At 41.0% G+C, this 72,089-nt stretch overlaps 2 protein-coding genes and 1 pseudogene across 3 annotated transcripts in view; 1 reads left to right on the top strand and 2 right to left on the bottom strand.

Moving 5' to 3' along the window:
• The window catches only part of LOC306903194 (2-hydroxyacyl-CoA lyase 2-like), a 24,235-nt pseudogene extending 16,910 nt beyond the window's left edge, over positions 1-7,325 (top strand). Inside the window, exons 10-15 of the transcript in view lie at positions 5,507-5,621; positions 5,746-5,919; positions 5,997-6,067; positions 6,217-6,288; positions 6,587-6,692; positions 7,147-7,325. The product of the transcript in view is annotated as a 2-hydroxyacyl-CoA lyase 2-like (transcript). The remainder of the gene's footprint in view (positions 1-5,506; positions 5,622-5,745; positions 5,920-5,996; positions 6,068-6,216; positions 6,289-6,586; positions 6,693-7,146) is intronic.
• Positions 7,326-25,588: 18,263 nt separating this feature from the next.
• On the bottom strand, positions 25,589-52,840 carry LOC306903188 (2-hydroxyacyl-CoA lyase 2-like; the record flags this gene model as incomplete). Its single annotated transcript, XM_079472179.1, has 15 exons — positions 25,589-25,767; positions 26,222-26,327; positions 26,626-26,697; positions 26,843-26,913; positions 27,010-27,179; positions 27,304-27,418; positions 28,213-28,347; positions 28,468-28,604; positions 29,548-29,645; positions 29,863-29,962; positions 30,074-30,185; positions 30,351-30,489; positions 32,377-32,504; positions 32,591-32,792; positions 52,817-52,840. The coding sequence occupies 15 exons, from the start codon at positions 52,838-52,840 to the stop codon at positions 25,589-25,591; spliced, it is 1,788 nt and encodes a 595-aa protein (XP_079328305.1).
• Positions 52,841-55,015: 2,175 nt separating this feature from the next.
• On the bottom strand, positions 55,016-65,379 carry LOC306903179 (leukemia inhibitory factor receptor-like; the record flags this gene model as incomplete). Its single annotated transcript, XM_079472161.1, has 18 exons — positions 55,016-55,072; positions 56,221-56,517; positions 56,611-56,683; positions 56,811-56,892; positions 57,988-58,140; positions 58,282-58,440; positions 58,857-58,958; positions 59,383-59,559; positions 59,653-59,857; positions 59,932-60,008; positions 60,434-60,584; positions 60,795-60,928; positions 61,876-62,036; positions 62,345-62,474; positions 62,794-63,057; positions 64,315-64,453; positions 64,540-64,679; positions 65,361-65,379. 18 exons carry the CDS (start codon positions 65,377-65,379, stop codon positions 55,016-55,018), a joined length of 2,520 nt encoding a protein of 839 aa, XP_079328287.1.
• Between the last annotated feature and the right edge of the window lie 6,710 nt (positions 65,380-72,089).

Genomic DNA, 72,089 nt, shown 5'->3' with positions numbered 1-72,089 from the left:
AATTTGATTAGCACTCAGTTAAGAACAATGAGAGAAGCAGTTGTTCAGAATAGACTTGCTTTGGACATATTGACGGCTGAGAAAGGAGGCGTGTGCAAAATGTTAGGAGTCTCTTGTTGCTTTTCAATTCCAGATTATTCGGACAACATCACCGACATTGTTACGCACATGAGGCAGTCCATCCCAGTACCTGAACCGGCTGATTCATCATGGTTTGAATGGCTACACGGGTTGGCAGGAGGATGGGGTGGGTGGATTTTTAGCACCATAATACCAATAATTGTTTGTTTATTAGTCTTCATATTGTTTGGACCTTGTATTCTGTAGGGCCTCCATAAATGTGTACTGCAATCCTTTGCTCCCTTGACAAGGCAAGGAGCTTATCAGGTAATGATGATATCACGCCAGTTGACAGAAATGAACCGAATTAGGATGGCTAGAGCCAGACGTGAAGGTCTTGCTGAGGAAAGTAACAATAGAGTATGGGGTCATTTGGATCACTGATTTCGATAGTGATAATGATAATGATGACGACGATGATGATTATGTTCATCTATATGAAGAAGCACTTGAACCAATTATAAGAAGGGAGGCGCAGGTGTTGGAAGGAGAGGAACGGGAAATCCAGGTAGATGGGGATGTTTACCAAGTAATGGAAGGAGATATTCAAGTAGATGAAGACAGTTACCAGATTATGCAGGATAGAGAAGGAGAAGTTCAAGGAGATGAGACTGATAGGGCAGACGAAGGAACAGTGGTGGTGGACAGACAAGTAGTGGAGATAGGGACGGACAGCGATGAGAATGATGAGAGCGAGGAAAATCAGGAAGAGTATGAGTAATTCCTTGTTAAGAGGGGAAGGAAGTGATGATTTCTTATTTTTATGATAACTTGTTGTTTATTATTTCAATTTCTTTTCTAAAATTCATATTCAAGTTTATTAAAGTGTTATTAAAAAGTGATGTTATGTATAACAGCTTGCAAGTGAAAACAAAACAAAAATACGCTAACCGCAAATAGAATATCACTAACTATTTTGAATGTATGTTTTAAACTATTATATATGGTTATATGGTTATTTGTAAGACTGTTGGTCTTAAAGTGGCCATTGTGAGATTCTAGAATCTTGGTCATTGATGGTTCCCATACATTTACTCGCTTTAAGTAACCTAGGAGGATAATATATGTTTCCTCAGATGATATATGCTTCCTTAAAAGGATGTATCTCATGGTGTGTTATAAGTGGCACCGGACATTTAACCAAGCACTAATAAATTATCCTAGACAGGAATAACTAACAATGTGTGATATATGTGCTGTGCACCAATGTGAAGGATTTGAGCCCAAATCTCACTTCCTCTTTTGCATATATATAAACTGAACCCATTTGGAATAAACTTTGACTTTTAGTGAACTGTACTTCGGTGTCTGTTTCATTCTTGGTCCCCGGGCTCGGTTCTTCTGATTGTTCCATCGACTAGACCAGGGGTCGGCAACCCGCGGCTCTAGAGCCGCATGCGGCTCTTAAGCGCCGCCCTAGTGGCTCCCTGGAGCTTTTTCAAAAATATGAAAATGGAAAAAAAATATAATATAATTTTATTATTATTTTTAAATATAATTTCTCTAGGAGGAAAACCATGACAAACATTCTTAAAGTTTTTCAACGTTGTAAAAATGTGTATAATATTTAATTTCAACATTTCTGTCAACGAAGATTTACGTCATATACTGCGACACGCGTTTCTGTCAGATCGGCGGCGGCGCGCGTGATGCCAGACCGGTGGCTGACAGACAAACAAACAAACAGGCAGGTGTGTCATGGACCATGGATCCTAAGGGGAAAAAGAGAAAGATAGTTGAGGAGAGTGTTATTGTGTTTTGTTGCTCAGGTCCGAGTGGCTGCATTATTGTGCGTGTCAAAAGAGAAGAGGATGATGCTGCATTTTACCCTTGCACTGACTTACTTGAAATCGAACTTAAACTGTATTATTTTTGTCATGGGCATGACTGGGCTGCTTTTATGTTTTTAGTGTGTTTTATACTGTTTTAATGCATGTTTTATGCATGTTTTAAATACTTTTCCAGTTCGTTTCAAAAGGCTGCTGTTTTATTGCACTCTGTCTGTTGCCCAGATAAGGGAAGGGAGGGGAGGGGGTGTTTGGGGGAAGAGGATTTTATTGTATTATTGAGGGTTGAAGAGGACTGCATTTTATTTCCATGGGGATGTCTGAAATTACAGGATGCCTATATGCACGTTGCACATTTTGTTGTTTTTTCGAATCCTAAAGTAAAAATGACATCAAAAATCAGATTTCTTTATTGTATTTCTTTAATTTCATCAATGCAACGAAACATAATACATTAAAATTATAATGGATGTTAAACTTAAAGCACCACAGAGTAGTCACGTGGTGCGTCATTCTCTCCAGGGGAAGATAAACATTTAATCATGAATGCTCATTATGTATTTGTAGCCTACTTATCATTTTGATACTAGGGGGGTAATAAAGCTAATATAGACACTTACAGCATGTGTTGCCTTCATTATAAGGCTTATATAAGGCTTTTAATTTTTTGCGGCTCCAGACAGCTGTTTTCTTTTTTTTTTGTCCAATATGGCTCTTTCAACATTTTGGGTTGCCGACCCCTGGACTAGACTCATCAACTCGCAAAAGCTATTATCTAGACAAAGTAATAATCTTACAGTTCTCATGTCATGTAAATACTATTGAACTTTACTGCAAATGGAATTTAGTCTGTTATATAAGTGAACACTTAAAAAATGTATAATGAATACAGAAACATTTGTTAATCAGAGATAACAGAGAATATGGTTTAGAGAGAAAATGTGTGCTTGTGGGTTAAAATAAAACTGTAATGTTGAGGAAGTATGTGATGATACATTTATGTGGAAATGTACTTTTGAAGGAAACGTGACTTCGTGTTATCCAATTGTGGATATTACCTGTGTTGAAATACAGATCATCCAAAGTTGACAGTAATGATTATATATTGCAGATATAACGTTTAAATTATTTTGTTAATAAAATATATTCAGATTAAATGGAAGAAGAGCAACAGTTGTCCTGCGTCAATTTCTAACTCTCATATTTCCAATTGTTCAGAAATAACAAAATATACATCTGCTAGCGGACCCCTGGCCGGGACCCGTTACATCTAGAAAGCTGTGACTTTTACTTCAGACACGGCAGATTAGATCTTATTTACATGACTCGGTATTCAAGTTGTTTCATTTATTTCCAGATTCAAAGATGTGTGGAACTGGTGAGCCGAGCCAAGAAACCCGTCATACTGTTGGGCAGCCAAGCAACCTTGCCGCCTACACCTGCAGATGATGTCAGGTCATTTAGCCATTCTGTCTTTACCCAGTTTGTGTCATACTCGTTCATGGAGTAGTTCATCAATCCCCTTCTGGATATTAAACCTATTGTCTTTGTGGTGCCAGTCTAGATATTTAAAGACACCCCTCCTTCATTAAACAGTAAACATTAAACATTTAATATTGACATATACTGGTTGACACCTTTACATTTTTTTAAATCATATCGTGAAAAAACCCGTTCTGCTACTTTAGCCCTGCTTACTATTTATTTTTCTTTGCAATAAAGGGCATTAGAAGTATAAAATAACACTCAAAAAAAATTATATTCTCATGTGGTTCAAAACTTCTGGTTCATTTTTATGTGGAAAAGAAAATATGTTGAGAAATCATTTTGGGGCCAAGTCAATGGGGCGGTGTTGTTTGGCTACCAACAAATATCTTCTTTTGTATTCTGCAGAACAAATATTTATTTTTCTTACAAAAAAAGAGTTTAAATCTTGGTGTGAACTATCCCTTTAGGTCCGTAGTTCTCAAACGTTTTCCTTGTTGTACAGTGCATTTTCGACCCTCACCAAAATAAAGTCGCATAATCCTAAACTAGAATTTTAATAAACCAAAAACATATTCAGTTATACAATGCTGAAACATAAATAATTTTGGTTATTTTTCTAGTGTTTGATTGCGTGAAAAGTATGATACATTTTTATATTTCATAAAATGAAACACAAATTCCGTGTCCCCCTGGATCAATCTTGGGGCCCCCAGTTCGAGAACCACTGCTTTAGGTCCAAAGGGTTTTTATGCTCCATATGCAACCAACACAGTTACTGTATGTATTGAATAAATTGATCATATAGAATAATGCTTTAGTTGTGTAAGCATGAGCCAAAAACGGCAACAATTATTGATTTATAGCACCCGGACATGTAACTCATGGTTGAAGTTTGAACTCTCTTTTTGGATGTGTGTCTTACAGAAAGGCCCTAGAGTCTTTAGGCATTCCTTGCTTCCTGGGTGGGATGTCTCGGGGCATGCTGGGAAAGAACAGTCCACTGCACATCAGACAGAACAGGAGAGATGCCTTGAAAGATGCTGATCTTGTGCTGCTGGCAGGTGAGTAACAGCGCCATCTAGTGTCTTTTTATTTTCTATGGTTTTATACTGTTCGGAATGCTTAGAAAACTAAGCTATTCTTTTTCTAGATGTCAATACATGATTTGTTTTGGTTTGTAGGCACAGTGTGTGACTTCAGATTGGGTTATGGAAGGGTGCTGAACCGACGGAGTAAAATCATTGCAGTTAACAGAGACAGAAGTCAGCTATTGAAGAACTCGGACATGTTCTGGAAACCAACAGTGGCCATTCAAGGTGAAGAAGTGCAGTTTAATTTCTTTCCTGAATACATAATGTATAATACATTTATGAAAATACAATTCTCTGTACTATAGTATTAACTATAGTATCTAACTAGTTTTAATTCATTAACTGTAATAGGCCTATACTTAATTGAACACCTTATACCGGAGTATCTTGACATTTTACTACAGTTTACTATAGTAAATATTATAGTATACTCTACTACAGTATTTTATCATTTGGGCACATCATTTACATTACACACTTACAATCTTGTGATCAATGTTTTGTAAAGAGACTGTACTTTATTGTGTATATTTATATGTATATAAAATATGTGGTCTTAAAGCACATGGGACATCTTTTGGGACCTTTTGAAGTTTAAAAAGCTCTGCACTAAATAAACTAGAATCAAAATCCATCTGTAGTGGACATGAAATGGTAAATGCGTCACATGATTTGGGAGGGGTCGTGAGATATGTAGGAAGTGGTTATCGGGCACCTGCTCACCTGTTGTGGGTCAGGAGGGGGTGAATGGGGAGTAAGTGTACTCTTTGTTGACCAGCAATTTATTTTTGCAACATGTTTGTGGAGTAATAATTGGAGTATTGGAAAGCTTTCTGTTTTTTGTATGTATGATGTCCTTTTTGATGCGTCACAAATACAGCACTCCCAGTTTAGCCGCTCGGCGGATTACAGCTACATCATATTTGTATAACTTAAGTTATAACCTGTGTATACATACAGTACATATACACTACTAAAAAAGGGGTTCTACACTGACAATTTATTTTCCAAATGTTTCAGGCGATGCTGGCTCTTTCCTCCTGCGTCTCTCTAAAGCCCTCAAGGGACACAGATGCCCAGAGGAATGGCCTCAAAGTCTGAAAGAAGGAGATTACATCAAAGAGAAAACTAACAGGTGAACTTTCCCCACCTTTTCTATTCTTGCTTGCATGTCAGCTTTGTCTCAGGAGACTGAATGTGTAAACCTATGACCTATAACTCCCTTTAGTTTCATCTCGCTGCCTATTTGTTTATCTCAGAGCCAAAGCAGATGAGAAGACAGAGATGCATGCATCTGAATCCTCTGAATGTTCTGCACCGGGTGGATGAGCTTTTGAATGAGGACAGCATCATAGTGGCCGCCGGGGGAGATTTTGTCGGCAGTGCTGCTTATATCATGAGGCCGCGGGGCCCGCTGCGCTGGCTAGACCCAGGTTAGCAGGACTATCGATATTATCTAAAGCACCGTTTTGAAGGAATTGATGATTCTGTTTTCTGCTATTCACTCCAGGAGCTTTTGGGACTCTGGGTGTTGGAGGAGGTTTTGCTCTGGGGGCCAAGCTCTGTCGACCTGACTCTGAGGTAAGACTGTAAAGAAGTTAAATTGTATTGAATGCTTTGATATTGATCTCTGTTTGACCAGAGGACCTAGCTGACCTCACTGTAGTGACATTTGCCCCAGTTATTGAAACAGCTTTTCCCACGTGGTGCGATGTGTGTGTGTGTTACAGGTTTGGATCATTTACGGTGACGGTTCCCTTGGATACAGTGTAGCTGAATTTGATACCTTTACACGCCACAAGGTGGGGAAAACACGGCCAAACCTCACATATAAATCCCTTTTATGTACTGGGGACAAAGTAGTTTACATATCTATTTAAAAGACAGGACAGGGCGTAATAGGGTTTTGGATTACATTTGATTTATTTACAAATGAATTAAAAAATCATAACATTTTTAACCCTTTCCATATGCGATCAACAGCAGATGAAGCATGTTATGTGATTGTCCCCATAGACTTATATTGTAAGTGCATAATGCATAAATGCAGTATATAAGCCAGAACGATTGTAAATGAGCTGTTTTTTCACGTCATGTCAGACACCGGTGATCGCTCTGGTCGGAAATGATGCCTGCTGGAGTCAGATCTCCAGAGAACAAGTGCCTTTGCTCGGGAGCAATGTAGCCTGTGGTCTCGCCTTCACAGGTGAGATGGTTTACTCTAATAATATTTTCAAAATGTTGTCATAAATGTAGGATTTAGCACGAGTTTGAAGTTTACAGTACACCTCCCGAGTCTTCAAATAAATATGTGGATCAAGATGTTTTTCAGAAAAAGGATATTGTTGCATGTATGTTCTTTGACCTGTGATGTCATATTACTAACCAGGGAAATTATTTACTTGAATGTTGTTGTACCGTACAGTTCAACTACGTGTAAAATCGCTTTAAAAGAGAAGTCTGGGTCACAGTTATTTACCATTTTTGTTATTTAGTAATTTATTGTTGAGTCTTCCGTAGCACCTGTGACATTATAGGATTGCATAGTGTCCAGCAGTTGTACACTCAAGGAATACAGCAGCACTGACATTTGACTTTCTTCTATACTGTATTTGGATACAAAAGTATGAATTCGTTTTTTTCTTGTTTTCTGCTTGCAGATTATCACATCGTAGCTGATGGCTATGGGGGCAAGGGTTACCTGGTTGGGCGACAGGATGAGTCACAACTTGATGACATCATTAAAAAGGCACAGAAGGAAAGTAGAGAGGGAAAAGCCATTCTGTTAAACGTTCTGATTGGGAAAACCAACTTCAGGGAGGGCTCTATCTCCGTCTAAACAGCGACACTGTGCACGATCCTGCCTAGAAACCCAAAGTTCTCTTTTATGTTTTACATTTCAATTTTATGTTTTAATTTTAAAGCCTAATTAATTTATATGCGGTGCACATTTCAGTACATTTACAGACTGACTTGTTAAAACAAAAAGAAGTTAAGTTATTGGAATGGAAGCAGAGTATCAAATGTGTGCAACAACATACCAGATTGCAGCGGTGTTGTAACTAGGACAGTTTTTAAAGTTAAATTGGGTGAAACTCAGAAAAAGGACATGTTGTGGTCATCTTTCTCTCCACCAGAAATAAGACAATATTTCGCTCAAAGAGAGCTGATGTTTAATACATTTTTACATTGTGACATTATTTTATAAGTAAGCACATACATTTACCCAATGTCTCAGTGTTGTATTGGGGAAATAAGGCTTATTTTTTTCTTGTAATACTTAATTTGACAAGTACCATGTTGTAGAATTTGTTGTACTGGCTTTAATTTATGCTTATTTTATTTATATTACGTACTGTATTACAGTATGAGAATCACCATTTAGAATAATGAGAATTATTGAAACCTCCTATACAGGACCCATAACAATGAATTTTTTTGATTAATGTACTTAAAGTAGGTCACAATGTCACAATCGCAAAAATTATTTATTTAAGAAAAATATAAGTTGTATACGGTGGCCTGGACATGTTTTTTTTCTTGAAGTTCACCCATTTCCTTAAGGAGCAGCAGTGCCTTAGTGTGTCGCTTTGGAAGATCAGAAATGTTGTGGTCCTTTCAATATTTATTTCATGTTTTCCAAGCACATTAATATATGACAATGAAGGACTGATCTGTGTGTTAGTGTGGCTGCTTGTGTGATATATGCAATAGTGTTGAATCTTTTTCATTCAACGGTGTGCCTGAAGCTGAAGACCATGACTTTGCAGTTACAGTTATTGTGCATGCTTACTGTATGACGGAATCAGTGGATCATCAAATTGAAGTTTAGAAACATGTTAGTTTTAATCTAAGTATGACCGTAAAATATATTTATAAGAACCTCTGGAAATAAGTAGTCTGTATTTTTTCAATCTGAGACCTTTCTATATCACAGTTCTTTTCCTCAGGTTTGTGATTCACAGAATCATTTAGGTATTGTTATATAATTCATCAAGATGTTTTGATTGCAATAAAATCACGAAAGACTCATAAACATCATTGAGAACAGCATCTTATTTCACGCCTTCTGATATTCAGAAGCTTCTGGGGCTTGTGAGTGGGCTCCCAGTGGAGAAGATGATTCTGGTAAAGGTTGCTGGACAACCTGGTCTCCTTGGTCCGGCCTCAAGCTGAGTCTCTGGAGCATTTGAAGAAGCCGCTTTAGGACCAAAGGCCTTAACCAGGATCGCTTTAAAGCTGATTTAGGTCATAACCACCAAATGTGGATTTATAATCCCGCTTACTTTCTCCTTCCTCCATAGCATTACACTACTGCAAAGGTATTTTCATCTTCAAATAATGTCAAATTAAAAGATAAGATGGCCAAAACTGTGACTTGAGCACTAAAGGGCAAACCACTAAATGTTTCCATATGTTAACACTAGTATTGACAAGAACCAACGAAGCCCAAAAAATCAGAGACAAGTGTGTGAACGTTTCTTAGTCTTGATATTTATGTGTGACAGCGTATAAATGTATGAGAGTGTATGAAATTATATAATCATTCAATGTATTAATAACAATATCATATTTTTATATTTTGCCAGTTCGGGAAGCAAGTTCTACACGTACGTCTACATTTTTGTTGGCTTAATTTCCTCCTACACACTACAAACTAATCCACCAGTGGCGGCTGGTGAAAAATATTTTAGGTGGGGCTGTTTGTGTGTGTGTGTGGGCATCTGGGGGGATCCTCCCCCAGAAATTTTTTAATTTCATAGATGTGATTTCCTGCATTCTGGTGCATTTTAGTCCATGTCCCTTGCCTATACCAATAAAAGAACTCAAACCAGTCAATACCAATGGTCTAAAAAGACAATATTAATTGAACTGCCATGTAGAAATCAAGTCTCACAGGTAATGATAATGAACAAGTTACATCGCTCAGTGTCCAGATAGGAAAAAGTGAACAAAAAAAAACAAAGCAAGCATAGTTACATTACTATTAAGATCAATATTTTAATGGCAAATGTGTGTGAAATGTGGTGTGGTGAGTGAGAGAGAGACTGAGTGAGTAAGAGAATGACAGCGTGTGTGTGTGTCTTTCAAAGTGTTTGAGTTGGAGAGATAGATGGAGGGTGAGTGTGTGTGTGTGTGTGAGAGAGAGAGAGGTAGATGGAGTGAATGCGGGGGGGGGGGGGGGGTGAGTGAGTGAAGGGGATGGAGAACTCTTATTTGTACAGGAACTTTGCTCGTCTATCTTTCTGAGTGGCAAATCTCTCAATGACCCTTCTGTTGAAATCTGGAATGTCCCGTGTGAGTTTCTTCTCTATAGAGAGCATAGCCAGAGCGTTGAGGCGATCTTGTGCCATAGTGTTCCTAAGGAACGTTTTGATCCTCTTTAAAGTAGAGAAGCACCTCTCTGATTCTGCTGTTGTCATTGGTGTGGTGATGAGGATCTTGAGAAGACTTACAGTTTCAGTGAATGTGTCTTGAAGGTTATTTTCCATTACAACCTGAAAGAGAGCCAGTGCACCACTGCAACCCTGGAAGTCCTCATTTTCATAGATAAGGGACAGTTCTGTTTTAAGTCTGGCTTTGTCCAACATGGGATAGGCTTCCACCGTGGTTCCTAGTGCTGAATCTGGGAACTTTCTGCTGTGTTGTGGGAACAAGTCTCCTTGCAACAGAGTGGCACTGATGAGATGATTGGTGAAAGAAAACCTCTCCTTGGCATGGCTCATAATGGTATCACACACCTATGAAATTAGACATAATTGTAGAAGAGTAAGCACAGAAAACATTAAGTTTTCACATTTCTCAGTTCAACAATACAATAAAATCAGCATATTCATAGCAGTTACAATTTTGTTATGAGCAAGTAAGTTTTATTAATTACAATACAGACACTAGCTCTCACTCACTCACTCGCTCGCTCACTCTATTGGCGGTCTCTATCACTCACTCACTCACTCGCTTTATTGGCGGTCTCTATCACTCTCTCTCTCTCGCTTACTCACACATACACACCATATAGCACTAATAAATGTGAAAAAAAAGTAGATAGATTTGACAATTCAGAATACAAAAATGTGCAAACAAACACAAATACATATAGGCTATAGAATACAGAAACAGAATTTCTGTTACTGCTTACCTCTATTGCCAGATGCTGTTGCGTTTCTTCTCCCATTGCCCTCCGTCTCTTCGGGGGTGGTTCCTGTACGGGTCCCCTATACTCCTCATCCTCAACTAGAGAAGGAACGGAGTCCCTGATCCAAAATAAGTTTCACAAGTCACTGTCCACCCTGAAATTACTGTATCAGAAACCAACTTGCTAGAGATATAAACATAATTTTAATAAAACTGTATTAAAATATGTGCTATTGTTGTGTTGGGCCTAGTCAATGTTATCTAGATTCATCACAAATAAATTCACTAGTCTAACATGGTGGCGAAATTGTAATATTTATGATAGGTTCTGTTGTGCTAAGCCATGTGGATTTTTGTTTTTATTGTTTAGGCTGCATAAGCATGTTTTTAGCCAATATGCAAAATCATAGCCTACCTGATCACCTGTATGCTGTGAGTGAACCTCTGGGTGATCCCTGCGATGAAGACAGAGTCTATGTTCCTCTTCTGCAGATGGTTAAACAGCATGTCTACATGTGGCATGATTTTGTGGAATAACGCCAGGATGAAACAGAAAACGTCTCGGTTACGTCTGTAACCTCGGTTCCCTGATGGAGGGAACGAGACGTTGTGAGAGACTGACTGGGGTTTGATCCTGAGAACCTACCCTCTCCGAGATAATTAATAATTAAAAAACGCCAATGGGCTTGGCGAATGGCACGCGCACGCCAGTCTCCGCCCCGTGCATACGGGTATAAAAGGAAGATGGCGGCGGTCATTCACTTACCCTTTGTACTGAGGAACCTGGAACGTTCACTGCAGTGATTCGGTGCAGCGTTGTGGCATGAAGTCACAACGTCTCGTTCCCTCCATCAGGGAACCGAGGTTACAGACGTAACCGAGACGTTCCCCTTCAGTCGGTCTCTCGACGTTGTGAGAGACTGACTGGGGATCAATCTTAAACGCCACAGCGCTTGCACCGATATCACGACCTCTAGCGGAGCGACCCTGACTGGGCTAGTGCCCAATAGTGCTACCGCGAGACGTAATCTTCCAGTCACATAGTATTGGTCATACTGAGAAGCCTCTACTGACGGCCTCACGGACAGTGGCGTACGCCTCTAGTAGCGAGGAGCTGTCCGGAGCCGAATACTGGGGAACACTGCTCTTCTCTTAGAAGAGTGTGTTACGGAGGCCACATCCTACCCAAGGGGAGGTTACATGTGGAGATACTAACATGGTCTCCCCTGCGGGGAGAACATCATGCGGAAGGTGTTAGCCCGAATAGGGGGACAATCCAGGTGGGATACCACCGGCGGGGAGGTCACAGATTCACCAATCGGGAAATCCTGAGTGAGGAATTCAACACACGGGACGACCCAGCGGGGAGTCACTACGTATGGGGCACTAGTCCTAATACAGGGGTCTGCCCGAGCGGGGATGACTCTACCTATAATGGACCTGGTTCTAACAGACGGCTCCGCTCAGTCTGTTACCAAGTGCAATGCTTAGTGATGGATGGAATGCCTATGCTTCGCCTAGAGGGGAAAGTAGGGAGGCTAATAACGCCGTAGTCTCACCTAGCAAGGGGAGAAGGCGTTTTCGCAGGCGTAAGCCCAGAACAGGAGTCCGTCCTACACGCCGGGGGCGTTAAGGACATGGGCTGCTACTGGTTCCACGCGAAGATTGTAAAACCTTGCGAAGGTACTGGGTGTAGCCCAACCCGCAGCACTGCAGATGTCTGCCAGAGAGGCGCCTTGTGCCAGTGCCCACGAGGAGGCCACACTCCGGGTGGAGTGGGCCCTCACTGCCAGCGGGCACGGGCGATCTTGGGACTGGTATGCCACCGTGATGGCATCCACAATCCAGTGCGCCAGTCTCTGTTTGGAGACAGCCCCCCCCGGGTGCTGTTCTCCGTAACAGACAAAGAGCTGCTCGGAGCTTCTTAGGCCCCGTGTGCGGTCCAGATAGAGGCGCAGCGCGCGTACTGGACACAACACATTAGAGGTTGGGTCTTCCTCCCCTGAGGGGAGCGCCTGCAGGCTCACCACCTGGTCCCGGAAGGGAGTGGTGGGAACCTTGGGCACGTAACCGGGCCGGGGTCTCAAGACCACGTGAGAGTCGCCGGGCCCGAACTCTAGGCACCCTTGGGACACGGAAAATGCCTGTAGGTCCCCCACCCTCTTGATAGAGGCGAGCGCCGTCAGGAGTGCAGCTTTCATCGACAGATGAGGGAGACTGGCAACTCCGAGGGGCTCAAACGGGGCCGTACCAAGGCCCTGTAGGACCACGTTAAGGTCCCAAGAGGGTACAGAGCGCGGTCGAGGTGGATTCACCATTCTCGCGCCCTTGAGGAACCTGTTGACCAGGTCGTGCTGACCGAGAGACTTACCCTCCACGAGATCGTGATGTGCAGCAATGGCCGCAACATACACTCTCAGAGTGGAAGGGGAGAGATTACTCTCAAGTCTCTGCTGTAAAAAGGCCAGCACCGACCCGATCGAGCAATTCCGTGGGTTCTCCCCCCGGGGAGAACACCAGGACGAAAAGAGGCGCCACTTGTAGGCGTATAACCGCCTAGTGGCAGGGGCTCTAGCCTGTAGAACAGTCTCCCGGACCGCTACCGACAAGCCCCCTAGGGTCTCCTCGTCCCGTCCAGGGGCCAGGCATGGAGTCTCCAGAGGCCTGGGTTGGGGTGCCAAACCGTGCCCTTCCCCTGCGACAACAGGTCCTTCGACAGGGGAATGGGCCAGGGGGGGGCCGTCGTCAGATCTACCAGATCCGAGAACCAGGTCTGGGTGGGCCAGTATGGCGCAACTACCAGAACCTGATGCCCCTCTTCCCTGACCTTGCACAGGACCTGTGCAAGGAGGCTCACTGGGGGGAAGGCGTACTTCCGCTTGTCTCGCGGCCAGCTGTGTGCTAAGGCATCCGTGCCGAGGGGACCCTCGGTCAGGGAGTACCAGAGCGGGCAATGGGTGGAGTACGGGCAGGCAAACAGGTCCACCTGTGCTTGACCGAACCGCTCCCATATGAGCTGGACTGCGCGGGGATGGAGCCGCCATTCTCCGCGGGGAATGCCCTGACGAGAGAGCGCATCGGCTGCCTGGTTTAGGTATCCCGGGAGAAACGTGGCCCGCAGGGACTTCGTCACCTGCTGACTCCAGAGGAGGAGGCGTCGGGCGAGTTGCGACAACTGCCGTGAGCGTATGCCGCCCTGGTGATTGATGTACGCCACAGCAGTCGTGCTGTCCGACCGGACTAGCACGTGTTTGTCCTGCACGAGGGGCTGGAGCCTCCTCAGTGCCAGATGGACTGCTAGCAACTCTAGGCAGTTGATATGCCACCGCAGTCGGGGACCCGTCCAGTGACCCGATACTGCGTGCCCGTTGCACACCGCACCCCACCCTTGCAGGGAGGCGTCTGTCGTTACTACGACACGCCTCGAAACCTGTCCGAGCGGGACCCCCGCCCGGAGAAAGGTCAAGTCTGACCAGGGTAAGAGAGTGCGAAGGCACTGCGGCGTTACCGTAATCCGCCTGGTGCCGGCGTGCCACGCCGTCCAGGGAACCCGACTCTGTAGCCAGTGCTGAAGCGGCCGCATGTGCATCAACCCGAGAGGGATTACACCCGTCGAGGACGCCATGTGCCCCAGGAGCCTCTGAAAAATCTTCAGCGATGTCGAGGGATGCTGACTGATCAACCTCAGACAGCGCAGCACTGACTGTGCACGCTCGTTGGTGAGACGTGCTGTCATACGGACAGAGTCTAGTTCCATACCGAGGTAAGAGGTGCTCTGCGCGGGGGAGAGCTTGCTCTTCTCCTGGTTGACCTGGAGGCCTAGACGGTCTAGGTGCCGAAGCACAAGGTCCCTGTGCGTGCACAACACATCTCGCGAGTGTGCCAAGATAAGCCAGTCGTCGAGATAGTTTAGCACTCGCACGCCTTGCTCCCTGACAGGAGCTAAGGCAGCCTCCACTAGTTTGGAAAAAACCCGTGGAGACAGGGCCAGACCGAATGGTAGGACCCTGTACTGATACGCCCTTCCCTCGAACGCGAACCGTAGGAACGGTCGGTGTCGGGGAAGAATAGAGACGTGAAAGTACGCGTCCTTCAGGTCGATTGCCACGAACCAATCCTGGTGACGTACCGAGCCCAGGATGCGTCTCTGCGTCAGCATTCTGAACGGCAGCCTGTGCAGGTGTTTGTTCAGGCGACGCAGATCCAATATGGGCCGCAGCCCCCCGCCCTTTTTGGGCACGATGAAGTACGGGCTGTAAAACCCGGACGACATCTCGGTTATAGGGACGGGTTCGACCGCACCCTTCGCCAGAAGGGCGGCAACCTCCTCCCGAAGCACGGAAGCATTCTCTCCTCGCACCGAGGTGTACAGAATGCCCCGAAACTTGGGGGGGCGCCTGGCGAATTGGATCGAGTAACCGAGACGGACTGTCCTCTCTATCCAATGTGACGGGCTGGTGCGCTGCCAAGCGTCCAAGAACCGCGACAGTGGGACCAGAGGGACAATCTGCTTCACCGTGCCGGGGAAGGCTGGTTCGGTGGCTGACAGTGCGGTCACCTCGCAAAGGGGGGACCCCCTGGGAGGCTGACGGCTCTGTAGTTTTACCTGCTTCCGGCGGCCTGACGCAACATCCGGGGGAGATTGCAGTCGGCGGCCCGATCCATCCAAGACACCGTCTGGACGAGAGTGCTGTGGAGGACAACCCAGGGGAAATATCTCTCTTTGTGAGTAAGTGGGTGCCGGGCCCTGAAAAGGGCCCGGACTTGATGGAGACGCGGCAGGCAGCGTCCTTCCCCGATCCAGCGTTGGAAAGGCCGGGATCGGACCCAATGAAACTTCCCCTAGGTTCGTCCCGTCAGGGCCGCTTAGCAGCGCTCTTGGCGGACTGCTGACGGGGGACAGATGCCTTCTTCCGCGGGGCTCGACGTCTCTGGCGGGTCGTCCTATGGGAGGGTCCTGGAACCGGAGGTGCCACCGCTGGAGGGCGGGGCTGTTGGGAAGCAGACTGCGGCCGAGAACGTGACGACCTGCTGGTGGCCACGTCGCGGCGCGGCAGGATCTGCTTAATCGCCTCGGTCTGCTTCTGAACCGTGGAGAACTGCTGCGCTACGTCTTCCACGGTATCGCCAAACAGCCCGGCTTGCGAGATGGGCGCGTCTAGAAGGCGAGCCTTCTGGGCGTCGCTCATCTGCGCAAGGTTAAGCCACAGATGCCTTTCCTGGACCACCATTGTGGACATCGACCGACCCAGGGCGCCCGCCGTGGCCTTCGTCGCCCGTAGCGCGAGGTCTGTGGCAGTGCGCAATTCACTCATTCGAGTTGGGTCGGGCTTCCCGCCGTCCAAGTCCTTCAGGACTTTCGCCTGAAAGACCTGGAGGACTGCCATAGCGTGGAGTGCAGAAGCGGCTTGTCCAGCAGCACTGTAAGCCTTCGACACGAGTGTCGAAGAGAGCTTACATGCTCTGGACGGGAGTCTAGGTCGACCCCTCCAGGTGGCAGCCGTCTGCGGGCACAAGTGGCCCGCGACCGCACACTCCACCCGGGGAACGTCGACATAGCCTCTAGCCGCTCCTCCATCCAGGGAAGCCACAGCCGCCGAACCCTCCTGCCTGATACGCGCCGAAAAGGGCGCATTCCAAGACTTGGAGAGTTCTTCATGCACTTCCGGGGGGAACGGCACCGGGCGGGGCGCGGCTTTTGACCACGCCCCGATCCCAGAAACCATGCATCCAGCCGCGAGCGTTTCGGGGAGGGTGGAGCCACACACTGCAACCCGATGCACGCGGCTGCCCGAGAGAGCATGGCCGACATCTCTGCGTCCGTCTCCTCTGGTACTCGACTGCCCGACGACAGGAGGTCAGAGGAATCTTCCGCATCAGATGCCAGCAGGCAGCTGTCCGATGCAGCGACAGAAATGGAGTCATCATCCCTATACGCAGTCTTTCCGCTATGAGACGGCTGTCTGCCGCTCATAGGGGACAAACCAGGTGAGCGTGCAGGGGTATGGATGGTCCGCGAGCATGTTGCTGACGGAGCGACATCCATAGGAATCCCCGAATCACCCCCGCCGCTCGCCAAAGCGATCAACCGCGCCGAAACAGCGGCTGAAGACGCCTGGGAAGCAGACGGGGTGGTGGCAGCGCTCGAAAAGAACGTAGCCAACCGTGACCGCAACACCCTGATTGCCATGTCCGCACACACGGAACATGCCGAATCAGTGAAACCTGCCTCAGCATGCTTGAGCCCCAAGCAAGTGACGCAGGTGTCATGGCCGTCAGACTCCGGGATGAGTCTGTCGCATCCGAGGACACAGCTACGAGACATACTCGTAGCCGGAGGGACTTACCTCTAAGGTCTGTAGCCTTCTGCCGAAACGCCCAGGGGAAGTCCACGAAAGGAGAAGTCCGCTGCTCCGCGTCGTAAATCCAGCAGGAAAAGTTTTCTCGAAGTCGAGTAAAAGTGCGTTGCATAAGAAACACACAGGTTCCGAAGAACAAAGGATAAGTGAATGACCGCCGCCATCTTCCTTTTATACCCGTATGCACGGGGCGGAGACTGGCGTGCGCGTGCCATTCGCCAAGCCCATTGGCGTTTTTTAATTATTAATTATCTCGGAGAGGGTAGGTTCTCAGGATCAAACCCCAGTCAGTCTCTCACAACGTCGAGAGACCGACTGAAGGGGAACCTCATCTTCCAACATTCTCATACAACCCCCGGCCTCTCTCTTCGATATGGCATCAAAGTCTCCTCTGTCTCGAATGGTTTGGAAGCACTTAACCAGTTCATCTTTGTGCTCGTAAACTGTGTTAACAGCACGACTGTGGAAGTTCCATCGCGTTGTTGAAGCACCTGGAAGTCTGTGTGCCACCACTTCATCCAGCACTGCTGTTTGTTTGAATGACTTGGAAAAAAATGTAGAAAACCCCCCAATGTCTGAAAAAAACTGCCCGATCTTTGGGATGTGGGATGTTGCCTGCTGCATAATGAGGTTCAACTGATGCGCATAACAGTGAACGTAGTATGCACTCCCGTAGACGTCTTGCACTATACGCTGCACTCCACCTGTAGCACCCCTCATCACTGCGGCACCATCATAGGCCTGGGCAATTAATTTTCTCTCTTGTCCCGCAGGAAGGATGGTGCTCAGCCTTTCCAATAATGCAGTGGCAATCGTATCAGCGGTCGCATTTGGAAGCGCGATAAACTCAAAAAAACGTTGTTGAATGTTGTTGTGGCCATCTATGTACCGTAGCACAAGCACAAGCTGACAATGAGTGCAGATGTCGGTTGTCTCGTCTGCCTGAATGGCAATATAGTCCGACTGTTTCACCTCTTCCAGAATGCGGTCTCTGAGAACTGACAACATGCGCAGTCTAACAGTTCATTTTGCACGGTCTTCGAAGTGCCTTTAAAAACAGTGGCGTTCTCCAGGTGCACCTCCAACTCACGGTCGATTGAGGCCATAAGATCAATTAGACCCAGGAAAATGCCAGGGTTTTCTGATGCGTCACTCTCATCGTGACCACGCAAAGCAAGTTCAAAGGCACCACAACATTTCACGGCATCAATGATCTTTGACAAAATATGCCGATTCCTGTCCACCTCCTCGTTGTGCCTTCTTATGGCAATGCGGTGTCCCTCATCTAGCTGTGTGGCTATACTAATTCGGCCTAGCATGGCTAGCTTCACAGAGTTGTCCATATGCACTCTTGCCCGTTCATGTTTCTTAATGCGTTCTGACATATGTTTCAGGTCTGTCACCCGTGTCCACGAGCTATCACAAGCACTTGTTTTAAACAGTAAGCAAGGGAAGCAAAAGATTGCATTGGCGTAACCACAGCTAGTAAGCCAAACCTTTCGATCGAACCAACCTCGGGAAAAGGTTCTCTTGTAGGTTTTCTCCTTTTCTCGCGCCTTTTGCGTTATATTCACTTCTGGCTTGTCTGGTCCGAGTTCTTTTACAATTAGTTTTTCCGCTAATGTTCTTCTTTCGAATGGATACAGGTGTAGAGATTTTACTGAATTTGGGGCAAGATTAACTCCCACGACTACATTATTGATATTCAACGTCGCCGGCGCCGCCATACTGCACTCGCACTCCGCTCTGAGGTAAAAGGTAAAAAGTGGTGCACTGCTCTAATCTTGGTTAGGGATGTGCACATCGATGCTATAGTATCGATATATCGATACTCGAAAGCTACTGTTTAGGTATCGATATTTCATATAAAGTATCGATATCTTAATTAAGGCATGACTAAATGTTATCAAAGCTGTGCAGTGTTTATGTCAATCGGTGGCGGTGTTTAAAATGTTAAAACTTTCCAGCCGGCTGTGCGTGCGTGCAGTCTGTAGCGCGATGACGTAGTGGACTTTACCCATACGTAATTGATGTCATACCCGCATGCACTGCGGGTGTATTTTGATGGTGCAGTGAACTTATAAAGAGGTTGAACGAAACCAAGCTGCCCGTGCCCAGTCTTCCTCTGCCCAGTCTTCATCTGTCCGACAAAAGACGTTACAGGAGACTTTCCAGGGAGGCAAAAAGTATCCAGGTTCAAAGAGCTGGTCATTAGTTAACCTATTACGTGTAATCCCTTGTCACTTGGTACAAATAGGCAAATAAAAATAAGTGTGTTTGTGCGCGCACACAAATGAAAGTTTGCGATAGGAAACTTCAGTACAGTTCAGTAATAGTTCTGTACAGTAAGTGTAACAGTTCAAGAAAAATGGCCTGTTTAAAATGACAGTGAAAAAATGCACAGTTAATGTTTTTAGGATTTACGTTATTTCATCATAATTTTTGAAAGAATGTGGTTTAAACATTTAATTTTTTTGTTAAATTAACCTTTTATAATAAATATGTTATTAATGGCCAGTACAAGTCGTAATTTGTCTTTAATTGTAATTATATTCTATTATAAAAATGAAAAATTCTCATACACTTTAAAAATGATAGCAGTATCGGTATCGGTATCAGTATCGCTTAAATTTAAAGAAAAAATATCGGTATCGTATCGCATCAAAAAAATGTGGTATCGCCCATCACTAATCTTGGTACTACAGGCGATATTTTCAGAGCCCCTAAACCTTAAAATTACACGACGATGATTGGCGAAATATAAACTTTTTTGCGTAGCAACCGGGGAACCATTGGCTTAAATTCCAGCACTGTAGGGCTGAGCGAACTGGAGCCCAGGGAAGACAGCCTATTGGCTACTACTACTACACCAACATCCAAATATCATTCTGGAGAGTTCTAAACACATTCTAGATTAAAACCATTAATATCATGTAATTAACACAGATTATTTTTCAAAATGAGAGATTATTAAAAGATTTTTTTTTTTAAATACAAATAAAAAACTGGCAGGGAGGTCGGCGCCCCAGCGCCCTCTATGGGCGAGCCGCTGCTGGTGGAGCGGCATGAATATGACGATGATCTGCATCATTCAAATTCACTCGATGCAATTTAAAAAACAACGGAAGTAACGGTCAACTGTACACTTCGCTTCACGACCAGCATCAGAAGAGATCGTCTTTCACCTTTCGCTGAAACTTGTTTACAGGAAGGATGCCATTGAAATACAGAGAACCGTCTGACAAAGAGACTTGTATAATACATCCGCGGAGTCGGGCCAGGTAACCGGAAAAATCTCATTTTATTAATAATGCACCACCACATTTAACCAAAATCTTGTGTTTTTGGGGGTCGGGGTACAAATCATTTGTATTAATGCTTATTTGAGGAGGTTAAATCATGAAAGGCATTCATTCCTTCCACTGGAAAAGGGCCCTGGACTTTTTGTTACTAGAAATATCTTTGCATATGAAGGAAAATGTGAAAACAAAATCATAAAGGAATTTAATTTGAGTTAAACTCCCTCTTTTGAACAATCGATTAATCGATAATCGTGTTTTTATATACGCTTTAAGATAAACCGTTTGCAATTTCAATACTTGAATCCATTGTAGAGTATTTTCTCCATATATTTACCAAAGACGGTTTAAAAAATGCTGTTTGAAACTGCCTCTGTTTACAACTTCATGTGAGGCATAGATGTGGATGGTGCATATACTACATACAGTATATAACCATCACTGATGTTTCAGCTCTGCTTCTGCAACACCAGCACACGCTGCTCACACGTCAAATGAAGCATCTATGTATACAGTACAAATGTTACATTTCAGCCTTTTTAAGGCATGAATAAATCATAATCACAGGAAAAAAACTTTTACAGATGCTATTTCAGTGCTAAAAGATGAGTGACACAACGACACATTATTGAATGCGGTGGGACTTTGAGTGAATTAGCTAACCAAGCAACATACAATAGATTTTGTGTTTCAAAGCCTTTTTTTTTTCCGCAGAAATGTATACCTGCTGTTCATGATCATCCTTACATCTTTCAACTTGTTTGCCATCCCTTTGGACATGGCCTTTTCTGAGGATATCCACAAAAGCTCAAACAAGATTTGGTTATCTTTAAATGTCATCTCAGACATAGTGTTCTGTTTTGACATCTTGATAAACTTTCGAATGGGATTCTTCAAGGAACATGGTCAGGTAGGAAACCAGCCGTAACAGCGTTCTGGGTGAAAAACAAGAAACGAAATGAAAACTAAACCTTTGCATTAGCCAGATTACTGATGAACGCCTTAATAATGCCAATCACACATTTTTAGAAATAGTCCAGTTTAACTGATGACAACAACTTAAATATGATTATCTTACTTAGCTGCACCTGTCTATGTTTTTATATTCAAAACAGATTTTCAGTCCGCACTTTTTTGTTCCGTCTAGGTGCTCGTTCTTGATCCTCAGCTGATAAAGAAAGACTATCTAAGCTCGTGGTTTGTTCCAGACCTGCTGGCTGCGTTTCCGGCGGATGTCTTCATCATAATTTTGGTGAGTTTGCTTATTCGGCCTTATTAATATCAGTCACATTGATGATATCAACTATTCGACGTCTTACTATAAAACCATATTTGATTTGTTTCAGGAAAACTATCACGTTAACACGAGCTCGCTGATGGCCTCAAAGATCATGAGGATCCTCATGTTTGTGAGGATTCTGAGCATGATACGTCTGCTCCGTGTCCCGAAACTCACCAGGTTTTTCTTGGAACTTGAAGAAGTAAGGAATAGCCAGTTTCTTGCATACAAAAGTAGACATTTTTGTTGTTGTATGGAGTGTGATTGTAATGGTTGCATGGTGTTTTCGTACGTGCTTGTAGGATTTACACATCCAGCTTGTAGCAGTAGAAGACTCTTGTTTGGTGCAGTGGCGCTGTTTCTTATTATGCACTGGAACGGCTGCATCCAGTTTTTCCTCTCCGCGCTGGGTGATTTTCCACCTGATAGCTGGGTCACACAAGAACACCTCCTGGTAAATGGTACATGGTTTTTAATATGGTGAGAAGTCACGTGAATTGAATGCCTGTTTTATTCTTTTTTTGACACATTACGTAGAATGCCTCAATTGGAGAGAAGTACTCATCTTCTTTCTTTCGTGCATTCTGCCAAATGACCGGGACACTATGTGGAGCTTCTGACCCTCCGACACGTACGTCACACTTCCAACATGCATTCGAAATACTTAAATTCAGCGATGCTTGCATTTAGACGAACTCAGGGCTTTGACCAAATCCTTAACAATAAAACTTACCACAACCTAGTAAAAGCAAGCAGCACTCAAAAAGGATTTAAAAAGATGCAATAATGGCGTTTGCATGGATGTGTTTCTCTGATTTGTAGGTATTGAAGAACAATGGGCCGCCATCATAAGTATTGTGATTGGCCGATCGATGTTTATTGCACTTGTTGCTTTGCTGATAGCAACATTTGCAGCTAGCAATGCAAACGTAAAAGAGGTGCTCTTTTGTAACATTTGCTCATTTTTATTAAATGAACTGAAGGTACGTCAGATAATATAATGGCATATTTGATATGTTACATCTGTAGCTGAAAAACTTCGAACATCTGCCCAAGGCATTGCGCAAGCGTGCCATTGCAGGCTACAGATGGCAACAGAAAAGGAGCTGGCTTGGCCTCCTGCAAGAATCGCTAAAAAAGGTTTGTCAAATTGAGAAAGTTAGATTTTTTTAAATATGAACTGATGTGTGCAGTTATACCATTTTGTCAAATGTTGTCACTGACCGATCAAAAGAGTGTAAATGTGTATACCTTCTAAACGTTTATTTTGTTCATGTGTAGGAGCAAATTAGCATATTCATGAGCTCAAAGCTAAAAGACATTCATGTTTCGTACTGTAGGATGTTATGAAAGTCATGTGCCCAAATTGATGAAGGGATGGCTGTTTGCTAGTGGCGATGTCACGCTGATCGAGGCCGTTCTGATGAAGCTGGAGTGTGAAATCTTCCAGACAGGCGACATCATCATCCAACGGAACGGTCCTGCTGACAGGATGTTCTTCATCGAGCGTGGACGGGTACACGAGGAGATCAAGTCTTTCCAGCAGGAGCTCTTGTCTGGAGAGTACTTTGGAGGTGGTGTATGAGAAACTTGCTTTAATTCAGTTTGAACTTTACAGAGACACACATCATATCATTTTTACCAAGAACTTCCTACTTTTGACAGGAAGCTGGTAGTATGTGTGAAAGAATTCAGACATAATTCGGACAACTTGGAAAACGACCGAAAAACCTTTAAGTGTGCCATTGGTATATTTAAAAGAAAATATACATACAGTATATACTGTACCGCCAGTCTACTTTTTATGTTGACTTACTGTAGATCTACTTGTTTTCATCATTTGATGGAGAAATGCCGTACTCTATAAAAGTGTTATGACGTATTTGGCTTGTAGTTAAGTTTCTTGCTTATATATTGAATGTTTTTTCTATTTGGATTTCTCTGTTATGTCTTTGCAGAGATCAGTTTGCTCTTGGGAGGACAGCAGCCTGCTCAACTTCGTGCCTTAAGTTCCTGCACACTTTTTTCATTGTCTGTGGACAAGCTGCAGGAACTTGAGAAGAGCTTTCCTGATGTGATCGCTGATCTGCTGGAAGCGGCTCATCAGCACCTTTCAGATATCGAGCGTACGAAGCCTTTTCAAAGCAGTCAGACTGGGTGTAGTGGCTTTAAAAAAAGTCTTTATGCTGAAAAAACAATGCGAGTGACGTTACAGTCCATTTAGCAATGCTCAAAACAAAGCTCAGAAGTTCAGCTTATGTTGGTGTATTATGTGTGCATTAACTCTCTGCTAAAGTGTTTTGTTTGTGTGCTTTACAGAAGGTGCTGCGGAGGATGAAAATGAAGATCAAGTGTGAAGAAGATGGAGTGCTTATTAATTAAAACTAAGAAACGTTCACACACTTGTCTCTGATTTTTTGGGCTTCGTTGGTTCTTGTCAATACTAGTGTTAACATATGGAAACATTTAGTGGTTTGCCCTTTAGTGCTCAAGTCACAGTTTTGGCCATCTTATCTTTTAATTTGACATTATTTGAAGATGAAAATACCTTTGCAGTAGTGTAATGCTATGGAGGAAGGAGAAAGTAAGCGGGATTATAAATCCACATTTGGTGGTTATGACCTAAATCAGCTTTAAAGCGATCCTGGTTAAGGCCTTTGGTCCTAAAGCGGCTTCTTCAAATGCTCCAGAGACTCAGCTTGAGGCCGGACCAAGGAGACCAGGTTGTCCAGCAACCTTTACCAGAATCATCTTCTCCACTGGGAGCCCACTCACAAGCCCCAGAAGCTTCTGAATATCAGAAGGCGTGAAATAAGATGCTGTTCTCAATGATGTTTATGAGTCTTTCGTGATTTTATTGCAATCAAAACATCTTGATGAATTATATAACAATACCTAAATGATTCTGTGAATCACAAACCTGAGGAAAAGAACTGTGATATAGAAAGGTCTCAGATTGAAAAAATACAGACTACTTATTTCCAGAGGTTCTTATAAATATATTTTACGGTAATACTTAGATTAAAACTAACATGTTTCTAAACTTCAATTTGATGATCCACTGATTCCGTCATACAGTAAGCATGCACAATAACTGTAACTGCAAAGTCATGGTCTTCAGTTTCAGGCACACCGTTGAATGAAAAAGATTCAACACTATTGCATATATCACACAAGCAGCCACACTAACACACAGATCAGTCCTTCATTGTCATATATTAATGTGCTTGGAAAACATGAAATAAATATTGAAAGGACCACAACATTTCTGATCTTCCAAAGCGACACACTAAGGCACTGCTGCTCCTTAAGGAAATGGGTGAACTTCAAGAAAAAAAACATGTCCAGGCCACCGTATACAACTTATATTTTTCTTAAATAAATAATTTTTGCGATTGTGACATTGTGACCTACTTTAAGTACATTAATCAAAAAAATTCATTGTTATGGGTCCTGTATAGGAGGTTTCAATAATTCTCATTATTCTAAATGGTGATTCTCATACTGTAATACAGTACGTAATATAAATAAAATAAGCATAAATTAAAGCCAGTACAACAAATTCTACAACATGGTATTGTCAAATTAAGTATTACAAGAAAAAAATAAGCCTTATTTCCCCAATACAACACTGAGACATTGGGTAAATGTATGTGCTTACTTATAAAATAATGTCACAATGTAAAAATGTATTAAACATCAGCTCTCTTTGAGCGAAATATTGTCTTATTTCTGGTGGAGAGAAAGATGACCACAACATGTCCTTTTTCTGAGTTTCACCCAATTTAACTTTAAAAACTGTCCTAGTTACAACACCGCTGCAATCTGGTATGTTGTTGCACACATTTGATACTCTGCTTCCATTCCAATAACTTAACTTCTTTTTGTTTTAACAAGTCAGTCTGTAAATGTACTGAAATGTGCACCGCATATAAATTAATTAGGCTTTAAAATTAAAACATAAAATTGAAATGTAAAACATAAAAGAGAACTTTGGGTTTCTAGGCAGGATCGTGCACAGTGTCGCTGTTTAGACGGAGATAGAGCCCTCCCTGAAGTTGGTTTTCCCAATCAGAACGTTTAACAGAATGGCTTTTCGCTCTCTTCTTTCCTTCTGTGCCTTTTTAATGATGTCATCAAGTTGTGACTCATCCTGTCGCCCAACCAGGTAACCCTTGCCCCCATAGCCATCAGCTACGATGTGATAATCTGCAAGCAGAAAACAAGAAAAAAACGAATTCATACTTTTGTATCCAAATACAGTATAGAAGAAAGTCAAATGTCAGTGCTGCTGTATTCCTTGAGTGTACAACTGCTGGACACTATGCAATCCTATAATGTCACAGGTGCTACGGAAGACTCAACAATAAATTACTAAATAACAAAAATGGTAAATAACTGTGACCCAGACTTCTCTTTTAAAGCGATTTTACACGTAGTTGAACTGTACGGTACAACAACATTCAAGTAAATAATTTCCCTGGTTAGTAATATGACATCACAGGTCAAAGAACATACATGCAACAATATCCTTTTTCTGAAAAACATCTTGATCCACAAATTTTTTTGAAGACTCGGGAGGTGTACTGTAAACTTCAAACTCGTGCTAAATCCTACATTTATGACAACATTTTGAAAATATTATTAGAGTAAACCATCTCACCTGTGAAGGCGAGACCACAGGCTACATTGCTCCCGAGCAAAGGCACTTGTTCTCTGGAGATCTGACTCCAGCAGGCATCATTTCCGACCAGAGCGATCACTGGTGTCTGACATGACGTGAAAAAACAGCTCATTTACAATCGTTCTGGCTTATATACTGCATTTATGCATTATGCACTTACAATATAAGTCTATGGGGACAATCACATAACATGCTTCATCTGCTGTTGATCGCATATGGAAAGGGTTAAAAATGTTATGATTTTTTAATTCATTTGTAAATAAATCAAATGTAATCCAAAACCCTATTACGCCCTGTCCTGTCTTTTAAATAGATATGTAAACTACTTTGTCCCCAGTACATAAAAGGGATTTATATGTGAGGTTTGGCCGTGTTTTCCCCACCTTGTGGCGTGTAAAGGTATCAAATTCAGCTACACTGTATCCAAGGGAACCATCACCGTAAATGATCCAAACCTGTAACACACACATCGCACCACGTGGGAAAAGCTGTTTCAATAACTGGGGCAAATGTCACTACAGTCAGGTCAGCTAGGTCCTCTGGTCAAACAGAGATCAATATCAAAGCATTCAATACAATTTAACTTCTTTACAGTCTTACCTCAGAGTCAGGTCGACAGAGCTTGGCCCCGAGAGCAAAACCTCCTCCAACACCCAGAGTCCCAAAAGCTCCTGGAGTGAATAGCAGAAAACAGAATCATCAATTCCTTCAAAACGGTGCTTTAGATGTTCACAAACAGGTCAAAAAATATCGATAGTCCTGCTAACCTGGGTCTAGCCAGCGCAGCGGGCCCCGCGGCCTCATGATATAAGCAGCACTGCCGACAAAATCTCCCCCGGCGGCCACTATGATGCTGTCCTCATTCAAAAGCTCATCCACCCGGTGCAGAACATTCAGAGGATTCAGATGCATCTCTGTCTTCTCATCTGCTTTGGCTCTGAGATAAACAAATAGGCAGCGAGATGAAACTAAAGGGAGTTATAGGTCATAGGTTTACACATTCAGTCTCCTGAGACAAAGCTGACATGCAAGCAAGAATAGAAAAGGTGGGGAAAGTTCACCTGTTAGTTTTCTCTTTGACGTAATCTCCTTCTTTCAGACTTTGAGGCCATTCCTCTGGGCATCTGTGTCCCTTGAGGGCTTTAGAGAGACGCAGGAGGAAAGAGCCAGCATCGCCTGAAACATTTGGAAAACAAATTGTCAGTGTAGAACCCCTTTTTTAGTAGTGTATATGTACTGTATGTATACACAGGTTATAACTTAAATTATACAAATATGATGTAGCTGTAATCCGCTGAGCGGCTAAACTGGGAGTGCTGTATTTGTGACGCATCAAAAAGGACATCATACATACAAAAAACAGAAAGCTTTCCAATACTCCAATTATTACTCCACAAACATGTTGCAAAAATAAATTGCTGGTCAACAAAGAGTACACTTACTCCCCATTCACCCCCTCCTGACCCACAACAGGTGAGCAGGTGCCCGATAACCACTTCCTACATATCTCACGACCCCTCCCAAATCATGTGACGCATTTACCATTTCATGTCCACTACAGATGGATTTTGATTCTAGTTTATTTAGTGCAGAGCTTTTTAAACTTCAAAAGGTCCCAAAAGATGTCCCATGTGCTTTAAGACCACACATTTTATATACATATAATATACACAATAAAGTACAGTCTCTTTACAAAACATTGATCACAAGATTGTAAGTGTGTAATGTAAATGATGTGCCCAAATGATAAAATACTGTAGTAGAGTATACTATAATATTTACTATAGTAAACTGTAGTAAAATGTCAAGATACTCCGGTATAGGGTGTTCAATTAAGTATAGGCCTATTACAGTTAATGAATTAAAACTAGTTAGATACTATAGTTAATACTATAGTACAGAGAATTTTATTTTCATTAATGTATTATACATTATGTATTCAGGAAAGAAATTAAACTGCACTTCTTCACCTTGAATGGCCACTGTTGGTTTCCAGAACATGTCCGAGTTCTTCAATAGCTGACTTCTGTCTCTGTTAACTGCAATGATTTTACTCCGTCGGTTCAGCACCCTTCCATAACCCAATCTGAAGTCACACACTGTGCCTACAAACCAAAACAAATCATGTATTGACATCTAGAAAAAGAATAGCTTAGTTTTCTAAGCATTCCGAACAGTATAAAACCATAGAAAATAAAAAGACACTAGATGGCGCTGTTACTCACCTGCCAGCAGCACAAGATCAGCATCTTTCAAGGCATCTCTCCTGTTCTGTCTGATGTGCAGTAGACTGTTCTTTCCCAGCATGCCCCGAGACATCCCACCCAGGAAGCAAGGAATGCCTAAAGACTCTAGGGCCTTTCTGTAAGACACACATCCAAAAAGAGAGTTCAAACTTCAACCATGAGTTACATGTCCGGGTGCTATAAATCAATAATTGTTGCCGTTTTTGGCTCATGCTTACACAACTAAAGCATTATTCTATATGATCAATTTATTCAATACATACAGTAACTGTGTTGGTTGCATATGGAGCATAAAAACCCTTTGGACCTAAAGCAGTGGTTCTCGAACTGGGGGCCCCAAGATTGATCCAGGGGGACACGGAATTTGTATCATACTTTTCACGCAATCAAACACTAGAAAAATAACCAAAATTATTTATGTTTCAGCATTGTATAACTGAATATGTTTTTGGTTTCTTAAAATTCTAGTTTAGGATTATGCGACTTTATTTTGGGGAGGGTCGAAAATGCACTGTACAACAAGGAAAACGTTCGAGAACTACGGACCTAAAGGGATAGTTCACACCAAGATTTAAACTCTTTTTTTGTAAGAAAAATAAATATTTGTTCTGCAGAATACAAAAGAAGATATTTGTTGGTAGCCAAACAACACCGCCCCATTGACTTGGCCCCAAAATGATTTCTCAACATATTTTCTTTTCCACATAAAAATGAACAAGAAGTTTTGAACCACATGAGATTATAATTTTTTGAGAAATTTTTTTTTGAGTGTTATTTTATACTTCTAATGCCCTTTATTGCAAAGAAAAATAAATAGTAAGCAGGTCTAAAGTAGCAGAACGGGTTTTTTCACGATATGATTTAAAAAAATGTAAAGGTGTCAACCAGTATATGTCAATATTAAATGTTTAATGTTTACTGTTTAATGAAGGAGGGGTGTCTTTAAATATCTAGACTGGCACCACAAAGACAATAGGTTTAATATCCAGAAGGGGATTGATGAACTACTCCATGAACGAGTATGACACAAACTGGGTAAAGACAGAATGGCTAAATGACCTGACATCATCTGCAGGTGTAGGCGGCAAGGTTGCTTGGCTGCCCAACAGTATGACGGGTTTCTTGGCTCGGCTCACCAGTTCCACACATCTTTGAATCTGGAAATGAATGAAACAACTTGAATACCGAGTCATGTAAATAAGATCTAATCTGCCATGTCTGAAGTAAAAGTCACAGCTTTCTAGATCGTTTCATTCTGCCCTGTTATGGTTCATGTTAAAGATGATGAGAATCAAATGAGATCTAATGTGACGCAACCATAAAAGCAATTAATAATACATCTCAAATGGCCATTAAATGATTGACAGGTCTCACCTCATCCTCTGTGGCCTGCGGGATGTGAACGGGAAGTGGGGAGGGATCACGGTTTTCCCAAGCTCCAGCAAATAAGTTAGATAAGTGATTTTTAAGATACCTGGCGGATAACAAACAAAAACACTTTCAACGTAAAAGTGATTGCCTTTCCTTTAATAATGAAATAAAGCGTAAGAAAATTGGAGGAAATTAAAAGTGAGAAATGTTTGACCATGCAGTGATTTTGCCCATAAGACCTTTGGGAGTGTTTTTAGGGGCAAACTCTTTTTCCACCACATGGAAAGGGTACAGCGTGTCTATGGGAAGCTCGATAAACACTGGGCCTGTGAAATTGTTATACACATCAAACTGTACTTATGCACACAGAGTCAGGTCATGTACTCTCTAAAAAGTGTGATTCACTATATCTTAACTTAAAAGTGACATGTTTCAATCACTCACAAAAATGATAAATGATTAAATGAAAAAATGGTCATTCGCAGCATTACCTGGTGTGCCAGACTGTGCCACGGCCAATGCTTTTCTCACAGTAGGAACGATTTCTCTCACTGTTCTCACTGAAGCACAGAACTTACAGAGGGGTTTAAAGAGAGACATCTGGTCAATATCCTTCAGGGCTCCTCTACCCTAAAAAACACAAAAATCGAATGTCAAGAGGAAGAGTGGTGGGTTATTCTTGTACAAATTGTAGATTTTCATATTTATAACAGATCACAAAACCATCACATATGACACACACTTAAAATATTACTGTTCGCTGTATTAACATAAACAATTAATGTCTTAAGCTAGGATCTCTTCTACGTTACACACACGACTCAACAGAATGTTCATATCAAATGTATTTTACAGTAAGATATACTATGTCTGCAACTTTTCAGCACCAATGAGAATTTATGGGATCAGATTGACAACACATTCTTAGGAGGACAATACTCACATATTTATATCCACATCCTAATTTTATTTAAAAAAAGGAGTTTTATGTTCTTGCCATAAAGATCATCAGAAGTTAGAATAGCTTCACAGATGTTTTATACATGGGTCTAAATAAATTGATAAAGTGATTTTGTGTCCATAGAAAGCACATTAAATATAAGTAAAATGTCTTTTTACTTACAACGTAAAGTTTCTTGGACAATAAAGTCACAATTTGGTTGAAATACTGTTACATTGTCATTCAGCGTAACACAATATGTACAAATTCAGAATTTTACTTATTAAAATATATAAAATAATTAGGGGAGCATTTACATTTTATTGTGCTTTAAATATGTAAAAAAGATTATTGACCATTGGCCGAATTTTTTTTTTTACAAATCATTAGCATTTAGTGTGAAAGTAACTATTCTCTTTTTATATGTGATAAATAGATTTTTGTGATAAATAGACTTATTTATTTTATGCTTAAACCCTTTTTCGTCAAAAATAAAAATTATTTTAGCAGTGCGGAATTTCATTTGAATATAATGATGATGATATAATGACATTCTTGTTCAGAGCAAGTCGAAACATTGAATGTCACAAGTATTCCGACAAATATAAAGTAACGACTTTATAATACAAGAATAAGTGTTCACAACATCATAATGCTAGCTAGCAGTTTACTTTTAATAGCTTATTGTTTGGCATCATACGTCTTCTAGAAGGAAATATTATGCGCAAACAATGGTGTCAGAGACTCCTCTATATTAAATTATGAGCGAAAGAATCCCTCCACAATAATTGATCATTAATGTCACTCAACACATCGTGTTAATATATACATGAGAATGCGATGTGCTTGTTACACTGAAAGGTTTGATAGATAAGTATACTGTAAGCTCTTGACCGGGCAAGTAGAAACAAAGCATGTCATTTTATTCTTAAGAAAAAATGAAGCAAACATTGAAGTTTCTTCTTTAGCTCCGTTCCTGAAGCTTCATCCCTGTACACCTGTTCTTCTGTTCATACTGAAATGAGATCATTTGCTTTGTTATTTTCTTTCTAGTGCGTTTCTTCTCTTCAACATGCTTCGTAAGATCCCGGGTAGAGCGGTTCAATAATAATATAAAAGTAATTGCTGACTTATTTGCTCTCTGTGTGTACACTTGTACTGGGCGGGAGGAACCAGGAGAGTTAAGATAAGCCTTGAGGTGAGGTGATGAATACACATCCAGTTTACTGTGTCAGAGATACATGGAGATAAAACCCTGTAATTTCATCACTACCACAATCTCATGAGTGCAGAGAAAGCATGTTAAGCATTCTTATACACACAGTTGTTGACAGACTCAATATTAAACTCACAACTTGCGCATGAAATGTTATATTCAAGTTTTAGAATTAAATTCATAAAATGATTTCTACTTTCAGAGCCTCACTGTTGCGGTCAGGGGGCTACCTCTGTGACGGACAGTTACCTGATATAATCTCACACCAATAGCGATATGAGGAACAGATAAGGCAGAGGTGTTCCAGCACGCCAGGCTGAGCAGAGAGTATGTAAAGTGCACCTTGAAGTAACTTTCTGACCTGCAGTAGAGTAGCAGCTGCACCACCGATAAGAAGCAGAGGAGATTCGGCCATCTGAGCGTTCTTCACCACAGTGACAGTGTTGGTCAGTCCAGGTCCGGCCGTGACTGCAGCCACACCCACTGTGCCTACAGGGGCAAAACACTAGATTATCACCATCTAACATCCTCATGCAACACGAAGGACCCTCTTGCTTTCTTAGATTTGTTCTTACCGGAAAGTCTTGCCACGGCATCGGCTGCAAACACAGCCGTGGCCTCGTGCCGCGTGTCTACGATGCGGATGCCCAGTTTCTCACAGGCCACCAGGATGGGCGAGATGTGTCCTCCCACCAACGTAAAGACGAATTTGACCCCGTGAGCCCGCAGGACCTCCGCCACGCTCTCTCCTCCATGCCGGGGACTCTTACTTTCTGTCTGGGTGTCACAGACGTTGACAGTTAGAATAACATTCCCTGGTGTATAATGCAACAATCTTTGTCACTGCGAGGGGAGGAGAATACGCCTCAAGAGAATAGAATAATAGACACATTGTCGGATTGTGGGAGTGGTGTTTCCCTGTCCTGATTTATGGATATCTGCCAAAACAGGTGTTCTGCACGAACGTGTTTACATGCAATGTTGCAGTAAAAACTTGCAGTGTTGGCAATACAACAAGAATGCTTAAGTGTCAAATAGGCGCATGAGATCAAAGACAGCAAGGCTTGTGATGCAGTGAGCTGCGCGTGCACACCTGTCACCAGTGGCGGCTGGTGAAAAATATTTTAGGTGGGGCTGTTTGTGTGTGTGTGTGGGCATCTGGGGGGATCCTCCCCCAGAAATTTTTTAATTTCATAGATGTGATTTCCTGCATTCTGGTGCATTTTAGTCCATGTCCCTTGCCTATACCAATAAAAGAACTCAAACCAGTCAATACCAATGGTCTAAAAAGACAATATTAATTGAACTGCCATGTAGAAATCAAGTCTCACAGGTAATGATAATGAACAAGTTACATCGCTCAGTGTCCAGATAGGAAAAAGTGAACAAAAAAAAAACAGAGCAAGCATAGTTACATTACTATTAAGATCAATATTTTAATGGCAAATGTGTGTGAAATGTGGTGTGGTGAGTGAGAGACTGAGTGAGTAAGAGAATGACAGCGTGTGTGTGTGTCTTTCAAAGTGAGTGAGTTGGAGAGATAGATGGAGGATGAGTGTGTGTGTGTGTGTGTGTGTGTGTGTGTGTGTGTGTGTGTGTGAGAGAGAGAGAGAGGTAGATGGAGTGAATGCGGGGGGGGTGTGTGTGTGTGTGTGTGTGTGAGAGAGAGAGGTAGATGGAGTGAATGCGGGGGGTGTGTGTGTGTGTGTGTGTGAGAGAGAGAGGTAGATGGAGTGAATGCGGGAGGGTGTGTGTGTGTGTGTGAGAGAGAGAGGTAGATGGAGTGAATGCGGGGGGTGTGTGTGTGTGTGTGTGAGAGAGAGAGAGGTAGATGGAGTTAATGCGGGAGGGTGTGTGTGTGTGTGTGAGAGAGAGAGGTAGATGGAGTGAATGCGGGAGGGTGTGTGTGTGTGTGTGTGAGAGAGAGAGGTAGATGGAGTGAATGCGGGGGGTGTGTGTGTGTGTGTGTGTGAGAGAGAGAGAGGTAGATGGAGTGAATGCGGGGGGGGTGTGTGTGTGTGTGAGAGAGAGAGAGGTAGATTGAGTGAATGCGGGGGGGGTGTGTGTGTGTGTGTGTGAGAGAGAGAGAGGTAGATGGAGTGAATGCGGGGGGGTGTGTGTGTGTGTGAGAGAGAGAGAGGTAGATTGAGTGAATGCGGGGGGGGTGTGTGTGTGTGTGTGTGTGAGAGAGAGAGAGGTAGATTGAGTGAATGCGGGGGGGGGTGTGTGTGTGTGTGTGTGAGAGAGAGAGAGGTAGATGGAGTGAATGCGGGGGGTGTGTGTGTGTGTGTGTGTGTGTGTGTGTGAGAGAGAGAGGTAGATTGAGTGAATGCGGGGGGGGGGTGTGTGTGTGTGTGTGTGAGAGAGAGAGAGGTAGATGGAGTGAATGCGGGGGGGGTGTGTGTGTGTGTGTGTGAGAGAGAGAGAGGTAGATTGAGTGAATGCGGGGGGTGTGTGTGTGTGTGTGTGTGAGAGAGAGAGGTAGATTGAGTGAATGCGGGGGGGGGGTGTGTGTGTGTGTGAGAGAGAGAGAGAGGTAGATTGAGTGAATGCGGGGGGGGTGAGTGAGTGAAGGGGATGGAGAACTCTTATTTGTACAGGAACTTTGCTCGTCTATCTTTCTGAGTGGCAAATCTCTCAATGACCCTTGTGTTGAAATCTGGAATGTCCCGTGTGAGTTTCTTCTCTATAGAGAGTATAGCCAGAGCGTTGAGGCGATCTTGTGCCATAGTGTTCCTAAGGAACGTTTTGATCCTCTTTAAAGTAGAGAAGCACCTCTCTGATTCTGCTGTTGTCATTGGTGTGGTGATGAGGATCTTGAGAAGACTTACAGTTTCAGTGAATGTGTCTTGAAGGTTATTTTCCATTACAACCTGAAAGAGAGCCAGTGCACCACTGCAACCCTGGAAGTCCTCATTTTCATAGATAAGGGACAGTTCTGTTTTAAGTCTGGCTTTGTCCAACATGGGATAGGCTTCCACCGTGGTTCCTAGTGCTGAATCTGGGAACTTTCTGCTGTGTTGTGGGAACAAGTCTCCTTGCAACAGAGTGGCACTGATGAGATGATTGGTGAAAGAAAACCTCTCCTTGGCATGGCTCATAATGGTATCACACACCTATGAAATTATACATAATTGTAGAAGAGTAAGCACAGAAAACATTAAGTTTTCACATTTCTCAGTTCAACAATACAATAAAATCAGCATATTCATAGCAGTTACAATTTTGTTATGAGCAAGTAAGTTTTATTAATTACAATACAGACACTAGCTCTCACTCACTCGCTCACTCGCTCTATTGGCGGTCTCTATCGCTCACTCACTCACTCGCTTTATTGGCGGTCTCTATCACTCTCTCTCTCGCTCACTCACACATACACACCATATAGCACTAATTAATAAAATCACAAATGTGAAAAAAAAGTAGATAGATTTGACAATTCAGAATACAAAAATGTGCAAACAAACACAAATACATATAGGCTATAGAATACAGAAACAGAATTTCTATTACTGCTTACCTCTATTGCCAGATGCTGTTGCGTTTCTTCTCCCATTGCCCTCCTTCTCTTCGGGGGTGGTTCCTGTACGGGTCCCCTATACTCCTCATCCTCAACTAGAGAAGGAACGGAGTCCCTGATCCAAAATAAGTTTCACAAGTCACTGTCCACCCTGAAATTACTGTATCAGAAACCAACTTGCTAGAGATATAAACATAATTTTAATAAAACTGTATTAAAATATGTGCTATTGTTGTGTTGGGCCTAGTCAATGTTATCTAGATTCATCACAAATAAATTCACTAGTCTAACATGGTGGCGAAATTGTAATATTTATGATAGGTTCTGTTGTGCTAAGCCATGTGGATTTATGTTTTTATTGTTTAGGCTGCATAAGCATGTTTTTAGCCAATATGCAAAATCATAGCCTACCTGATCACCTGTATGCTGTGAGTGAACCTCTGGGTGATCCCTGCGATGAAGACAGAGTCTATGTTCCTCTTCTGCAGATGGTTAAACAGCATGTCTACATGTGGCATGATTTTGTGGAATAACGCCAGGATGAAACAGAAAACCTCATCTTCCAACATTCTCATACAACCCCCGGCCTCTCTCTTCGATATGGCATCAAAGTCTCCTCTGTCTCGAATGGTTTGGAAGCACTTAACCAGTTCATCTTTGTGCTCGTAAACTGTGTTAACAGCACGACTGTGGAAGTTCCATCGCGTTGTTGAAGCACCTGGAAGTCTGTGTGCCACCACTTCATCCAGCACTGCCGTTCGTTTGAATGACTTGGAAAAAAATGTAGAAAACCCCCCAATGTCTGAAAAAAACTGCCCGATCTTTGGGATGTTGCCTGCTGCATAATGAGGTTCAACTGATGCGCATAACAGTGAACGTAGTATGCACTCCCGTAGACGTCTTGCACTATACGCTGCACTCCACCTGTAGCACCCCTCATCACTGCGGCACCATCATAGGCCTGGGCAATTAATTTTCTCTCTTGTCCCGCAGGAAGGATGGTGCTCAGCCTTTCCAATAATGCAGTGGCAATCGTATCAGCAGTCGCATTTGGAAGCGCGATAAACTCAAAAAAACGTTGTTGAATGTTGTTGTGGCCATCTATGTACCGTAGCACAAGCACAAGCTGACAATGAGTGCAGATGTCGGTTGTCTCGTCTGCCTGAATGGCAATATAGTCCGACTGTTTCACCTCTTCCAGAATGCGGTCTCTGAGAACTGACAACACGCAGTCTAACAGTTCATTTTGCACGGTCTTCGAAGTGCCTTTAAAAACAGTGGCGTTCTCCAGGTGCACCTCCAACTCACAGTCGATTGAGGCCATAAGATCAATTAGACCCAGGAAAATGCCAGGGTTTTCTGATGCGTCACTCTCATCGTGACCACGCAAAGCAAGTTCAAAGGCACCACAACATTTCACGGCATCAATGATCTTTGACAAAATATGCCGATTCCTGTCCACCTCCTCGTTGTGCCTTCTTATGGCAATGCGGTGTCCCTCATCTAGCTGTGTGGCTATACTAATTCGGCCTAGCATGGCTAGCTTCACAGAGTTGTCCATATGCACTCTTGCCCGTTCATGTTTCTTAATGCGTTCTGACATATGTTTCAGGTCTGTCACCCCTGTCTGTGTCCACGAGCTATCACAAGCACTTGTTTTAAACAGTAAGCAAGGGAAGCAAAAGATTGCATTGGCGTAACCACAGCTAGTAAGCCAAACCTTTCGATCGAACCAACCTCGGGAAAAGGTTCTCTTGTAGGTTTTCTCCTTTTCTCGCGCCTTTTGCGTTATATTCACTTCTGGCTTGTCTGGTCCGAGTTCTTTTACAATTAGTTTTTCCGCTAATGTTCTTCTTTCGAATGGATACAGGTGTAGAGATTTTACTGAATTTGGGGCAAGATTAACTCCCACGACTACATTATTGATATTCAACGTCGCCGGCGCCGCCATACTGCACTCGCACTCCGCTCTGAGGTAAAAGGTAAAAAGTGGTGCACTGCTCTAATCTTGGTTAGGGATGTGCACATCGATGCTATAGTATCGATATATCGATACTCGAAAGCTACTGTTTAGGTATCGATATTTCATATAAAGTATCAATATCTTAATTAAGGCATGACTAAATGTTATCAAAGCTGTGCAGTGTTTATGTCAATCGGTGACGGTGTTTATAATGTTAAAACTTTCCAGCCGGCTGTGCGTGCGTGCGTGCAGTCTGTAGCGCGATGACGTAGTGGACTTTACCCATACGTAATTGATGTCATACCCGCATGCACTGCGGGTGTATTTTGATGGTGCAGCGCGAGTTGTGTGGTCACGTGGACGACGCATTCATTTTAAACAGAGCGGCACGATGGCAGAGAGGAAAAGTAGCGTGGTGTGGTGCTATTTTTCTACAATATTGCACGATGCAATATATGTGATAAAAAAGTGGCACACAGCAATAATACTAGCAACCTTTTTAAACATTTACAAACGACACACCCTGAAACTTATAAAGAGGTTGAACGAAACCAAGCTGCCCGTGCCCAGTCTTCCTCTGCCCAGTCTTCATCTGTCCGACAAAAGACGTTACAGGAGACTTTCCAGGGAGGCAAAAAGTATCCAGGTACAAAGAGCTGGTCATTAGTTAACCTATTACGTGTAATCCCTTGTCACTTGGTACAAATAGGCAAATAAAAATAAGTGTGTTTGTGCGCGCACACAAATGAAAGTTTGCGATAGGAAACTTCAGTACAGTTCAGTAATAGTTCTGTACAGTAAGTGTAACAGTTTGTCATGAAACTGCTCCGAGACTTAGAGGTGAGATCCACTTGCAGCTTTATTAGGGGGTAATCCGAAGGCGTAATCCAAATAACGGGCAGGGGTCATACACAGGCAGGCAGTTCAAACAAAGCAACAAACCAAACAAAGAGACAAACCAAAACAAGCAGGGACCAGAGGCAAAAGGGTAATCAGGGAACAAGGCACAAATCCAGAAGACAGGGAATAGACACAGGTAACGCTCAGAAATGCAGACAGGCTAACAAGACTTCGCAGTGAGTGAATAAGTGCACATGGTATATATAGAGTGAATGTGAATGATATGCAGGTGTGTGTGAAATCAGTGCTGATGAGTCCGGGTAGTGCGTTATGGGAAATGTAGTCTGTGAGTGAATGATAAGTTTGATGTGGAGTGCCCTCTGGTGGTTTTCAAGGGCACTCCAGCTGGTGACCGTTACACAGTTCAAGAAAAATGGCCTGTTTAAAATGACAGTGAAAAAATGCACAGTTAATGTTTTTAGGATTTACGTTATTTCATCATAATTTTTGGAAGAATGTGGTTTAAACATTTAAATTTTTTGTTAAATTAACCTTTTATAATAAATATGTTATTAATGGCCAGTACAAGTCGTAATTTGTCTTTAATTGTAATTATATTCTATTATAAAAATGAAAAATTCTCATACACTTTAAAAATGATAGCAGTATCGGTATCGGTATCAGTATCGCTTAAATTTAAAGAAAAAATATCGGTATCGTATCGCATCAAAAAAATGTGGTAGCGCCCATCACTAATCTTGGTACTACAGGCGATATTTTCAGAGCCCCTAAACCTTAAAATTACACGACGATGATTGGCGAAATATAAACTTTTTTGCGTAGCAACCGGGGAACCATTGGCTTAAATTCCAGCACTGTAGGGCTGAGCGAACTGGAGCCCAGGGAAGACAGCCTATTGGCTACTACTACTACACCAACATCCAAATATCATTCTGGAGAGTTCTAAACACATTCTAGAGTAAAACCATTAATATCATGTAATTAACACAGATTATTTTTCAAAATGAGAGATTATTAAAAGATTTTTTTTTTTAAATACAAATAAAAAACTGTAAGGGAGGTCGGCACCCCAGCGCCCTCTATGGGCGAGCCGCTGCTGGTGGAGCGGCATGAATATGACGATGATCTGCATCATTCAAATTCACTCGATGCAATTTAAAAAACAACGGAAGCAACGGTCAACTGTACACTTCGCTTCACGACCAGCATCAGAAGAGATCGTCTTTCACCTTTCGCAGAAACTTGTTTACAGGAAGGATGCCATTGAAATGCAAAGAACCGTCTGACAAAGAGACTTGTATAATACATCCGCGGAGTCGGGCCAGGTAACCGGAAAAATCTCATTTTATTAATAATGCACCACCACATTTAACCAAAATCTTGTGTTTTTGGGGGTCGGGGTACAAATCATTTGTATTAATGCTTATTTGAGGAGGTTAAATCATGAAAGGCATTCATTCCTTCCACTGGAAAAGGGCCCTGGACTTTCTGTTACTAGAAATATCTTTGCATATGAAGGAAAATGTGAAAACAAAATCATAAAGGAATTTAATTTGAGTTAAACTCCCTCTTTTGAACAATCGATTAATCGATAATCGTGTTTTTATATACGCTTTAAGATAAACCGTGTGCAATTTCAATACTTGAATCCATTGTAGAGTATTTTCTCCATATATTTACCAAAGACGGTTTAAAAAATGCTGTTTGAAACTGCCTCTGTTTACAACTTCATGTGAGGCATAGATGTGGATGGTGCATATACTACATACAGTATATAACCATCACTGATGTTTCAGCTCTGCTTCTGCAACACCAGCACACGCTGCTCACAAGTCAAATGAAGCATCTATGTATACAGTACAAATGTTACATTTCAGCCTTTTTAAGGCATGAATAAATCATAATCACAGGAAAAAACCTTTTACAGATGCTATTTCAGTGCTAAAAGATGAGTGACACAACGTCACATTATTGAATGCGGTGGGACTTTGAGTGAATTAGCTAACCAAGCAACATACAATAGATTTTGTGTTTCAAAGCCCTTTTTTTTCCGCAGAAATGTATACCTGCTGTTCATGATCATCCTTACATCTTTCAACTTGTTTGCCATCCCTTTGGACATGGCCTTTTCTGAGGATATCCACAAAAGCTCACACAAGATTTGGTTATCTTTAAATGTCATCTCAGACATAGTGTTCTGTTTTGACATCTTGATAAACTTTCGAATGGGATTCTTCAAGGAACATGGTCAGGTAGGAAACCAGCCGTAACAGCGTTCTGGGTGAAAAACAAGAAACGAAATGAAAACTAAACCTTTGCATTAGCCAGATTACTGATGAACGCCTTAATAATGCCAATCACACATTTTTAGAAATAGTCCAGTTTAACTGATGACAACAACTTAAATATGATTATCTTACTTAGCTGCACCTGTCTATGTTTTTATATTCAAAACAGATTTTCAGTCCGCACTTTTTTGTTCCGTCTAGGTGCTCGTTCTTGATCCTCAGCTGATAAAGAAAGACTATCTAAGCTCGTGGTTTGTTCCAGACCTGCTGGCTGCGTTTCCGGCGGATGTCTTCATCATAATTTTGGTGAGTTTGCTTATTCGGCCTTATTAATATCAGTCACATTGATGATATCAACTATTCGACGTCTTACTATAAAACCATATTTGATTTGTTTCAGGAAAACTATCACGTTAACACGAGCTCGCTGATGGCCTCAAAGATCATGAGGATCCTCATGTTTGTGAGGATTCTGAGCATGATACGTCTGCTCCGTGTCCCGAAACTCACCAGGTTTTTCTTGGAACTTGAAGAAGTAAGGAATAGCCAGTTTCTTGCATACAAAAGTAGACATTTTTGTTGTTGTATGGAGAGTGATTGTAATGGTTGCATGGTGTTTTCGTACGTGCTTGTAGGATTTACACATCCAGCTTGTAGCAGTGAGAAGAACCTTGTTTGTTGCAGTGGTGCTGTTTCTTATTATGCACTGGAACGCCTGCATCCAGTTTTTCCTCTCCGCGCTGGGTGAATTTCCACCTGATAGCTGGGTCACACAAGAACACCTCCTGGTACGTGGTACATGGATTTTAATATGGTGAGAAGTCACGTGAATTGAATGCCTGTTTTATTCTTTTTTTGACACATTACGTAGAATGCCTCAATTGGAGAGAAGTACTCATCTTCTTTCTTTCGTGCATTCTGCCAAATGACCGGGACACTATGTGGAGCTTCTGACCCTCCGACACGTACGTCACACTTCCAACATGCATTCGAAATACTTAAATTCAGCGATGCTTGCATTTAGGCGAACTCAGGGCTTTGACCAAATCCTTAACAATAAAACTTACCACAACCTAGTAAAAGCAAGCAGCACTCAAAAAGGATGTAAAAAGATGCAATAATGGCGTTTGCATGGATGTGGTTCTCTGATTTGTAGGTATCGAAGAACAATGGGCCGCCATCATAAGTATTGTGATTGGACGATCGATGTTTATTGCACTTGTTGCATGGCAGATAGCAACATTTGCAGCTAGCAATGCGAACGTAAAAGAGGTGCTCTTTTGTAACATTTGCTCATTTTTATTAAATGAACTGAAGGTACGTCAGATAATATAATGGCATATTTGATATGTTACATCTGTAGCTGAAAAACTTCGAACATCTGCCCAAGGCATTGCGCAAGCGTGCCATTGCCGGCTACAGATGGCAACAGAAAAGGAGCTGTCTTGGCCTCCTGCAAGAATCGCTAAAAAAGGTTTGTCAAATTGAGAAAGTTAGATTTTTTAAAATATGAACTGATGTGTGCAGTTATACCATTTTGTCAAATGTTGTCACTGACCGATCAAAAGAGTGTAAATGTGTATACCTTCTAAACGTTTATTTTGTTCATGTGTAGGAGCAAATTAGCATATTCATGAGCTCAAAGCTAAAAGACATTCATGTTTCGTACTGTAGGATGTTATGAAAGTCATGTGCCCAAACTTGATGAAGGGATGGCTGTTTGCTAGTGGCGATGTCACGCTGATCGAGGCCGTTCTGATGAAGCTGGAGTGCGAAATCTTCCAGACAGGCGACATCATCATCCAACGGAACGGTCCTGCTGACAGGATGTTCTTCATCGAGCGTGGACGGGTACACGAGGAGATCAAGTCTTTCCAGCAGGAGCTCTTGTCTGGAGAGTACTTTGGAGGTGGTGTATGAGAAACTTGCTTTAATTCAGTTTGAACTTTACAGAGACACACATCATATCATTTTTACCAAGAACTTCCTACTTTTGACAGGAAGCTGGTAGAATGTGTGAAAGAATTCAGACATAATTCGGACAACTTGGAAAACGACCGAAAAACCTTTAAGTGTGCCATTGGTATATTTAAAAGAAAATATACATACAGTATATACTGTACCGCCAGTCTACTTTTTATGTTGACTTACTGTAGATCTACTTGTTTTCATCATTTGATGGAGAAATGCCGTACTCTATAAAAGTGTTATGACGTATTTGGCTTGTAGTTAAGTTTCTTGCTTATATATTGAATGTTTTTTCTATTTGGATTTCTCTGTTATGTCTTTGCAGAGATCAGTTTGCTCTTGGGAGGACAGCAGCCTGCTCAACTTCGTGCCTTAAGTTCCTGCACACTTTTTTCCTTGTCTGTGGACAAGCTGCAGGAACTTGAGAGGAGCTTTCCTGATGTGATCGCTGATCTGCGGGAAGCGGCTCATCAGCACCTTTCAGATATCGAGCGTACGAAGCCTTTTCAAAGCAGTCAGACTGGGTGTAGTGGCTTTAAAAAAAGTCTTTATGCTGAAAAAACAATGCGAGTGACGTTACAGTCCATTTAGCAATGCTCAAAACAAAGCTCAGAAGTTCAGCTTATGTTGGTGTATTATGTGTGCATTAACTCTCTGCTAAAGTGTTTTGTTTGTGTGCTTTACAGAAGGTGCTGCGGAGGATGAAAATGAAGATCAAGTGTGAAGAAGATGGAGTGCTTATTAATTAAAACTAAGAAACGTTCACACACTTGTCTCTGATTTTTTGGGCTTCGTTGGTTCTTGTCAATACTAGTGTTAACATATGGAAACATTTAGTGGTTTGCCCTTTAGTGCTCAAGTCACAGTTTTGGCCATCTTATCTTTTAATTTGACATTATTTGAAGATGAAAATACCTTTGCAGTAGTGTAATGCTATGGAGGAAGGAGAAAGTAAGCGGGATTATAAATCCACATTTGGTGGTTATGACCTAAATCAGCTTTAAAGCGATCCTGGTTAAGGCCTTTGGTCCTAAAGCGGCTTCTTCAAATGCTCCAGAGACTCAGCTTGAGGCCGGACCAAGGAGACCAGGTTGTCCAGCAACCTTTACCAGAATCATCTTCTCCACTGGGAGCCCACTCACAAGCCCCAGAAGCTTCTGAATATCAGAAGGCGTGAAATAAGATGCTGTTCTCAATGATGTTTATGAGTCTTTCGTGATTTTATTGCAATCAAAACATCTTGATGAATTATATAACAATACCTAAATGATTCTGTGAATCACAAACCTGAGGAAAAGAACTGTGATATAGAAAGGTCTCAGATTGAAAAAATACAGACTACTTATTTCCAGAGGTTCTTATAAATATATTTGACGGTAATACTTAGATTAAAACTAACATGTTTCTAAACTTCAATTTGATGATCCACTGATTCCGTCATACAGTAAGCATGCACAATAACTGTAACTGCAAAGTCATGGTCTTCAGTTTCAGGCACACCGTTGAATGAAAAAGATTCAACACTATTGCATATATCACACAAGCAGCCACACTAACACACAGATCAGTCCTTCATTGTCATATATTAATGTGCTTGGAAAACATGAAATAAATATTGAAAGGACCACAACATTTCTGATCTTCCAAAGCGACACACTAAGGCACTGCTGCTCCTTAAGGAAATGGGTGAACTTCAAGAAAAAAAACATGTCCAGGCCACCGTATACAACTTATATTTTTCTTAAATAAATAATTTTTGCGATTGTGACATTGTGACCTACTTTAAGTACATTAATCAAAAAAATTCATTGTTATGGGTCCTGTATAGGAGGTTTCAATAATTCTCATTATTCTAAATGGTGATTCTCATACTGTAATACAGTACGTAATATAAATAAAATAAGCATAAATTAAAGCCAGTACAACAAATTCTACAACATGGTACTTGTCAAATTAAGTATTACAAGAAAAAAATAAGCCTTATTTCCCCAATACAACACTGAGACATTGGGTAAATGTATGTGCTTACTTATAAAATAATGTCACAATGTAAAAATGTATTAAACATCAGCTCTCTTTGAGCAAAATATTGTCTTATTTCTGGTGGAGAGAAAGATGAGCACAACATGTCCTTTTTCTGAGTTTCACCCAATTTAACTTTAAAAACTGTCCTAGTTACAACACCGCTGCAATCTGGTATGTTGTTGCACACATTTGATACTCTGCTTCCATTCCAATAACTTAACTTCTTTTTGTTTTAACAAGTCAGTCTGTAAATGTACTGAAATGTGCACCGCATATAAATTAATTAGGCTTTAAAATTAAAACATAAAATTGAAATGTAAAACATAAAAGAGAACTTTGGGTTTCTAGGCAGGATCGTGCACAGTGTCGCTGTTTAGACGGAGATAGAGCCCTCCCTGAAGTTGGTTTTCCCAATCAGAACGTTTAACAGAATGGCTTTTCGCTCTCTACTTTCCTTCTGTGCCTTTTTAATGATGTCATCAAGTTGTGACTCATCCTGTCGCCCAACCAGGTAACCCTTGCCCCCATAGCCATCAGCTACGATGTGATAATCTGCAAGCAGAAAACAAGAAAAAAAAACGAATTCATACTTTTGTATCCAAATACATGTATAGAAGAAAGTCAAATGTCAGTGCTGCTGTATTCCTTGAGTGTACAACTGCTGGACACTATGCAATCCTATAATGTCACAGGTGCTACGGAAGACTCAACAATAAATTACTAAATAACAAAAATGGTAAATAACTGTGACCCAGACTTCTCTTTTAAAGCGATTTTACACGTAGTTGAACTGTACGGTACAACAACATTCAAGTAAATAATTTCCCTGGTTAGTAATATGACATCACAGGTCAAAGAACATACATGCAACAATATCCTTTTTCTGAAAAACATCTTGATCCACAAATTTTTTTGAAGACTCGGGAGGTGTACTGTAAACTTCAAACTCGTGCTAAATCCTACATTTATGACAACATTTTGAAAATATTATTAGAGTAAACCATCTCACCTGTGAAGGCGAGACCACAGGCTACATTGCTCCCGAGCAAAGGCACTTGTTCTCTGGAGATCTGACTCCAGCAGGCATCATTTCCGACCAGAGCGATCACTGGTGTCTGACATGACGTGAAAAAACAGCTCATTTACAATCGTTCTGGCTTATATACTGCATTTATGCATTATGCACTTACAATATAAGTCTATGGGGACAATCACATAACATGCTTCATCTGCTGTTGATCGCATATGGAAAGGGTTAAAAATGTTATGATTTTTTAATTCATTTGTAAATAAATCAAATGTAATCCAAAACCCTATTACGCCCTGTCCTGTCTTTTAAATAGATATGTAAACTACTTTGTCCCCAGTACATAAAAGGGATTTATATGTGAGGTTTGGCCGTGTTTTCCCCACCTTGTGGCGTGTAAAGGTATCAAATTCAGCTACACTGTATCCAAGGGAACCATCACCGTAAATGATCCAAACCTGTAACACACACATCGCACCACGTGGGAAAAGCTGTTTCAATAACTGGGGCAAATGTCACTACAGTCAGGTCAGCTAGGTCCTCTGGTCAAACAGAGATCAATATCAAAGCATTCAATACAATTTAACTTCTTTACAGTCTTACCTCAGAGTCAGGTCGACAGAGCTTGGCCCCCAGAGCAAAACCTCCTCCAACACCCAGAGTCCCAAAAGCTCCTGGAGTGAATAGCAGAAAACAGAATCATCAATTCCTTCAAAACGGTGCTTTAGATGTTCACAAACAGGTCAAAAAATATCGATAGTCCTGCTAACCTGGGTCTAGCCAGCGCAGCGGGCCCCGCGGCCTCATGATATAAGCAGCACTGCCGACAAAATCTCCCCCGGCGGCCACTATGATGCTGTCCTCATTCAAAAGCTCATCCACCCGGTGCAGAACATTCAGAGGATTCAGATGCATCTCTGTCTTCTCATCTGCTTTGGCTCTGAGATAAACAAATAGGCAGCGAGATGAAACTGAAGGGAGTTATAGGTCATAGGTTTACACATTCAGTCTCCTGAGACAAAGCTGACATGCAAGCAAGAATAGAAAAGGTGGGGAAAGTTCACCTGTTAGTTTTCTCTTTGACGTAATCTCCTTCTTTCAGACTTTGAGGCCATTCCTCTGGGCATCTGTGTCCCTTGAGGGCTTTAGAGAGACGCAGGAGGAAAGAGCCAGCATCGCCTGAAACATTTGGAAAACAAATTGTCAGTGTAGAACCCCTTTTTTAGTAGTGTATATGTACTGTATGTATACACAGGTTATAACTTAAGTTATACAAATAGGATGTAGCTGTAATCCGCTGAGCGGCTAAACTGGGAGTGCTGTATTTGTGACGCATCAAAAAGGACATCATACATACAAAAAACAGAAAGCTTTCCAATACTCCAATTATTACTCCACAAACATGTTGCAAAAATAAATTGCTGGTCAACAAAGAGTACACTTACTCCCCATTCACCCCCTCCTGACCCACAACAGGTGAGCAGGTGCCCGATAACCACTTCCTACATATCTCACGACCCCTCCCAAATCATGTGACGCATTTACCATTTCATGTCCACTACAGATGGATTTTGATTCTAGTTTATTTAGTGCAGAGCTTTTTAAACTTCAAAAGGTCCCAAAAGATGTCCCATGTGCTTTAAGACCACACATTTTATATACATATAATATACACAATAAAGTACAGTCTCTTTACAAAACATTGATCACAAGATTGTAAGTGTGTAATGTAAATGATGTGCCCAAATGATAAAATACTGTAGTAGAGTATACTATAATATTTACTATAGTAAACTGTAGTAAAATGTCAAGATACTCCGGTATAGGGTGTTCAATTAAGTATAGGCCTATTACAGTTAATGAATTAAAACTAGTTAGATACTATAGTTAATACTATAGTACAGAGAATTTTATTTTCATTAATGTATTATACATTATGTATTCAGGAAAGAAATTAAACTGCACTTCTTCACCTTGAATGGCCACTGTTGGTTTCCAGAACATGTCCGAGTTCTTCAATAGCTGACTTCTGTCTCTGTTAACTGCAATGATTTTACTCCGTCGGTTCAGCACCCTTCCATAACCCAATCTGAAGTCACACACTGTGCCTACAAACCAAAACAAATCATGTATTGACATCTAGAAAAAGAATAGCTTAGTTTTCTAAGCATTCCGAACAGTATAAAACCATAGAAAATAAAAAGACACAAGATGGCGCTGTTACTCACCTGCCAGCAGCACAAGATCAGCATCTTTCAAGGCATCTCTCCTGTTCTGTCTGATGTGCAGTAGACTGTTCTTTCCCAGCATGCCCCGAGACATCCCACCCAGGAAGCAAGGAATGCCTAAAGACTCTAGGGCCTTTCTGTAAGACACACATCCAAAAAGAGAGTTCAAACTTCAACCATGAGTTACATGTCCGGGTGCTATAAATCAATAATTGTTGCCGTTTTTGGCTCATGCTTACACAACTAAAGCATTATTCTATATGATCAATTTATTCAATACATACAGTAACTGTGTTGGTTGCATATGGAGCATAAAAACCCTTTGGACCTAAAGCAGTGGTTCTCGAACTGGGGGCCCCAAGATTGATCCAGGGGGACACGGAATTTGTATCATACTTTTCACGCAATCAAACACTAGAAAAATAACCAAAATTATTTATGTTTCAGCATTGTATAACTGAATATGTTTTTGGTTTCTTAAAATTCTAGTTTAGGATTATGCGACTTTATTTTGGGGAGGGTCGAAAATGCACTGTACAACAAGGAAAACGTTTGAGAACTACGGACCTAAAGGGATAGTTCACACCAAGATTTAAACTCTTTTTTTGTAAGAAAAATAAATATTTGTATAAGATATTTGTTGGTAGCCAAACAACACCGCCCCATTGACTTGGCCCCAAAATGATTTCTCAACATATTTTCTTTTCCACATAAAAATGAACCAGAAGTTTTGAACCACATGAGAATATAATTTTTTGAGAAATTTTTTTTTGAGTGTTATTTTATACTTCTAATGCCCTTTATTGCAAAGAAAAATAAATAGTAAGCAGGTCTAAAGTAGCAGAACGGGTTTTTTCACGATATGATTTAAAAAAATGTAAAGGTGTCAACCAGTATATGTCAATATTAAATGTTTAATGTTTACTGTTTAATGAAGGAGGGGTGTCTTTAAATATCTAGACTGGCACCACAAAGACAATAGGTTTAATATCCAGAAGGGGATTGATGAACTACTCCATGAACGAGTATGACACAAACTGGGTAAAGACAGAATGGCTAAATGACCTGACATCATCTGCAGGTGTAGGCGGCAAGGTTGCTTGGCTGCCCAACAGTATGACGGGTTTCTTGGCTCGGCTCACCAGTTCCACACATCTTTGAATCTGGAAATGAATGAAACAACTTGAATACCGAGTCATGTAAATAAGATCTAATCTGCCGTCTCGTAAAAGTCACAGCTTTCTAGATCATTTCATTCTGCCCTGTTATGGTTCATGTTAAAGATGATGAGAATCAAATGAGATCTAATGTGACGCAACCATAAAAGCAATTAATAATACATCTCAAATGGCCATTAAATGATTGACAGGTCTCACCTCATCCTCTGTGGCCTGCGGGATGTGAACGGGAAGTGGGGAGGGATCACGGTTTTCCCAAGCTCCAGCAAATAAGTTAGATAAGTGATTTTTAAGATACCTGGCGGATAACAAACAAAAACACTTTCAACGTAAAAGTGATTGCCTTTCCTTTAATAATGAAATAAAGCGTAAGAAAATTGGAGGAAATAAAAAGTGAGAAATGTTTGACCATGCAGTGATTTTGCCCATAAGACCTTTGGGAGTGTTTTTAGGGGCAAACTCTTTTTCCACCACATGGAAAGGGTACAGCGTGTCTATGGGAAGCTCGATAAACACTGGGCCTGTGAAATTGTTATACACATCAAACTGTACTTATGCACACAGAGTCAGGTCATGTACTCTCTAAAAAGTGTGATTCACTATATCTTAACTTAAAAGTGACATGTTTCAATCACTCACAAAAATGATAAATGATTAAATGAAATAATGGTCATTCGCAGCATTACCTGGTGTGCCAGACTGTGCCACGGCCAATGCTTTTCTCACAGTAGGAACGATTTCTCTCACTGTTCTCACTGAAGCACAGAACTTACAGAGGGGTTTAAAGAGAGACATCTGGTCAATATCCTTCAGGGCTCCTCTACCCTAAAAAACACAAAAATCGAATGTCAAGAGGAAGAGTGGTGGGTTATTCTTGTACAAATTTAGATTTTCATATTTATAACAGATCACAAAACCATCACATATGACACACACTTAAAATATTACTGTTCGCTGTATTAACATAAACAATTAATGTCTTAAGCTAGGATCTCTTCTACGTTACACACACGACTCAACAGAATGTTCATATCAAATGTATTTTACAGTAAGATATACTATGTCTGCAACTTTTCAGCACCAATGAGAATTTATGGGATCAGATTGACAACACATTCTTAGGAGGACAATACTCACATATTTATATCCACATCCTAATTTTATTTAAAAAAAGGAGTTTTATGTTCTTGCCATAAAGATCATCAGAAGTTAGAATAGCTTCACAGATGTTTTATACATGGGTCGACATAAATTGATAAAGTGATTTTGTGTCCATAGAAAGCACATTAAATGCAAGTAAAATGTCTTTTTACTTACAACGTAAAGTTTCTTGGACAATAAAGTCACAATTTGGTTGAAATACTGTTACATTGTCATTCAGCGTAACACAATATGTACAAATTCAGAATTTTACTTATTAAAATATATAAAATAATTAGGGGAGCATTTACATTTTATTGTGCTTTAAATATGTAAAAAAGATTATTGACCATTGGCCGAATTTTTTTTTTTTACAAATCATTAGCATTTAGTGTGAAAGTAACTATTCTCTTTTTATATGTGATAAATAGATTTTTGTGATAAATAGACTTATTTATTTTATGCTTAAACCCTTTTTCGTCAAAAATATAAATTATTTTAGCAGTGCGGAATTTCATTTGAATATAATGATGATGATATAATGACATTCTTGTTCAGAGCAAGTCGAAACATTGAATGTCACAAGTATTCCGACAAATATAAAGTAACGACTTTATAATACAAGAATAAGTGTTCACAACATCATAATGCTAGCTAGCAGTTTACTTTTAATAGCTTATTGTTTGGCATCATACGTCTTCCAGAAGGAAATATTATGCGCAAACAATGGTGTCAGAGACTCCTCTATATTAAATTATGAGCGAAAGAATCCCTCCACAATAATTGATCATTAATGTCACTCAACACTTCGTGTTAATATATATATACATGAGAATGCGATGTGCTTGTTACACTGAAAGGTTTGATAGATAAGTATACTGTAAGCTCTTGACCGGGCAAGTAGAAACAAAGCATGTCATTTTATTCTTAAGAAAAAATGAAGCAAACATTGAAGTTTCTTCTTTAGCTCCGTTCCTTAAGCTTCATCCCTGTACACCTGTTCTTCTGTTCATACTGAAATGAGATCATTTGCTTTGTTATTTTCTTTCTAGTGCGTTTCTTCTCTTCAACATGCTTCGTAAGATCCCGGGTAGAGCGGTTCAATAATAATATAAAAGTAATTGCTGACTTATTTGCTCTCTGTGTGTACACTTGTACTGGGCGGGAGGAACCAGGAGAGTTAAGATAAGCCTTGAGGTGAGGTGATGAATACACATCCAGTTTACTGTGTCAGAGATACATGGAGATAAAACCCTGTAATTTCATCACTACCACAATCTCATGAGTGCAGAGAAAGCATGTTAAGCATTCTTATACACACAGTTGTTGACAGACTCAATATTAAACTCACAACTTGCGCATGAAATGTTATATTCAAGTTTTAGAATTAAATTCATAAAATGATTTCTACTTTCAGAGCCTCACTGTTGCGGTCAGGGGGTTACCTCTGTGACGGACAGTTACCTGATATAATCTCACACCAATAGCGATATGAGGAACAGATAAGGCAGAGGTGTTCCAGCACGCCAGGCTGAGCAGAGAGTATGTAAAGTGAACCTTGAAGTAACTTTCTGACCTGCAGTAGAGTAGCAGCTGCACCACCGATGAGAAGCAGAGGAGATTCGGCCATCTGAGCGTTCTTCACCACAGTGACAGTGTTGGTCAGTCCAGGTCCGGCCGTGACTGCAGCCACACCCACTGTGCCTACAGGGGCAAAACACTAGATTATCACCATCTAACATCCTCATGCAACACGAAGGACCCTCTTGCTTTCTTAGATTTGTTCTTACCGGAAAGTCTTGCCACGGTATCGGCTGCAAACACAGCCGTGGCCTCGTGCCGCGTGTCTACGATGCGGATGCCCAGTTTCTCACAGGCCACCAGGATGGGCGAGATGTGTCCTCCCACCAACGTAAAGACGAATTTGACCCCGTGAGCCCGCAGGACCTCCGCCACGTTCTCTCCTCCATGCCGGGGACTCTTACTTTCTGTCTGGGTGTCACAGACGTTGACAGTTAGAATAACATTCCCTGGTGTATAATGCAACAATCTTTGTCACTGCGAGGGGAGGAGAATACGCCTCAAGAGAATAGAATAATAGACACATTGTCGGATTGTGGGAGTGGTGTTTCCCTGTCCTGATTTATGGATATCTGCCAAAACAGGTGTTCTGCACGAACGTGTTTACATGCAATGTTGCAGTAAAAACTTGCATTTTTGGCAATACAACAAGAATGCTTAAGTGTCAAATAGGCGCATGAGATCAAAGACAGCAAGGCTTGTGATGCAGTGAGCTGCGCGTGCACACCTGTCTGCCATCCCCTGGGATCCAACCCACAACCTTGCGATGTTTACACAATATCTTCCTCTTACCACTGAGATACAGGAAAGCTAGATGCAGCGAAACCAGTTTACCGGTTTAGTCACGTGACATTGGACATATACCCTAACATTAGAAAACCAAATGCCAAGTGCTGCTGTGAATAGAGATTTCCCTCTTCTCCCTAACTTTTGTCTGTCTATCACCATCTATGTTAGAAACTAAATGTTTAACCGGCTGACACGAGAGAGCGTGAATGGCTGAGGTACAGACTCAGGTTTACCGGGAATGTCTTGGCTTCTCTCATGATAGATCCGACTATATGCTTGCAGATCTTATAGATCCAAACTCCAGTTTGGCTAGTTCTCTCTTCGTCAGGAAATGACTAAATCAGAAAATATGAATACTGTGAACGAACCACCAGGTAGATACAGAGATGAAGGGAAGAACAGCAGGCAGGAGATGATGTGATGTTGAATAAAATGAAAATGATTTATTTAATAATCTCAGTTGTGCTCAGTCTCTGACTGCACAAAGATTCAATAGGTATTATTATATGAACCTAATGTATGTATGTTTCTACTCAGACCTGTCACTCACCTGAGCCAGAAGAGGAACTTCACACCATGGAAGCACATTCAGTTCCTAGCATTGTAGAGTCTGTCGGTCATCAGGGGCCTGAAGTGATCCTGGACAGTATGGCTTTGACGGAGGAGGAACGGAAGGCCATTCAGGAGGCAACAATCGGTCAGCGCGACAATCCAAAATGGCTTTTATTTAGGAGAGGGAGGCTGACTGCCAGCAACTTTGGAGACGTCCTTATGTCAAGTGATGTGACTGGTTCACTTCTTGACAAGGTGTTGGGAAAGCATCAAGCCCTGGAGGGTAATCCAGCTGTACAGTGGGGTATTGAGAACGAGCGTAATGCCATCCAGACATTCACCACTTCAACTCAGAAGCAAGTCCAGGAGTCCGGCTTGTGGCTTTCTCCGTCAGGAGTGTTGGGAGCGTCTCCAGATGGTCTGGTGGGGTCATCTGAAATATTGGAGGTCAAGTGTCCCTACAATCCAAGAGACATGACAATAAATGATTCAGTGAAAATGAAGGGCTTCTGTCTCAGTAAGAAAGGAGATACTAACAGCTTGCGCAAAGACCATCACTACTGGCACCAAGTACAGGGGCAGCTACACCTCACTGAAAGACAAACCTGCTACTTCGTTGTGTGGACCACAAAAGACCACGTCATTATACCCGTAGCCCGAGATGACGCTTGGATGTCAAACCTGCAGGTCCTGGAAAACTTCTTTAAAACCAAGATGCTTCCAAAGATGATGTGAGAAAAGTCATTTTATAATAAATATATAGTTTAGAAAGAGTCCCCGTTATTAGAGAGTTGACTCAAATATGATTATCATAAAAATGTATGTAAGGTAATGTTATTTGGGATATAAGATGGTTATTGTTAATAGTTGGTGGGTGGAGTCTCCTGTTTGTGTTGTCGTGTAATCCATTTTGTTAAGATTAAAAAAAACATTTAAAAAAATCTGAATAAAAAAGCTGTTGAATGATAAATACACAATGTTTACTCCCCTGTTGAAAAATGGTGAAAAATAAAAGATGTGAAATCAGAATTCAGCTGTCAATCTCAATATTATAGTGGTTCAGTTGTGCAGTAATATGCTGTAAAGCATTTTCTTATATATTATCATGCAGTTTGATGACCAGTCACAAACCAAATCATAGTTTTTCTCTAAAATATTCATAATAACTTTTAACCTTAAACCTTGATGGAAAATACACATAGTGTTATGCTTTAGCTGGCCACGTGACATGTGTGTGAATTTCAGCGCTCAAGTGTGAACGGATCACATGTGTTTGGTGTTTGTCTTTAGTTCTGTTGTGTTTTAAGAGTTGACTGAGGTTCTGTAAGACTGAACCTCTCTTCACATGTTCTACAACATGACCTTTGACCTCACACACATACACCGGTTTCATGGTGTCTTTACGTAACCTTAGTTTTTATCATCATTAATAATCTTCAGAGAAAGTAAAATAAAGGTCCCCATCACATGCTTTTAACCATGATTTTTCCAATAGTACACAATGCACCAAAAAACATGGTTCATTTCCGTAAGGTTTTAAAACATTTAGTCATTCTCTTTCATAAAAACAGACCAAAAGGCTTCAATGCATCATCGCGCACAACACACATTTCTGCACCACAGAATGAAAATGTCCCTTATGAACGTCACGTACCTCTGAACAACCTCAACAGAGACATACGGACACAACAGAGCATTAAGGTTCTGAGCTTCCGCTGCTGTAGTAAAACTACATTTATCACAGATGTTTCACAATCTCTGTATCCGTTGCCACTTGGTTGGAGATGCATTTGTGCTTGTGTTCTGTATTTTTATTGTTATGTGATTCACTACTATGGTCCGTCATGACTCTTATATCGTCCGTGTGATGGTTTCCAGCGCTATCTAGTGGTGTAGCTCATGATGGGCTGCGGTAACGTGTCTGAATCTGAACGTTTCTAAAAACAAACACAACATATGTGCTCGCTGTAGTGAAATATTCCCTAAAGTGGTACAAATGTTAAACCAATGTGTCATCTACAATACTGTATATTGACTGCGCACGTACGAGGTGTTTATCACTGTAAACACTTAGCAACTCAAACATGCACTGAATTTTTACAGATACTGAAACTATGTCAGAGATGTATAAACATGTAAATAGAGTCTTGACGATATTTCCAAATATATGAATGATCAATATACACTACCCGTCCAAAAAAAGTCTTACCCCTATTATGAAGACCCTTCACTGGCTGCCCATCCAACACCGAAGAGTTTTTTAAATCCCTTTATATGTCTATAAGCCCCCAGTTATTTGTCAGAGCCGCTGCATTCCTACATGCCTCAGGAACTTGAATCTCCTTACGGTCCCCCAGTCCAGACTTAAATGCAGAGGAGACCGAGCATCTTCTGTAGCTGGCCCTATGCTTTGGAACACTAGAGGTCAGAGTGACCCCCTCTTTTTTCATTTTCATATCACGTCTAAAAACGTATTTATTCGATCTGGCCCACCATTAAGGATGTTGATTTTCAGTTTTTTTATTGTATTTGCTTTTATTGCTGTTTTTAGTCTGAGGTCTAGACTGACTTTGGTCAGTCGTGTGCTCTATAAATAAATGAACTGATAGAAATATATGAGTATACTCTTTATGCACATTGAGAATGTTTAAAAACACGTTTAGAAAAACAAAGATAACGTTATTGTTAGATTGAAGATTTCATAAAGCTTTGCAGAATGAATGGAGTATATGAGGCACCTCACAGAAACATGCAGCGCAGTGGCAGATATCACGAGGATCTTACTGAACATCTGATGGCATTACACATGTGCTGGACTGCTTTACATGTTAAACTAGTGCTGTTAATTCAATCTGTTTATGTAGTTTAGTATATTGATATATTTGTTCAAAACTACCACCTATAATGTCATAAAAATACTTTAAGTAAACAAACAATAAATTCTTCTTCTAAAGCAAATGTTATAATGCGATTATTTCATTGCCTCAGATTGAACTTTATGAAAGGTTTGTACAGCTCTGGTTGAAGTGATCACATTATAAATGTTTCAGAATGCTTCAGATGTGACGTAATCACTTATAAACACAGAGTTCTTGGCCTCCTGCACTTTTTCATCCGTCTCAAACATCTTATCAGATAAATCCTGCTGTTCAGAAGACACATAAGTGAAGTTTGTGAGATCTGTGTTCTGACTGTCCCATGTTCCTGTAGTGAGCTGGTGGGAGGACGTTACTGTGACTTTATGAGAAATGAACAGATGATTCAGATCCTCAGTGTCGGTCAGCCGTGTGTTCTGTATCATGGTGCTGTGATGGGCGTCTAAAACCTCAACATCACACCAATGACACTCCTCTATACTGAATGTACGGATCTTTTCACTCGCCTTGAAAAAAACAACAACATGGCAACAGTGACATTGAAGCTTAGAAATAACAAGCATGAGTTACATTAAAATATGTTTATAGTTATGAATTACGTCATAAAGATCTTCATCCAGGTCCAGCGCTTTTATGTGCAGAAATCTGAATTCTTCATGAATTTCTCTCAGTCTGGAAAAGATGAAACATTGAAACGTCAACATGATGAAGAGAAGAAAACAATAGTAAGTGCTGCATTCAATCGCAGGACATGTGATGATATTCAAATGATGTTCTTTAAATATATTAGAAGACTCACTTTTTCTGGCAATAACACAGACAAATGCAACAGCCGACCAACACCAGGAGCGAAACTAAAATCTTAGCTGACAGCAGATAATCTGTTGACAGAAGAATTATCACACAAATATAGACATATTTACACTAAACCAGGAGTCTCATTTATCAACAGTGAGTAGAAAAGGTTTTATATTTTGTCCTACGAATGAAAATTACAATGTGCCTACGTACAAAAAAAACTGTATTTATCAAATTTGCTTGCGTGGTTCTTACGCACACCCGTAATGAATCATTGATGATAAATCCCACATGTTCTTAAAGTCCCAGTGAAATAAAAAATGACAATTTCAATTTTCCACAAAATATTGCAGCTTTTATAGTAAAAGGTTTATCAATGTGGGTCATTCTCTTTTAAAATTCATCATCTTTCATCATCATCGTTCAATATCAAAATGAACTTCCGTCCTGTAGTGACTATTCATCTTAAATGACGTATGTTAGACTGCTTGGGTGGAGCATCCGTTAACTCCTCCCCTTTCACTGTCAATCTGCTGCCATTTCCAAATGCAAAGGCGGTTTTTAAACATCCAATGAAATCGCAGAGAAAGATAAAAGACGCAGACACTATTTTTCTTGTTTCTTGTGACAAAAATGTCAACATACGGAAGTAAAATGATCTCAACTTCTGGTTCACGGGGACTTTAAGCACCGTGCTCGTTCACGTTCATTTGCATTAGGAAACGGCTCCAATAAAGCTTATATGGTGATGACACCTCCCTTTATAAATCTCCATAACATGTTCTGTGCTCTCACCAAACAGATCAACTCGCTCTTTGAAAACTTTTTTGGCGCAATGCATGGTTTGCTCAGTTTGGTTTTTATTGTTTATTTCATAATATTTCATAATAATTCTCCAAAAAATAAAATGGTCGGAAAAGAAATCAAATAAGCAGTTATTTTGGTGGAATTGCAATGTTAATATGATTTTGGGCTTTATATCTGCGGAATGATGCAGGTGATAATTGTTAATGTAGTTTGTCTCGTGTCACACGAGACTTGAGATGAACGGTGTAGTTTAAAACTCAATATAGTCTGTCACCATTATAAACATTTTAAACCCAGACAGAATCTTTAAGTGTTCATCCGAAACCAGTTCATCAGATTGAATGTGATTTTTCTACAGGGGTTAAGCTCACAGTTTGTTCTGGTTGTGATGGTGGTGGAGGTCTCTGGTCCACAGCCCGCCGATGAACACGCAGACAGATGAAACGTGTACGACCGGTCTTCCTTAAGATCACTGAATGTAAAAGATTTACTGTGGGGTTTATTTATCATCTGTCTGTGAGAACCTGCGATAACACAAAACAGTAATATAACAACTTTGACAGCACAGTTGCATCAATCTTACCTATAAAGTTTCTATATATAATAGATCAGTTTATAAAGCTAAGAACATAACAGAAACTGGTTGAGTCATTTTGAACACTTACTCCGGGAAATATCACCATCTAACTCATCATGTACTGTAATCTCATATCCTGTGATGAATGCGGTGTGAGTCGGGTCGTCCTCATTGAAACTCCATCTTAGAGTCACAGAAGACCACGTTACGCTTGGATGAGGGTCCAGTGTGGGGCCCTGCGTGGGCTCTTCACCCGTCAGAAAGACAAATCACAGATTAATCTCTCGTTTATTTCTCCTGCAGAAATCCCTGAGATCAAATGGAGAGCAAACTTTTGTTAAGTCTCATCTGTGTCTCAGATATTTCTCTTGAAAAAAAGAGTCAGAATGTCTCTGTCATTAGAGTTTGAGAAGAGATGTCAAACTGAGCTCAGATTTGTCAAGTCTGTAACCCAAAGTCATTATTATTGAATATCTCAATATGAACTTAAACATTTCTCATCAGATTTACCCAAATCCAGATTTCATTCATTTTACACCTCTGAACTTTCTCTGGCCACCAAATAAAAAGCTTCTCTGAGGTCGCACATGTTGAGCAATGTTTCAGTGACATTTCTTAACACAATGTGTAGAGCAGGAAAAGGAGGATGTGTGTGTTTCTTACTTTGTTCTTCCAAGTATCCGATGAGTTTCTCGTGAGGTCTGTGTCCTTCTGCGTTACACCAGTAGACAGTAAAAGCGTATCTAACACCGGGTCTGAAATACTCTAGAAAAACAATCTTATTGTACAGTCATCTTGAACAATCATGGAAATTAATAAACATTTAACATGTGATTTCAATGACTTGTAGTTGTGATGCCAAACTTTTATTTTGTCTTTCTTGCGTGAAGTTTAAATAAGGAGAATTTAGATTTGATGGCGGCAGAGGAAAGACAAAAATCTTAAAGGATTTCAAATGTATATTGGAGTCTAAAAACAAACCTCAGGTAGAAAACAAAAGTTAGAAAGGGCAGATGGATGGTGCCAAGTTTGGTGGAGACAGTTTGAAGAATCAAAAGATTTACGGTCATTTTACGGTACAAAAATGTCTGTAGACGTTGACAGAATGTTGAGATTGTGTTGTGACTTGTGTCGTGATGGTGTTCGTACGGATGTGTACTATGAGACATCACATGAAAACACATCTAACCTGCTTCGAGTGATAAGTAAGTCTGGTTAACCGGGACTTTTCTCCACTGTAAGGAGCAAGCGACTCCCAGCATGCACCACTCTACGATGTAGTCGCACGTGGAGGCCGATCTCCTCGTCCAGTAGAGCTGAAATCCCTCTGCGTTACCCACAATCCTCTTCTCATTCATCACAGCCTCTGCAGGAACAGCATGTTTGGGATGCACAAAATGAACTACAGATTGTACCTTAAACGCTGTATGATAACGTAAAGAAAGAAACGTATGTTTACCTGTATACGCTGAAGGAATAGTTATCTGTGATGGTACAGATAAACCCGTCTGAGAGACCGCCCGCACCGTGAGGTCACACACGTGGACGTCAACGGGTAAATCCACACGTGTCTGTGTGACATTGATGCACTTATCGCTCTGTGGATCTGTGTGGTTTTCACAAACCTCATAGGCCTCAATAGACACTTCTGGATGGCTTTGGACCTGAGAAACATGAAGTTGAGTGCGTGATAATGTCAGTGTATGTTGGGTTCAAAGGTTAAGAAACAGAAACATACAGTGCACCAGAGAAGTGTGACGGTGCGAACCGGACCGTTTCTGATTTTCCTCCACACGTCCACCGTCACCAAAGGCCCTGTCCAGAAACTAGATTTACATGCTTGTGTAAAACATACAGCGCTGGTTCTTGAAGCGATGAGGTCATCATGTCGGAGGTCGGGTCAAGGTTTCACAATCTGGGATATTGTTTGGGTCGTTCAAGTTAACACATCAGTGGTTTTGATCCGTTTATGAACAGTAATAAAAGTAATGCCGAGTCAATATTATAAATGATAGAGACTCAGTGTTAATAATGTTTTTATTTCTGCTTTTTCAAATGTGTTTATAATGTTTTGGTCGTTTGAATGTCAATTCCATTCATATTTGTCTCTACAGGGCATCTTACAATTGTTATAAGTGGTGTGTTTCTATCATATTGTGACTCTAGTATTATATATTGTATTGAATTGTGAGCGGAGTGTATTTTTACAGACCTAAGTAACAGTGCTTCATGACTTCTACCTGTAAGAAAGGCTCTGGAAGGTGTCCATCGGCCCCAGTCATTGTCCTGTGTGGCGCAGCGACCCCTAGCGTTGTATCTCACGCTGGGCTGCAGTTTCTGTATCTCGAATGTGAAATGCTGAAGCGAATCTGAACCTTTCATCTGTAACTCCTGTTGGTACAGAACAAAGAACACATCATTGGACCGCTGACACTGGACGTTACTAGAGACGTACAAAACAAACGGGGGAAAAAGGTTCATTTTTGCTCTGAGGTTTGGTTTTCACAAGAGGTTTCACACGCTCAGCCGAACAGGAAACTGCTTCCTGTCGTAATTTTGATGAGAATGATATGACGGTCAACACACGATGAGATGTTTTACCTGTGTCATCCCTCCTGGCTCCACTTCAATCTGACAAGTAATGGAGAGACCTTTAAAGCTTCCGTTCAACTGTAAGTCCATCACAGCATCCAACACACCGGCCGTCACTTCAGAACGCTCAGGGAATGGAAAAACTGGAACACATTTATATTCATAAATTATATTTTTTGATACCTTTGATACTTCTCATATGAATAGAAACCTGCGTTCTTTCAAACTATCAAGCTAAACATGTTCCTTGATAAGAAACGAGGAGATTCATTCAACTGAGAAAAGCTGTAAAAACATCATTCTTTTACATTTTACATACACTGTGACTGTGAATAATATTATATTGTGTATGTCGGGGAGACTTTCCTGTATCTCAGAGGTCAGAGGATGGTGCTAAAGGTCATGGGTTCATCCCACGGATTGCACGTCCTCAGAAACACATGTATAGTATCATGCAATGTAAGTGGCTTTGGATAAAAGCGTCTGCCAAATGCATAAATGTAAATGTGATGTAAAAGACAAGGGACGGTTGCTGCATGGTTTATTCCTCCGGTCAGGAATGAGCTGGTGTATGATGCTCATGGTTTGTTACTCTTTACTTTATAGAGTCAATTGAACTCTTCACACACGAACAAAAAAACAGAGTTCAGTTCAGTGCGCACAAGTATTTCAGTACATTTTCAGTATCTTGTTCTTTTATTTAAAATATTTTGCCAGTTTCACTTTTTAAAGACCCTGTTTGTTCACAAATAAAATAAAGAAATATCAAAATGATGTTATACAATAGTTTTATTACATATTAATGAATGTTGCAACCGTCCCCTGTTATGGGTCAGTTGACTTTGTATAAAGTGTATAAAGTGTGCGTATATTATCCTACATACACATGTTACAGAAGTGTAGGCGGATAGCTGACAGATGTGGGTTTAACAAATGATCGGCTTTCTACTAAAAACAGTCTCATAGAAACTGAAGGAAATACAAACACGTCCCCGGTCCGATGTGTATCACAATATCCACATTTCATGAATTTATAAGAATATCAGTGCCGGATCATGAACAGTTTGGATGAAGTTAAAATCATATTCACCTGTGTCTGTGATGTTGAATATGTAGTGTTCACTCTCTCGCCCCAAACTGTTTGTGACACATAAAGTGATGCTGTAAGTGACCTGCTGTTGGATGACTGGAAAACTGCAGGAGACCAGAAGATGACTGTTCTCCAGACTACACGTGACAACCTCAGAGTCCCTGTTCACAAAAACAAAGTCATAGATAATAACCATTATTGGACTGAAGCTCGAGCAGCATTAAGGTTGTGGGGTTGATTCACACACGTACTGATGAATATATAACTTACTCAGTCGTCACTTTAGGTAAAAGCGTTTGCCAAGTGCATACATGTAAAAGACTAACTCGAAATGATTCATTTTACAGCCTTGCACGCTCTTTTAAATGATTCATATCTATCATGATGAAAAACAACAGATAACTGGATCAGGGTGCGTTTCGTCTTTGCTAGAATGTGTTTTTGTGAACCGTGATGAAATCTGAGTCACCTGATAAGTAATCTGTACTTCCTTTTGCGGCTTCCGCCGAGGTTTGGAGCTCTGCGTACTTTCCATGTGCAGGTGATGTTTCTCATGTCTGTGGTCTCACATCGAATACGATGAGGTTTCTCAGGAGGGACTAAAGAAGGAAATAAAAGTCAAGTGAAGTGTTTCGTAAATGCAGTGAGCACAAAAGTTACTGCACATTCAGTGACACTTCAAAACGCATGAATGCTGTTGCATTAGATAAGAAAATATTAAACCAGTTATTAAAAAAAGGACCTGCACACGTTAATACATTTCATGAGAGTAATAAAACAAGAGACAAACTTTTCTAAATGAAGACAAAACCTTTCTTACTGTAAAGGTAATGGTTAGATGTTAACGTGTCTACATATATTTAGGCGTTTACGAGGAATAATATCATTTTTATATGATTTATTTAAAAAGGTACTTACAGGTGACAAAGTTCAAAGCGACCCCAGAACTCTCTTTACTGCAGTTAAAACTGACACCGTACAGGTTTGTGGCGTTGATGTTTTCCACTCGAATGGCTTTGACCCGTGAGCTTATGTTGATGACTTTGTATTGGGTTTTGTTGAAAAAGATATCCGTGATGTGAGCATCTTCTGAATAAACACAGCAGAACAGCAAAGTGGATCCTTCTTTCAGCACCTGGTGCTTTGGATACATCTTGACATCTCGAGACAAGTTCTCATCCCCTACAACACAAGCCAATAGAAAAGAACTACTGTAGGATAAACCACAGACATGAACTCATCACATCTTTTTAATATCTCAATTCTTTCTCATTGATGTGAATAGGATTTAATGGAAAGCAAATGGAAAATGTTGCTTAAAACTCATCTGCATCTCATATGTTTCTCCTGAGAAAATCTCACAAATGTCTCCATCAGAAGAGATCTCAATAATGTCTCAAACTGAGCTCAATAGTACTATTGAAGTTTTACTAAACTGACTCTCAATAGGCCTGTTAGGAGCTCAAGGTGTATCTGATAGCTCACGGGATCATTGTGTGATTCTAACAATCTAAAAAGACAACCAGCTTAGTTTTGTGTGAGGCGGGTCGACAAAAAAAGCTTATTCATCCCTGACAGTTGAGAGGCTCACAACAGACATGAACCATGTAAATGACAAAAAGAAGAAGTTCATATCCTACAACGTTACATCAGAAGTCAAATATGGTTTAGTGCTAAAAAAGTCTGGTTTGTTTGAACCCTTTGGGTAAAATATGGTTTATGGACATTTACATTTAGCCGACGCTTTTATCCAAAGCGACTTACAGACGGGTAAACAACGGAAGCAATTGGAACAAAATAAGGAAAACAAAAAGCACAAGTGCAATATAAAAGCTGGTCTCGCCTACCACAGTATACAGAGAAAAGACAGAAGTATTATTGTTTTTGTTTTAAAGAGTAAAAAAGAGATTGAAGTCAGAACTGATCGGTCAGGTGTTGGTGGAAGAGAATCTACAGATCTTGTAGCAGCGGGCAGATCCGATCCAGAGAAGGTACGTGAGAGAGATTAGAAAATGAACATTGAAAATGTCTGTATTTGACCCAAACTCGGTTTGAAACAACCCAACCTTTTTTTAAGCGTATTAATAATACTAAAAATATATTATTTATATACAATATATACAAAAACATATCAAATGTAGTTAACACGGATTCCATTTCAAACACCATTATGAACCATCAGTTGTTTACCATTAAAACTAGAACAACATTTCTTAATGTAATATGTGTTTTATTCCTGTAGGATTCAATGGTGTTCAATAGGTTCTCATCCACCCAATAAAATCCCACCAATAGAACACAACACACTACCAGTAGAGACCCCCAGATACCATTAAAGCTTCCTTTAAAACCAATACAGCTCTCACTGTGAACATTTTTTTCAGCTGGGATGTGACGCACATTATTATCAGCACAGAAAACTGATTTTAAATTCCCCACCATAGTGAGTTTTCCATGCGCTCCAGGATCCAAGTGTTGAGTTATCAGAGATGCGTCTTATTCTCACAGAATGATCTGTGCAGTTCAGCGGTATCTGTGACGTCCAGATCACTGTGTCAGCAACAGCATTCAATGACATCTGTCAATGCACAGAAAATCATTACTGTCCATACGAATAAAAACACAAAACTCTGTGTCAGGAGGCAGTGGGACGGTTAAACTCACTCTGTCGATAGTTTCCATGTTTTTTGTGCGACCAACTTGTATTTCATACGTCTGATTTCTATGTTCTTCACTCGTCTTCATCTCCAGTCTCCACATGTCCAAAGCCCGAAGTTTGATGATGTTCGGCACAGTGATGTCATCTACAAGAACATCATCAAAATATGTAACATAAATAATGCTTTACATCGCTAGTCCTGGTGCTTTACATATTTAGTGTGAATGTAAACATTAATACAAACAATGTTTGAAGAAAAGCAGCTCGATAAAAGAACTAAAATGAGTATGTTTTAAGCAGAATGGACATAAGAAAAACAAATGATATAAAACAGCAATAAATTCATCTGACCTGAAGAATCACATCTCTTAACATGTTGAAAGATGATGATGAACATAAGTATGTTTGTCCAAGAGTAAATCATCTCGGTGGATGTACAAGACCTCATGTTGGATTCATCTCTGCTCTTCTGTTCCATGTGTCACTTTCTCCGCCTCCTGCTGTCTGCTCTTTACATTAAAGCCATAATGCCTGTGGAATCACATTGATATCACTTTGTATGAGTCAGAAAAGTGTTTCAATGATGTTTATTGTTTGGTGTTGAATGTTATTATATTCTGGTGTCGATCATTGATATGCTTTTAAACTCAACGCTATTATATGGATCCTTTATATAAACGAAGAGCTCCATCCACCGGTCATTAATGGAAATGCGTTTGAAGAATATTAATACATCATCCATTAAACTCATGAAAATACCAACAAACAACCCACAGATCTCACGAATGAACAATGTTGATCTTTAAGACGTTGTAAAAGCGCAGACTTTGGGGTTTGGACGACATGACGGTGAGTAAATAATGACTTCGAGGGGAACAAGGACGATCAGTGGAACCAAAACACTCGTGTGATTCCGTGAAAACTCACTAGATGTCAGCAAATGAACCGAATCACGAGGCTTGTTGAGGAGGAGAGAGGTTTGTGAAGCCTTCGGTTGTTTGGACAGATCATCGACGCGGTCTTTGCTTTGTACCGGCCGATGATCACGTGATAAATAGGTCAGGATAACCAAAGTGGTGTGAATGGAGCAAGGTGGGCTTTACGAGCCTTTGCGCATGCCCAGTAGCTACAGCGAGCTGAAAGTGTGTTTAGTGTCTGGTTAAACTGAAAGTGGCCATTATAAGAGACATTACAGATACTTAGCCGATTGCAGAGACTTTAGTATGACCCGGGTCAGATAACATCCTCCCAGAACACCTTAGCAACGCCTTAGCAACACTCTGCAGGTGCGGGCGGTTATTGTAGGGGTTTCTATTAATAACACAATAAATGATGATCATATTTATTAATAAACTTTTTTAGTACCAAACCAGCGATTCTCTCCAGTTAACTAAAGCCTCACATCTTCCACCTGTTTTTTTAACAGGGCCTAAAACACTCTTAGCTGTTATAAATACACTTGTAGCCCACTGCTTCTTAGGGCTTATTGCAAAGAAGCGGTTATTCCATATGCTTAGCAAGGTTTCATGAAATAAAGTAAATAAGTGATATTTAGGCTATGTAATGCAGCCAGCACTTATTAATCTGGATATTTTATAACAGCTCATAACACTCTGCTCAGCCAATCAGAATAAAGGACCAGAACTGACCGTTTTATCATTTTGTTTTAGAAGCCCCTAATGGACAAAACACTGGACACAGTTCCCCCCAAAATTTATCTCATATTGGGAATAGCCTTCGTTCAATGTAGACTGTTTTACAAAAACTTTTCAAGTGTGCATCTTGTAACAAATCAATGGCTCTGGTATATTTTAAGATATATTATTTTAAGGTAAGGTTTGTCATGTGTATCTATATGATTGTGTGTGTTAGACTTTGGTTCTCTTGTTCTTTGTGTCAGAACACATTACATGTTTCCTAACCATGTGTTCACATCTATCACCATCTATAACCAAGTCAACACTCACACACACACACACACACACACACACACACACACGACACAGGACAATTCTGAAAATAGACTCAATGTCATGAAACCTGAGGAAAAACACCCCAAAAGAAATTATGTAAATATGTTTTTGTTTTACAGAAAGCTGAATCAAATTGTATACAGTATACGACTTAATGATCTGTATGTGAAATAAAACATCTAAACAACGGAAACAGGAAGTGCTTTGGTACTAGTGTTGTTTACGTCTTGTGAAATGCTCTATAGGAATGAAGAAGCTGTTTTTTGGTTGGAGGGGGCTTTGCGTTTTTAATAATAAAGTATATTTCAAAACGGTAAAGAAAAACTTGTTCTATTAAAAGCAACTTCATCTCTTTAAGTGGAATGACCTTTGATCAGAAGTATTGTGGATGATGCACGATTGTAAATTAAATGCGTTTCTTTGACTGTAAACAACACTATTATCATGACCATCAGAGAGCATTTCAGGATTTATTGCTGTGAGACTGTCAGATTGTAAGTCAGCGTAGTATGACGTATCCAACACGAGGAAAGTGAATATGCCTTTATGGGAAAAGGACTCAAGTAACAGTTTAAAAGTTGCTGATGTACTTCATGTACAGTGTTATTTGAAGCACGGTGAAGTGAACAGTATAAATGATTATAGTGATGGTAATGGCAGGGTGCAGGTCTTTTAGCGTGCCGATATGACTACAGGTAGGAATTCTGGTCCATAGCCCTTGACTTCAATAATCAAAAGTAATCTTTTAGCCTTTATCTTGTTCATATGTCCTGTGTGGGATGGGTTCTCCTCCGCAGTAGATATTTCTCATTTGATAGGAAACATCTACTGGTTTAAACTTTTGCTTTACCTTTTCAGGAGTGACATGCCAAGTCTGTTCGCCGTTGAACATGGTGAACCTCAGGACTTCTCGCCCGAGGCTTTATAATATCTGCTGTGAGAGTTTGAGACAGGAATGAGTTTGTCTAGTGTTGAATGAGATAAGAGACGGACAGAGATAACACTTTCATCAGGAGACAAGATGACTTTGAAGAAAAGAGTCTAATGTGGGCCAATCTGAATCTAGGAGTTGCTCTCAGTTCATGCACATCTCAGCTTCCATCGGAGTTATTTCTTTGTGATTTGATGACAGAACAGTGATATTGAGTATAGATTGTGAAAATCAGTGATGAATCAGATTCTGTGTGTTTTGATTGTCATGTCATGAGTGTTTGTAGGTAAAGCTGGTACAGAACACGCACTTGTGTCTCTTTTGCACTCTTCTGTGAAATAACCTCAAAAACTAGCGAGACGTTTGTAATGTTTCTAAACTCACACGCTATGTCTGGTCTCTTCTGTGCACCGGAAACAACAACTTTTTCTGCCACGATATGGCACGACACGGATAATTCACAACACGGCAACAATGAGAACACTGCTTTTCTGTCTGATGTAATCCACAGATATCTGTGTAATGATGTTTTATTGGATTCTTGGACTTGTGGTTTTTGGAACAGCATTAAATGGTCAGAATGAATAAGTGCCATCATTTTCCTTTTTTACAGAATACACGGTTTCACTTTTTTGTAACTACGTCACATGTTCGATGGTACAATAGCTTGATCCTGAACAATGAGAAAGGGATTTGTTGAGATACAACATGGCTTTTGAAACACTTTAAACTTGAGAACCGCTTTGCATTGCCTGATGGGTCATTTTTGTTATTTCCATGGTGTTGATGGAGAACTTTTATTAAAAGCCCATAAATGTGTTCTATAGTTATTTGTTCTGTAACAAAGGGGCTAAATTTAGCCATTTAGTGAATAACTGTTGTAAAGAAATCACACTGTACAAGTTCAATCCAATGAGTTAAATTAAAACAAATATGTGTTTAACAGCCATCTGTGTCCGGGAGTGATAACATACATCCAAACTGTGTTTAAAGACATTTTCAATTTGTTATATTTATTTATTATATTGTTGAGAAGCAGATTTACAGGAAACATATATGAGAGAACCGTATGCATAAAATTAAAAATACAAAAATGTAACTAAATATGTTTAATATATTAAGAGTTTCATTCATAACTTTCATTCACAAATTTCAAACATGTATTTTTTTATTATTGTGCATTCCAATGAATATCAATCAAACTGCAGTTGGTTTGTTAAGCCATAATAACTAAAGAAATTCAGCCAACTACACAATAAAACAATAAAAACACAACAATAATGAAAAACAATGAGTTTTCTCATTATGAAACCAAACTCATCGTAGATACATATATTGCACATAAAACACATTTTTGCTCTCTAAGGATTTACCATAAACTAGTATATTATTAGCCGACCAACGTTACCAGCTGTCACCCGTTTGTCGCTTCATAAGCCTTCGTGCGGGTAAAGTAATTCCACATCATAATAGCAAACGTGAACTAAAACATCATAACTCGAAAACCATAAAAATAAACACTTAGTTTTACAGCGTCTATGAAAAAAACAACCCCTGTTTCTTTAAGAGCTCGTGACTCGCGCTTGTTACATTTCGTTATGACGTCATCAGAGGCATTTATATAGACGCGCTGAGCTTCGACTCTTCAGTTCTTAGCAGCGCTCGAGACGAGATCTCTACTGGTGACAAATGGTGTGTGACAGCACGTTCAACCGTTGCATCGCTGGTTCGAGGAGAAAAGGAAAATCATCCTGGTGTATGAAAATCCATCCACGAGCTTGAAGAAACACCTAAAGAACAGCGGGGGATTTCTGCATGAAGCGGAAGCACGTCTCTTATTAAAGCAGGCAGCTGAAGGTGTAAAACACACCCTGGACCACAGCGTTTTTCACCAGCAGATCTGGTCCAGAAAATTCTATATAGACAAGAGGACAAAGCTGCTCAAATTAAACCTCTTTGGCCGTAAGGAATTCCTCCCCTCCCTCGAAGAAATCCGCGCATTCAAGGGTAAGTGTGAAACAACGTTTTGAACATCATGTACATCACATCCAAGCTTAGTGCTGCAACAATAACACTGTTGGAATTGACTGTGGGTTGGGTGCCATGACATATCCAATAGATATTCTCTAATCCAACAAGAGACTGATATCTCACTGTTGGCTGTCGGGCTAAACTGTGAAAATCTCTTAACTATGTTAACAGGTCGAGACATCGAGCTCGGCCACATGGAGGCCGAGAGACTCGATGCAGAAACATTAACAGTTTGGTGTCTTGGCAAACTGGCCTATGAAATGATGCATGGGCACGAGCCCTATAAAACCAAGAAGGGGAAAAAGACCAAGACACTAGACCTGGACTCCAGTTTATCCAGAGGTGAGAAACATACATGACAACATTAATGTGCCACATGAAGAGAACATGAGACGCATAACTAATGATCTTTTGTAAATTCTTTCACAGAGTGCCGTGATTTCCTCACCAAGTGCCTGAAGAAAAATCCAGTGTGCAGAATGGATCTGCAGGAGATGATGGCACACGAGTGGATGAATGAAGTACAGGAAGGTAAAGAAATATTGGCAGTGTAATATACAGTTTAACATTCAACCAGTGGCGGCTGGTGAAAAATATTTTAGGTGGGGCTGTTTGTGTGTGTGTGTGGGCATCTGGGGGGATCCTCCCCCAGAAATTTTTTAATTTCAAAGATGTGATTTCCTGCATTCTGGTGCATTTTAGTCCATGTCCCTTGCCTATACCAATAAAAGAACTCAAACCAGTCAATACCAATGGTCTAAAAAGACAATATTAATTGAACTGCCATGTAGAAATCAAGTCTCACAGGTAATGATAATGAACAAGTTACATCGCTCAGTGTCCAGATAGGAAAAAGTGAACAAAAAAAAACAAAGCAAGCATAGTTACATTACTATTAAGATCAATATTTTAATGGCAAATGTGTGTGAAATGTGGTGTGGTGAGTGAGAGACTGAGTGAGTAAGAGAATGACAGCGTGTGTGTGTGTGTGTGTCTTTCAAAGTGAGTGAGTTGGAGAGATAGATGGAGGGTGAGTGTGTGTGTGTGAGTGTGTGTGTGTGTGTGAGTGTGTGAGAGAGTGTGTGTGTGTGTGTGTGTGAGTGTGAGTGAGAGAGAGAGAGAGAGAGAGAGAGTAAAGAGTAGAGAGAGAGAGAGAGAGAGAGAGAGAGAGAGTGAGAGAGAGAGAGAGTAAAGAGTAGAGAGAGAGAGTAAAGAGTAGAGAGAGACTAAGATATGGTGTCTGTGACAGATTTGTGTATGAGAGAGGTAGATGGAGTGAATGCGGGGGGTGTGTGTGTGTGTGTGTGTGAGAGAGAGAGGTAGATGGAGTGAATGCGGGGGGGGGGGTGAGTGAGTGAAGGGGATGGAGAACTCTTATTTGTACAGGAACTTTGCTCGTCTATCTTTCTGAGTGGCAAATCTCTCAATGACCCTTGTGTTGAAATCTGGAATGTCCCGTGTGAGTTTCTTCTCTATAGAGAGCATAGCCAGAGCGTCGAGGCGATCTTGTGCCATAGTGTTCCTAAGGAACGTTTTGATCCTCTTTAAAGTAGAGAAGCACCTCTCTGATTCTGCTGTTGTCATTGGTGTGGTGATGAGGATCTTGAGAAGACTTACAGTTTCAGTGAATGTGTCTTGAAGGTTATTTTCCATTACAACCTGAAAGAGAGCCAGTGCACCACTGCAACCCTGGAAGTCCTCATTTTCATAGATAAGGGACAGTTCTGTTTTAAGTCTGGCTTTGTCCAACATGGGATAGGCTTCCACCGTGGTTCCTAGTGCTGAATCTGGGAACTTTCTGCTGTGTTGTGGGAACAAGTCTCCTTGCAACAGAGTGGCACTGATGAGATGATTGGTGAAAGAAAACCTCTCCTTGGCATGGCTCATAATGGTATCACACACCTATGAAATTAGACATAATTGTAGAAGAGTAAGCACAGAAAACATTAAGTTTTCACATTTCTCAGTTCAACAATACAATAAAATCAGCATATTCATAGCAGTTACAATTTTGTTATGAGCAAGTAAGTTTTATTAATTACAATACAGACACTAGCTCTCACTCACTCACTCGCTCGCTCTATTGGCGGTCTCTATCACTCTCTCACTCACTCGCTCTATTGGCGGTCTCTATCACTCTCTCACTCACTCGCTCTATTGGCGGTCTCTATCACTCACTCACTCACTCGCTCTATTGGCGGTCTCTATCACTCACTCACTCACTCGCTCTATTGGCGGTCTCTATCACTCTCTCTCTCACTCGCTCTATTGGCGGTCTCTATCACTCACTCACTCACTCGCTCTATTGGCGGTCTCTATCACTCACTCACTCACTCGCTCTATTGGCGGTCTCTATCACTCTCTCACTCACTCGCTCTATTGGCGGTCTCTATCACTCACTCACTCACTCGCTCTATTGGCGGTCTCTATCACTCACTCACTCGCTCGCTCTATTGGCGGTCTCTATCACTCTCTCACTCACTCGCTCTATTGGCGGTCTCTATCACTCTCTCACTCACTCGCTCTATTGGCGGTCTCTATCACTCACTCACTCACTCGCTCTATTGGCGGTCTCTATCACTCACTCACTCACTCGCTCTATTGGCGGTCTCTATCACTC

This window comes from Barbatula barbatula, assembly GCF_947034865.1.
Source record: "Barbatula barbatula genome assembly, chromosome: 2".
NCBI lineage: Eukaryota > Metazoa > Chordata > Actinopteri > Cypriniformes > Nemacheilidae > Barbatula > Barbatula barbatula.
Note: the sequence above shows the minus strand (reverse complement) of the source record. Positions and strands in the feature narration are given on the sequence as shown.